The sequence below is a fragment of the Megascapheus bottae genome, chromosome 5, assembly GCF_031878675.1.
Source record: "Megascapheus bottae isolate mThoBot1 chromosome 5, mThoBot2.hap1, whole genome shotgun sequence".
Taxonomy (NCBI): Eukaryota; Metazoa; Chordata; class Mammalia; order Rodentia; family Geomyidae; genus Megascapheus; species Megascapheus bottae.
This window is the reverse complement of record NC_143513.1, coordinates 81,367,232-81,438,145: the sequence shown is the minus strand read 5'-3', so window position 1 is coordinate 81,438,145 and position 70,914 is coordinate 81,367,232. Positions and strand designations below refer to the sequence as shown.

The following is a 70,914-nucleotide window of genomic DNA, read 5'->3' as shown; positions in this document are numbered from 1 at the left end:
GAACCTTGATTGATCCTCAGATCTCAGCCTCCTGAGTAGCCTGGATTAGAGGTGAGCCACTGCGCCCTTGAGGAGGCACTGGAATTTCTGGGCTGAAGGGTTACACACCTTCCTGTTCTCCAGGTATGGAGATAGAGCCTGGGTTCTGGATGGCTTCTCCTCTCAGGATGAGACCTTCCCAGAAAATTCTGCAGTTGCTTTCAGAACTATGGTCAAGAAGGAGGAGGAAGATCTGGATGGCCTCTGTCACCTGGGGAGCTCACTGACCCCTAGGGCTGAATCATGCCCAAAGCCTTTCTTAGCTTCCCAAGCTGCCATCTTCACTGTGGAAGAGAGGAGAGGCTGTGGGCCCGGAGGCTGCCAAGGTGGAAGGAGGTTAGCACATGGGGGTGTAGAGAGAGGAGAGGATTCATAGTGTAATAGAACCCTTCTTACCGATTGACCAAAAGGAAGGAATGGAAGTCACGACCAGGAGCTCATTATAAACAGTGACAATGGTGAGTGTGCAGGCAAGGGAGAGCTTGTGCTCACGGGTCACGTGGGTGCTGCCTACCCGTGGAACAAATGCCTCCTCACCTCTGAATTCCATGATACTGGGGTCTTTTTCCTGCAAAGAGAGGAGATGCTCGGCGTGAACGCTTCCTGTATTCTGGTGACCACCAATGGACTTCTGCGGCTGGCTCTGCCCTCGCACGGGTGCTTATCCTTACAGCCTTCAGCCTTGCCTCCCCCGTGGGCACTGTCACCCACCACCTGTGCCCACATCTCTAGGGTGGCGTTGGGCTTTGGCTCCTCTTAAATCTCCACCTCCAGGGTTCGCCTGGCATGGGGCTGTGCCCGAAACAAGCCACATGACCACAGTTGTGCCATCCTGAGCACATCTGGGAGAAGGAAGGGATTAAAGGAAGGGCAGTGAGGGCTCTAGGGTAGCCCTGTAATGGCTAGGGAATTCCTCTTTGGGAAGCAGGAGACCTATTGGACCCATCATGCCCCATTTTGTTCACTTACACTTGACATTCCAGAGTCTTCAAGTTTTAACAACAATTAAAATCAATAGCTGGAACCTAATACTTCATATCCTTAGCAGATTTCCCTCGTGACCTAATATGAGCATAATAATAATCAGTGGCAATGTAATTGTAGCCCCACTGGGACCTACCAAGCTGCTGGCTACAGGATCCTGTGGTTGAACAGAGATCTACTCAGAGTGAAAGGTACAGTGCACATTTCAGTGTTTAGATCCCAGAAGAGCCAAGCGATCCTGGGAGAGGAGGGCTCTGCTGGGATCCAGTAGAGGCAGGAGGTTCTGGCCCAGGTTGGGTGAAAGGTCAAGAGACCCTGATTTCACTTTTCACAGACTCACTGCACTGTCCTGGTGTGTGAACTCGAGAGGTGAAGATTAGGAAGTGTAAGTAATCTTATCAAGAGAAGAAAGCTAGAAGCTGGTGCCAGCAGCTCCAGCTTATAATCCTGGCTGAGACCTGAAGATCGCATTTAGAAGCCAGCCTGAGCAGGAGCATCTGTGAGAGTCTTATTTCCAATAAACTTCTTAGAAAAAAAACAAGAATGGTACTGCGGCTCTAGGGGTAGAGAACTAGCCTTGTGCAAAAGAAGCTCCGGGACAGTGCCCAAGCCCTGAGTTCAAGCCCCAGGATTGGCAAGAATAAAAACCAAAAGACTGGAGTTATGAAATTATTGTCTCTGTTTTTTTAAAAATTGTGACTGGCAAGAACAAAGGAACAAAAGGCGCATGGTAGCCTTAATATGTGGCTCTTAGATCCAAACAGTACAAGAGCGAGGATTCAATATTTACATACCCAATGCTATGGACATGGTACTGGAAATATAAACACAACTACATAGACATAAAAACCTATGACTCCATAGACATAATGTTTTATTTCATAAATTAATATGTATCTATGACATACAAACCCTCAGCCTAATTTTGATTATGTTCTAAAATCTAAGTGTCAGTGATTGTATATAGAGATTCCCTTCTTGAATACTTATTTAAATACTTGTTTGTTTACATCCTATTTGAAATGACATGTCATTTGAAATAGGATGTAAAAATCAATGTTAATAAATTCTTTAATAAAAAAAATTGGGACTGGGGAGAAAATTCAAAGATTTCAGAAACAAGATTGAGCTTGCTGAAACTCTGCACAAGAGGCCACCAGCCAGCCAGCCCGCCTCCCACAGTAGTGTCATTGCAGCGTTACAGGAGTCCAGCTTCTCAGATGGAGTAAAGACAGGGATCTAGAAAAAAGAAAAAAAAAGAAGCAACCAGAGCCACGGCATATTCTGGGTGTTAGTTCCTGACATCGGTAACAAAGCTGCTAGGCCTTCCCTACGGTCATCCACGACTTCATCATTTCTGCTCACTTCTCATTTTTTTTAACTATTTATACCTGTTTTGTGTTTTTACTATATGTGTATTTTCAGCTTTATCTTCTCCTGTCAAACTCCTCTTCCTTTCTCGGTGTCTATCAAGTTCAGCATTTGAAAAGAGAATTTGAAAAGATCATTATCACTCATCCACCTGTTTATTGGCAAGATATCAGGAAAACTTCAGAGAAACTAATAACTTGGGAGACAGAGAAGATGAGGGAGGAAGAGGAAAGAGAAGGAGAGGGAAGAGAGAGGGAGAGAAATAATTCATATGTGAAAAAATATAACATTAAAGAAGACTCATTGTGAAATAGTACTCAACATTTATTTTTTTTGGCCAGTCCTTGGGCTTTCCTCAAGGCAGGTGCTCTACCACTTGAGCCACAACACCACGTCTGGCTTTTCTATGTATGTGGTACTGAAGAATTGAACCCGGGTTTTCATACGTTCTAGGCAAGCACGCTACCACTAGCCCAAACACCCAGTCCAGTACTCAACTTTTTTTTTTTTTTCAGTACTCAACTTTTTTAGGAATGAAAGAAAAGTATGAAACATAAACTTTAAAAATTAAAGTGGAAGCAGTTTTCTACAAAGCAAAATAAAACAAAATCAAAATTGAATTAAATGGAGGAGGTAGAAAAAAGAGGAATGATGGAGGAATATTATGCAGATAAATTTCCCTGAAGGGAAAGTAATTCTCACCAAGTAATCATAATGTAATTATAGAATACAAGGACCAAGACGAAGATCTCAAAAACATCGGAAATGACAGAAGATGGTGAGAGATACAGATCAGGAAATCTCAGCGGCACTTCTCCAGTCACTACAAGACGAGTGGAGATGTCTTTCCCCAGCTGAAGGACTGTACTTGGTGCCTGAAACTCAGTGCCCGTCTACTGCAGATCAAGAGTATACGTAGACTACAGGCATTACTAGGCACATGGCATTATAGGAAAATTATCTCAACTCACTTTTCACAGAAAGAAGTTGGAGAACATAATACAATAATGTGAGGACATAAGCTAAAAAATATTCAAGATTTGGAATTCAGGAGGGAGGATCTCCTATGCAGGAGAGGAAAAGGGGAAAAAGCTTCCTACTAAGGAGAATGGACATGGCCGGACACTGGCTGTACAACAGGCTTAGGGAACTTGGAAGAGCGGGATCTGGAACCCTGGATAACAAGAAATAGAAATGTAAATCATCTAATACTTTCATAGTGTGAACACATCATGGTTTTGAAAGGTATTTTACAGTGAAAGTAAAAGATGTGGAAGTCTTGGATATTTTGACAATTATTTCAAAGCAATTGAAAGCATGGAACATTCACGAACTTCAGGGAAAACAAAAAGTTCCACACAAAGTCCTAGTTCTACTTAGTGTTAGATTAGACCAGCAATGTCCTATGAACAAATCATAGCGACTAGAAACATAGGTTAGAACATAACCAAATGTTAAGATTTCAGAACTATATTGGAAAACAGAATAGAAGCACTTGAATTGAAATCTTCATCTAAACAAGTCAGTGATATCTAAACATGATCAAGTTAGACATAGAATATTATCTTTATTTTACTTACATTCATAGAGGTAAACAAACTAAAGAAGTAGTCCAAGCTTTCTTTGGGTGACAGAAGGGATAAGCAAAGAATGATTTGTTTGTAATTATAAACTTTAATAATAAATTTCAAGGGCCAGGAGTTTGGCCTAGTGGTAGAGTGCTTGCCTCGCATGCACAAATACCCGGGTTCGATTCCTCGGTACCACATACATAGAAAAAAGCTGGAAGTGGTGCTGAGGCTCAAGTGGTGGAGCTCTAGCCTTGAGAAAGTCCAAGGACAGTGCTCAGGCCCCGAGCCCAAGCCCAAGACTGGCAAATAATAATAATAATAATAATTTTCAATATTTAAAACGTGCAGCTGGACTGATGGCTCCTGTCTATAATCCTAGCTATCCAGGAGGCTGAAATCTGAGGGTCTCAGTTTAAAGTCCACCTGGACAGACAAATCCATTATCTTCAATCAACCAGCAAAAAGCTGGAAGTGGAGGTGAGGCCCCTGTGGTAGAGTGCCAGCATGAGCAAAAACGTCAAGTGACAGTGCAAGGCCCTGAGTTCAAGTCCCAGTTCTGGCATCAAAATGGCACGAAAAATGTAATGATAATTCAATAGAGTAAGACAGAAATTTCCTCTAAGAGGAAAGCATTCATGAAATAGTAGCAAGCCCAGTGGCTCGTAGTCCTAGCTACTTGACAGGCTGTGACTGAAAACATCAGAATTCAATTCTAGCTTGAACTGACAACCTCAGAAGACCTCAATACACAACTGGCTGTGGTGATTCACACCTGTCATTCTAACTAGGACCAGTAGCCTAAAATGAGGTCTAGACATGCACCTAAGCAGTAAATGAGATCATCTCAAAACAAAAAAAAAGACTACAAAAAAGGCCAGAGGCGTGGCTCAGGAATGCCTCCCAGCAAACACAGGTTGCTGAGTTCAAACCCAAGTATCACTAAAAGCCAAATGAATAAACAAAATTAAATATATATAAAATATTATATGTATAAAACATTCTATATATTTATATATGGTCAGGTACTTAATGGCTCACTCCTGTAATCCTAAGCTACTCTGGAGGTGGAAATCTGAGGATCATGGTTTGAAGCCAACCTGGGCAGGAAAGTCTGTGAGACTCTTATTTCCAATTAACCCCCAAAAAGCTAGAAGAGGAACTGTGGCTCAAGCTCTAGCTTTGAGCAAAAAATGCTCAGGGTCAGTGCCCAAGTCCTGAGTTAAAGTCTCAGGACTGGCACCCCAAAAAAATTACAATAGTGAGGCTGGACGTGAAATTAAGGGTAAAAGTTTCTCATATGGATGCCATATCCTCTGTCCCCAATCCAGAGGCTGTGTGGTGCTCGAGCTATGTGGTCTTTCCTTGTGCTTCAGCGCTCACCACCACTCTGACGTCTGAGGTCCAGATGCACAGGCTGGTGAGGTGTCTTCAGGTACTACAAGTATCTCAAAAGAATTTCGGCAAGGACTCTTCACATTGTTCTGTGTAACACAACGACATCAGATGTGGAAATCCTATGTGAGCGCTTTTCCAGGCTAGGCTATTCTCACAGACTGAGGAATTGGTGGGAGGTGTGGACATGTGAGCAGGAGTGCAATTGAGTGGGGCCTTGAGGACTTGAGAAAAGCCTTTCTGGGCTGAATTTGGGGAGGGGCTTAGTGATGCGTTTACCCACTCTATCTCCAATAATTGGTAGAATGCTGGATGTCACTGTGAAGATGAAAGTTGCTTATTAGACACTAAGAGCAGGGAAGGGGGTATAGCTCAGGGGTAGAGCATTTGACTGCAGATCAAGAGGTCCCTGGTTCAAATCCAGGTGCCCCCTCTGTTTTGTTTACTTATGGAAATGATTATTTATATTCTACTCTATTTTTCTTTCATTTATTATAACGATGATTCCTGGAAGATAAGGTCAGCATTGCACAGTGGCGTATCTGTCACCACTTTCTTCCCGCAGTCTGGCATCCTTCAGATTCTTCATTTCAGGCTCCCCTCACATATCTGATGGCCCCAGCACTATGATATTCTCCAAGAAAGGACATGGGCTGTGAGGCAGGGTTATTCTGACCTTTCCCACAGCATAAGATGGCTATAGACAACAGAAGATTTCCCAGGAACGAACAGAAACAGCTGACCATAAGTCAATTCCCTCCCCTCACCACAGTGGTCAGACGCACTGACTGCTGGTCAGACTCAGGAAGACAAACGCCATCACTTCATATCCATGTTGGGTGAACTGCTTTCTTCTACGCCAGAGCCCACCACACATTTGCCTCAGCCCCAAAGATCAAAGCCCAGCTCCCCTGTTCTGCCAGGAAAAAGGGATTCTGTGGGGCTGTTACTGCAAATGACAGTATATGAACTGTGCAACACTGTGAGTGACAGCCATTCCGTCATCACCAGCGGTGAAGTGTGGGCTAGGAGCCTGGGGAGGAGAGAGTGGGCCGTCGTTCATGGACTAGACCAGAACTGTGATGGGAAGTGGGGAGGGGTTGTACAGGTAGCACCTCTCCTTTTCTGTGGCTGACGGTCACACTCAAGACAGGCCTGAAAGGATGGGGAGCTGAGGGAAGGACATGCCTGTTAGGTCTGGTGGCTTCTGGAAAGTTGTTCCAAGCTGTAATTTAACTTTATAGAGTTGATGTTGCCTCACTAATGAAAAAGATTAGCTAGGCAGTTTAGTTGCCATTGGGGGTATAGCTCAGGGGTAGAGCATTTGACTGCAGATCAAGAGGTCCCTGGTTCAAATCCAGGTGCCCCCTATTAAGATGGCATTTTTTGCAGCTAAGAAACACTCATCTAGGGTACGCTTGCTGAACCCAATTATTCAGATGGCTGAGGATCCCTGAGCCCAAGACTGCATTGCACTATGCTAATCCAAATCCAATACTCATGAAATTCAGCATCAATTCTGGGACCTCCTGGGAGCTGGGGGCCACCAGGTTACCTAAGAAGCAGTGAACTGGCCCAGATCAGAAGTGTGAATAGTCACTGCACTCCAGCCTGGGCAACACAGAGAGATACTCTCTTTTGCACCCTTTTCACACATCCAGCGTAGGCCCTGCAGGAAATTAGGTCTCTATTAGCTGTAGTTTCCAGGGACAGTTCTATAGCTTTCCTCCAGGACTCCATGACCTGGGCCACATCGAGGCCCTTACCTGCTCAACACCCAGAGGCCTCCTCACCCTTCCCACCTCAGCAGCACAGCAGCTCACGGTAGGTCTCAGAAGCATTCCTGTGCAAGGCCTGCATGGCTTCCTGCACACTCATCTCTTGGGTTTACTCCTGCAGGCCCTGCCTTTGTTTCCCCTTCCCTGGTACTTGGTGTGGTCCTTAGTGGATGTGTGTTGAGCTGCATGTCTTCATTCCCAGATCCCTAATCAGCAGGACATGAAGGACCCAGGCTCGGTGGGAGGAGCATGACCTGGAACTGAAGACCTGAGGAAGGTGCAGGTCAGGAAACTGCTCAGTCACCCACAGGCACAGACTTTCCAATGGCCTCTTCAGAAGTCTCAGCGGAGGAGAATAGGAGGAGAAGATCATCAGAGAGAGGAGCCCAGCATTGTACAGGACAGGGATTAGGAGCCATTCCCATACAGCTGAGCCAGGTCTGAGGCTGTGGACATTCTGGAATCCTGGGGTGCTGTGTGGTTGAGTTTCAGGGTGGGTTGCCACGTCATGTGGTTGCGAGAAGCTTGGAAAGAATTGGAATCTAGAGGTGGCTTGGTTGTAATGAGAGATAAGGGGGTGTCATGGATACTTTCTATTCTATGATCAGTTTCTATGACCTTGTGCTCTTCCCATTTGGTCCAATCTTGGAATATAAATATTTCCTACAATCAATCAGTTCCTCTATCCCCTCTGTTTTTGGGGTGTCGAAAGGACAGAAAACCTGTCTTGTAAGCTCATAAATCTCTGAATCAAGAGGCACCTTGCCAGGTCTTTAATTAGGTCCACAGGGTCTTGGATTCTGATTGGATGAGACCTTGGGGGCTTCAGGTTAGCAGAAGAGTATTCGGAATGTGCCTCTGAGCAGGAGGGAAGACCACAGGCAACGAAACTGTTGGCTGTCGTCCTTGATTTGTTCCTTTTAAGTCTTCACATGAGAGGTGGAACCTGCTTGCCTGCCCTGGTTAGGGTTGTCATGCGACCTGCTTTACCCAATAAAATGGCATCATGTGACACAACAAAGGCTTGAGAGCTGCTTGCCTAGTTGGACTTGTCCCTTCGCATTTCTGTCATGGCCACAGAAGTGTCCCCTACCACCTGTTACCACCACCAGCTCAATGCGTGCATGTGGAGCTGGCTCCAGCCAACCTTGTACAGAGACAAATCAAGCACAGATGGACCCACAGCTTGAAGGAGAATCAGCAAAGCCCAGCTTAGAGCTACTGATTGGCACCTCACAGCTGATGCATGAACCTGAAGACAAAAAGTTTATTGCCACATGAAACTGAAACTTGGGAGGATTTGTTGAGAAGCCTGATCTGGAAAATGGTTAACATAACCATAAATCCAAGAGCCCTCCCCTCACCAACGCCCATCAGATACGGAATAGAGGAAAAAGGAGATTTGTGTTTGTTGGAGGAATTCAGATTGTGGCTACAGGATGGAAAGGGGCAGCTCTGACGATCAGGGCTTCCTGGGACAGAATAGTGAGCTCATGGCTGCGAGAAGGTTCTGTACTGAGTTTCTGGCTATAGTGGTTCCCCATTCAAACGTGAGAGACCCCTAACTGGGGTTCTTCCACACTGAGAATGATCTAACTTTGTCCTGCTTACCAGTCACCCTTGAAATACCCCCTTCATTGCTTTTTTCTTCTTCTTCTGTGACTCAATTATTACCTGGCACAAGCCAGGGTACTGGTTTCAGAAGTGCTTAATTAGGAGCTCCATAAAGTTGCTATTACAGGGAGACTGCTGAGTAGGTTACCCTCAGAATGGCTGGCTGACCTTATTGACAGCACAGATCATCACCCCTTCAAGTTCAGCTCCTGTACAACTTAGGAGGAATTTGAGAACTTCTACAGGGGACAGACACAGCTGCTAATGAGTGATCCTCATTGTAGAAATATTATTTTATATCCTCCAGCTCTCTATAGTTATAAACAACCAAACTGTGACTTTTCTTTTCCCTCCGTGACTGAGGGCAGTGTGAGAGGCTGGGATAGTCACAGACAATGGCCAGGTACACAGAGGTGAGGGACTGTGAGGAGCGTGGAGTGGAGGATGTGGTACAAAGGTGACAGACTTAGCGATACATTCCTGATGGGGTAGGGGCAGGCCATAAGTAATGTCTCAACTACCTGCACTATAATTCAGAAATTAAATGGGCTTTTTAGGGAGCACTAGTTTCTGAGTGAAGCCTTTGATGATTTCAGTTCAGATGGTCCCTGGAGACACTGACTTTTGTTCACTGAACATGGTAGGAGAAAAATTTTCCTTTTGCTTCTTGGGTCCCAGAATGCTGTGTCTTTGGTGGGAAGGTGAGGGGGCCAGTTTGACCCACCCCTCTCCCTGTTGTTCTGTTGTCTGGGTGACCCCCACACACACATACACACTAGCCCTCCAGTTCTGTTTGCTTCAGGCTTTGTTTTCTGGGTCGGAAATTTCTCTTGAGCTGTTTTCTTAGTTTTCCTCGTTTTGTTCTCCAGCCACTGAGCCCTCATACTTTTGCGAATGGCAGTGGTGGAACCACATGAAGAAATGGCCCAGCTGTGGCCTCGGGAGCCACAGTAAGTGGTTGCTCTCTCCCTTTGTCACTGCAAACTCTATCCTCCCCCCCCCCCAGCCCACAAGTGACTCTACACACACAATGTGAGTTACAAAAGGGTTCAGACACACTTGGAAATCATTCCAGGGTTAGCAGAGCTCTGGCATTGCACATCAGATCCCTCATCCTGACACCCCTGAAAGCCTGGCTTTACCAATGTCTTGGGAACCCAAGTGTCTAATGTCTTCTTGAGTCAATGCAGCTAAAGCTGGCTTTGAACTTGCAACCCTCCTTCTGCAGTCTTTCAAGGGGGGCAATAACAATTGTGTGCCACAGCTCCATTTCTCTCTCTCTCTCTTTTTTTTTGGATCTGTTCTTTTGAGGTTCTGTGAGTACCATGAAACACAAACTACAATGGTCTTCTGTTTCAGTGGAAAGGTATAGATGCTGACCATGTTTTGGGTGAACTACAAGCAAAGGGCTCTAAAGAATATGGAGAGGAACAGAGGACCAGATTCTGCCCTGGCTGAGACTGAAGGGAAGACAAATGCAAATGCTCCATCAGGGCCAAGGGTCTGGGAGTGCAGGTGTCAGGAGGAAAGGAGCTGAGGACTCAAGGCTGTCTGTTCAAAGCCAGGCAGAACTTGTATGGAAAAGGCCAGTCAGGTCCCACAAAGGCACAGAACTGAGGAGACATACAGCACATAGCACACCCTCGAGTGCAGCAACACAGGGGCTAGAATGTTCATTAGATAAGAGGGTAGAACTCAGGGCTAGAACAAACATCTGCAGTCCAAACAGTTCCCAGTGACACAGTGGGAAGTAGAGACCTTTAAGGCTCTGGACGTGAGGACAGCCATTACCAACATGTGGCCAGCATGGAAGGCAGAGGCAGCTGGAGGCTCTGCTGTACATTGGGAACTTTCCTCAGGTTACATCTTCTGGCTGCCGTGGTGAGCCATTTGGAGCAAATGGAGATTAAGAGAGGAAAAAGACAGGAGACCAAAACCACAGGTCACCATGCCCCACAGGATATGGTACCCTGAGGCCCTTTGTCACTAATGTAGACCCTGCGTATGATTTGGCCATTCATCAGGCGTGTTTTGCTTGGGTATGACTTAACTGCTGTCTACGTTTCTCCCATGCAGACCGAGAACAGACACAGATTAAATGAGTAGCTGCAAGTCGCCTGTGAGTCAGAGTTCTTTACAGAGCTGTTACAGATGCACAACATTCCCCCTGGCCCTTCCCAGAACAATAAAGCATTTCTCTCATTTCAATTTCAAAACTTGTATATGTAGTGCTTTAATTCCTTTCTTTATGAAGAATTCTTTTCTTTTGCGCTGGCACTGGGACTTGAAATTAAGGCCGGCCATTCTCACTTGGCTTGCTTACTCACAGCTTGCACTCTACCACTGAAGCCACACCTCTAGACTGGCATTGCGCTGGTTAATAAGAGATGGAGTCCCCTGGACTTTTCTGCTCTGACTGGCTTTTAACCACCGGTACACTGCTGAGGTTGAGAAATTCTCATCCAGCAGCCAACAATGACTGCTTTGGCCCAGCCCTACCTCCACTCTCTCCTCTTGAGGATCTGTTGGGCAGTCCACTGGAGTCAACTCCTTGACTTGGCTAGAAGAGTCTGAAGCTACTCTGCCTCCGAGCTCCATGATGCTGCTCCTTCTCACCTGGACCTACAAAACAAGTGCTTGTCATAGCAGAGGTGACAGTCACAGGTGCAGAGCTGGGCCTCGCAGGAAGAAGCAGGTGATGGCAGAGCACTGGCAGGTGCTCTGAAGATGCTGCCAGCCAGGGTGCAGCTAGGAAGGCTTTAGTGTTTATTAGACATGTAGAAGCAAGAGGGGGTATAGCTCAGGGGTAGAGCATTTGACTGCAGATCAAGAGGTCCCTGGTTCAAATCCAGGTGCCCCCTCACTTGTCTCTTTTAGATTCCAGAGAGCAAAATTCACAAAGCAGTAGGAAGGAGCCAAATAAAGTCCCTTGTCACCTGTGTGGGACCCCAAGCTCCTTGCCGTGCCCCACATAGGCAATATACTGCTCCCTTGTTCTGGATCCTGTTCTGTTTCTGCCTGTGCCCCCATCTTCAGAGGAGGACAGCAGAGGGCTGGCTGTGAATCCTATCATGCGGAGACACAGGATTAACTCAAGGTAGTGACCTAAAGGTCACCTGGAGGCAGCCCAGCCCGCCAGGAGGTTGAGGGCTCTGGCTTCTTCTGGTAACTTCCTGGAACCCTCTTCAGGAAACTCCTCCTGCCCCTAGGCAGGGGGCTTCTTGCTCCCTATACCAGTGAGTTCTGCTCACCATCCTGACACTTTCATGGAAATAGGTTGGTCCCTGGATTTGTCTCTTATTTGGGTAAGACTCTTGGATGAACACGGTGTCTCTGACCTCGGTGTGGAAAACAGGTCATGCTTGCTGAGTGAGTGAGTGAGTGACAGTGTAAGAATGAGCCCTTTCCTTGAGTCCTTGGAGGCTGAGGGTCTCCCTGGGGCTGCCAGTAACTCAGGGAAGACAGAGCCAGCAGCTCTTGTCCTGACCCCTGTCTGTAGACATAGGGGAAATACCAGAGTCAGATGTATTTTTCAGGTCAAAGTTTGGTGCCTTCACCAAAGTAGAAAGGACTAAGGTAAAGTTGCAAAGCAGAGGAAGGCAGAATGCAGTGTTAAAAGGTTGCTAGTTTCTACTAATCCCCCCCCCAAAACCCAACAAACCAATCACTAAATGGGCAAGGGAACTAAAGAGAGATTATCAAAAGAAGAGGTTAAAATGGCAGAAAAACATATGAGAAAATGTTCATCATCCATGGTCATAAAGGAAATGCAAATGAAAACAACCCTAAGATACCACCTTACCCCAACAAGAATGGCCAAGATTTTGAACCCAGACAATGACAAATGCTGGCAGGGTTGTGAAAAAAAAGGAACCCTACTACACTGCTGGTGGGAATGTAAGCAAGTTCAGCCACTCTGGAAAGCAGTGTGGAGGTTTCTTAAAGAACTGAAAATAGACCTTCCCTAAAATCCCACCATACCACTTCTGGGCATCTATCCTGAACATCATAACCCAGGATATAAGGACACCTGCTCAGCTACGTTTATCTCTGCACTATTCACAATAGCCAGGGGATGGAAACAATCCAGATGCCCTACTGCAGATGAATGGATACAGAAAATGTGGTATATATACACAATGGAATTTTACATAGCCAACAATGGCATTTGCAGGGAAGTGGATGAATCTAGAGTGAATCATGTTGAGTGAGACAAGTCAAGACCAAAGGAACAAAAGGCGCATGGTATCCTTAATATGTGGCTATTAATATCGGATATAATTGTATTTGGTTATCTGAACTTGGATAGGGAACGGGGGAAAACAAGATGAGGGGTGGGGGAGGGGGGCAGGGAAATGGGGACCATGACATGTGAAAGGGTATCAATGTGTGGGAATTAAGGCACCATTTATCTGGCAAATATCATGTAACCCTTCTATTAATTACAATAAAAAATATATTTAAAAAATAATAATGGGGCCGGGAGTTTGGCCTAGTGGTTAAAGTGCTTGCCTAGCATGCATGAAGACCCGGGTTCAATTCCTCGGCACCACATGCATAGAAAAAAGCCAGAAATGGTGCTGAGGCTCAAGTGGTAGAGCTCTAGCCTTGAGAAAGTCCAAGGATAGTGCTCAGGCCCTGAGCTCAAGCCCAAGACTGGAAAAAAAAATAATGTGTGGCTATTAGATCCAAACAGAACAAGAGCAAGGACTCAATATTTGCGTACCCAATGCTATGGAGATAGTATTGGAAATATAAACAACTACACAGACATAAAAATTTATGACTCTATAGACATAATGTTTTATTACATAGATTATTATGTATCTATGACATACAAACATTCAGCCTAATTTTAATTATGTTCTAAAATCTAAGTGCCAATGATTGTATATAGAGATTTCCTTCCTGAATACTTGTTTGTTAAATACATCATTTGAAATATGATGTAAAAATCAATGTTAATAAATTCTTTAATAAGAAAAAGAGAAAAAAAGGCTGCTAGTTTCTAAACACAGTAGAACAGTTATAAATGATAGCTTTGATATAGGGTCACTGTTGAAAAGGTGCTAATGAGAGGTTATCCCTGAGTGGGGGTATACCTCAGGGGTAGAGCATTTGACTGCAGATCAAGAGGTCCCCGGTTCAAATCCGGGTGCCCCCTTCTTTATGTGCAATTTTGGTAGCTAACTTAGCCATATGCAATGTGACTAACCCTATGTCAGGTAATAAGATTGCCATTTGTTGAGGTTTTTAGAACTTTCCTCTCAGGGATACATGACTGGAAAGACATGAGTTGTTTGTTTGTTTGTTTTTATGAACAGGGTTTACCTCTATCACATGACTATAATTGCTCAAATAACATAAGTCACCTTTTATCTGGAATACTACACTGGTTAATACAGTGAACAAGCAGTAGGTCTCCAGGCCTACTCTGGTGAGCCCTTTCCACCTCCCTGTTCTCCTCCTGCTTTGTGCCCTGAACAAAACCTAAGGCTGGCCTTGGACCTCAATCCTTCTACCTTCGCCTTCCAAGAAGATGAGATTATAATTGTTTATATCTACTCATAATCTGTGGTTATGATTTTTTATTATTGAATTGTTGAATTATTGTCTATAGCAGACACAAGAGAACGGGACCAAAGCCTTGAAGAATAACATCAAACTCAGCCTCCCTTGAATCTACGGCAGAGGAGCCAAGACAAAGTATAATGTCATTACCTAGAAAACTAGAAAAGAATTCCATGGCCTTCTTGTGTGAACACCTTGAATTTTTTAGCCTAAGACTCTAAGGTAGTGTGTTAGTTTGCTTTCTGTGGGTACAACCAAGAACCAACTTTATAAGGAACAAAGGGCTTGCCTTGTCTCACGCCTTTGGGGGCTCTGGGCTGTGGTCTGTTGTCCCTGATGCCTTGGGCATGTGCAGAAGCAGCACACTGTGGTGTGAGTACATGGTGGACCTCTACCATGGGCCAGAAGAGGAAGTGGTCTGGCCTCTCCCTTCCCTTGGAAGGAGCAGCCATAAAGGCCTGAAGATCTCTCACTAGGCCCCTCCTCTAAAGACTCCTCTGTCTCCCAGTTAAACCACTCTGGAGACCCTGCCTTTAAACTTGGGCCTTAGGAGAACATGGAAGGTAAACTATAATAGAATATGTATACATACTCACTTTATGTAATAAAAATATTACATCTATGTAAAACACATACAGTTTGAGCCAACAGCCATTTCTGGCAGTGGGCTCAAAGATTACTGAGAGCATCCTTCACTGATAAGGATCCAGGGGAACGAGATAGTCAGTTCCCACTAAGGCATCAGAAATGAGGAGAAATTGGTGCAGTAACAGAGGTGGGAGCAGTAATCAGGAATGAGATTAGAATTCAGAGACTGAGAAGTTGGCTCCATACAAGCAGTCCTCAGCTCAAGGCTCTGTCACTGCTGGGTCTCTTCTCCACGGTGATCCCAGGTTGGCTCTCACTTTCCATGTCATAACGGGGGAACCCATCTCTCTGATTCCCATTTCATCGCTTTTCCATGGATTTCTCCATTCTTCAGGTTACTATCTATTGATACACTGGAGGATTCTGAATACAGAGAATAGGGAAAGCAGGAAGAGAGGAGGCTAAGAGACGGGTCATCCTGTGATAGAGTCTGATGCAAAGAGACTCTCCCAACAGTGGTAAAGGAAACTAATAGACTGAGAGAGAGAAGGGGAAATAGTCCGAACTCATTATAAAATGAGAAAATAGCTCTCTAAAAGAGAAAAAAAATGAGACGTAAGACTTGAAACACAAAAGGAAGGCAGTTTCCTATAAAGCAAATGAAAAAGATGAAGTAGCAAAAGAGGAAATAGTGAAATCAGACTTTGAGATCAGGATGTGAAAAAAAATCAACTCATTTAAAGTTCCAGAGAGAGGAACTGATGGAAGGACTTTATGAAATAAAATTACCGATAATGAAAGATACAGATTTCCACTGGAAAGGCTCCTTCCATGGGTAATGAATGTGGCTCAGTGTGGTAAGGCCTCCCAAACCAGAGAGACATTCAAGATTTGGGACCCAAACAAAGAGGATCTCCACACACGAAAGAAAACAGAAACAATGTCCAGGACGTGGGTGAAGAGTCTCCTAGGAGAGGCTGAGCAGCTGACTTTCAATGCCAACGGAAGAAAGGGACCAGGAGCCTGAATCAGAAATGTAAATTGCCTGATGCCTTCACAATATGAAAATCACTTTTTTGAGAACTATTTTATAGAAAAACAATAATTACTGAAAATCTTGGATATGTAAAGACAATGAATCAGTTGGAAATATAAAGCTACCAATAACTTCAAAAACCTCCACAGAATTCTTAGTTTTACTTAGCAGTTTGTAGATTGGCTATGAAATATTAATAAATCATAATGATTAAAAAAGGAAGGTAATTCAACAAAAATTAAGAGATAAGTAGATTTTAAAAAATATCATGTACAAAGGCATATGAATTAAAATCCTCACGCACAGAAGTAATTCAGTGACTTCAAAATATAATTTGTGTAGATACTGAACATTATACTTATTTTATTTAAACTCATAGAAATAGCCAAAACTGTGGAGAGTGATTTTTTTTCGGAGTGACAGAAAGGTTATTGTAAGGCTTGTGGAAAGGAAACTCCACGCAGTTTAAGAGGCGAGGTTTATTGAGAGAGAGAAAGAGAGAAAACAGACCTACAGCCGCACAAGATGGAGTCAGGGAAGAAAGAGAGAGAGAGAGAGACTTATGGCGGGAAGTGAGACATTATATAGGGGGCACAGTGGAAGCGGATGTGACCTCAGAGGATGAGGAAATACTTCAGACTGGGGGACCTCCCACTGGGAGACATGACAGTTGCCAGGGTTACAGCCTGGGCGGGGATTTCCAGGGTGGACAGAACGCCAAGGGAAGGAATCATTTCTCCCAGGCAGACCTAACAGTTATACCAAGTATTCTTTTCTTTAAGTCATAAGCTTTAAAAACACTATTTGGGGGGCCAGGAGTGTGGCCTAGTGGTAGAGTGCTTGCCTAGCTTGCATGAAGCCCTCAATACCACATATACAGAAAAAGCAGCAAGTGGTGCTGTGGCTCAAGTGGTAGAGCACTATCCTTGAGAAATCCAAGGACAGTCCTCAGGTCCTGAGTTCAAGCCCCAGGACTAGAAAAAACCCACTATTTGACATTTAAAAATACCTGTAAAAGATACTGCGATGAAGACCGAAGTAATGAAACATCAAAAACCTTCATGTGGCAAGGATTGATGTGACAAAGTAGAGCTTTCTAGTGTAGGGATAATGGTCACTATCCCAAGTCATTTGTAGTGTTTCACAGTTATCCTGTTTCTCAGAATTGCTCCATGATCTGAGTCCCGGCCAGGGAAATGTACCATCTTTCCTTACCTTACCCTGAGGCTCTGTGCAGAGATACTGGGATGGGAGATGCCCTCACAAACAAATGCTACGTGTGACTCAAAGAAGCTGGGCAGGGTCTAAACAAATCGATGCTTGAAGTTTTGTTGTGTAGAACACAAAGAAATGAAATGTATAAACGCTGAAGGGAGAGGCAGAGGGGGATAGAACCTACAGACATGTAAGCGGTGGTATCATTGGAGGGTACAAGGAAACTTGAAGAGAACTTTTTCCTTTTTTCTTCCTTTTACTATTTCTTACTTTCTCTTGTTTAGAACTTCTCTGAGGCTGAGTTTGTGGAGAAATCAGTGATGGCCTTACCAGCTCTCTAAGAAACTTCCAATATTAAATGGGAATTTGTGTGTGAGTGTGAAGGTAAAAGTTAAATAACCAATACAGGAGGGGGTATAGCTCAGGGGTAGAGCATTTGACTGCAGATCAAGAGGTTCCCTGGTTCAAATCCAGGTGCCCCCTCTTTAAACATTTTTAACTCACAGGAACTATTGTTCATATTCTTCTTTCCTGTAACATAAACTTAGAACATGGAAGCTATAGGTTAGCCTTAACAGTTGCTATACATACATAGTAGAATTATTATAGGAGCTGAAAGTAAACCGAAGTCATCTCGATCTCTTCTGTATATCATAGCAGCTGGGGACAGTGGGGTGATTGTCAGACCCAGGAGGCAAATCCATTCACCTGGTTATGTGTGTTGTGTGGATATTTTATTCTGTGAACTGCCTTCTTCTGTGCCAGAGGCTACCACACGCTTGTCTCAGCCTCCAAGATCAAAGCCTGACTCAGCTGTTCTAGGAAGAAGAGGGATTCTGTAGGGCTGCTGCTGCAAATTCCAATTCTGAGGACTGTGACACTGAGTGACAGCCAGCCATTCTGTCACCATAGGAGGAGATGTGTGGGCTAGGAGCCTAGGGAGGAGAGAGCGGACCACGTGTGACTAAACCGAGATGGAAATGAGCCCCGTCGACAGATCTTAACAAATGTAGACAAGAGGGAAGATGATGAGTTTTTGCAGTCAAGTCTGGCCACTTCTACAGAATTGTTCCTGAGCTCTAATTTAACTTTCCAGAACTGAGTATTGCTACATAGATAAAAGGGGTTAACTAGGTAAGTACTAATACCACAGGGGGTATAGCTCAGGGGTAGAGCATTTGACTGCAGATCAAGAGGTCCCTGGTTCAAATCCAGGTGCCCCCTTATTTATGCTTACTTTTGGTACCTATATTATTAACAGCATTCATCTTAGGAATGCCCTCAATAAAATTCATGGGTTATCATTACTCTGAGTTTCTACAAACAATCCTCATGAAGGAAGGCATGACACGTGCCATATTGTCCTTCTCATGTGTACTGACCCTATAATCAGTGAAGAGACCTGTGTTTGCTCACCTCTCACTTTCAACTTCGGCACACCCCACTTATGCCATTGCTCCCAGCCAAAGAGAAATGGTACTTGGTGGAGTCCAGAGCTGTTGACTCAGTCGTGAGCTGCATTTGGGAAACACCAGGCCCCTACCTTGGAGCTATGTTTGGAAGACAGTAGCTGAAACTCAGCTGAGAAGACAAGCTCAACACAGAGGTGAAGACTTGAAGGAAACTGAAGATGTCAGGAGAGATACAGTCAAGTTACAGTATTGGCTCAGTAAATGCTATGTTTTGAAGAGATGTCAATAGTATAATATGTTCTGGATTAGGAACATAACGTTTTCCTTGCATATATTTGGCAGCAAAAGAAAGACCTCTATCATTCCTATATTTGATTTTGATTCCAAGTGGTAGAACTTTCAGAAAGTTCCCTACTGTAAAAGATTTTAAAAAAATAGGAAGAAGAAGGAAGAAGACTAAGAAGCAACTATTTTCATTTAATTTTTTCCTCTTTAGGGAATCAACTATTGAGAGTTGGAGAAAATGTGACTCTGAAAACCTGGAAGGCAGAAAATATTCTTGGACTTGGAGAGTTAGTTAAGGGTATTTTAGGTAAAAATGTAGAAAGCATAGCTTTCTTTCAGGCTGCCTTTCACAGGGTGCTATAAGAATATTTTAAAGTGCAATGTCTCTGCACTTTTTCTGTGTCAGGGAAGGGATGGAAGTAAGAGAGATCTTGTCATTTAGGTTCCTGGGTCTTGAGATCGAGAGAAGCCTCACCAAGAGTTAATGTAGTTCACCAGATTGTGGACTCTGATTGGATGAGACCCTTGTTACAGAAAAAAACAAACAAACTGTTGGTTCCAGATTTTATTCCTTCTATATGTCTTCCAATAAGAAGTGAAGCCCGATTTCCTGCCTTTGATTAAGAATGGTCCTGGGACTTACTTTACCCATCAAGATGGTAGCATGTGACATAGCAGGGACATGAAACCTACTAATCTAATTGTTTTTTTCTCTTTTAGGTTTCTACCATTGCCTTGAAAGAGTCCACTGTTGCATTTGCTTGCTTTCTTGCTTGTTTCTTCGTTCTCTGATAGAGTACAGGGTGTTATTTCATTTTAAAATATTACCTAAGTCTTGCTTTGTGTCCTAAAATATGATTTATGAATTGTTGTGGGAAGATATATCTGTTGGAGAAAATAGTCTCTAGATATTTTGTTAAATCCATTTGCTCTCCAGTTTTATTTGATCTGAGGTTTCTTAATTGATTTTTTTTTGTCTCAGTAGCCTCTCTATCAGTAAGTTTGTGGTATGGAAAATTTCCATTATTATTTAAGAGGGTCTAAAGTTCATGTAGGCCCAGACGTATTTTCTTATGAACCTGAGGTACCCAACATTTGGTAATATAAATTAATGATTATTACTCGCTTTTGATGAATGTTTCACTTTATAATTAATATGACGTGCCTTTCTTCATTGTTTCTTACTTCATTAACCTTAGAGTGGGTTTCATCAGATATAAGTATCTCTGTGCGTTTGTGGAATCCAGTTTCTTGGAAAACATTTTCCCATTCTTTCACTTGAAGCCTATATTAGCTTTTGTCACTGAGATGTGTTTCTTGCAAGGCAGCAAGTGGTTGGGCCTTTTTTAAAAGTTGTTTACTTTTTGTTATGTCTTACTGTTTTAATCCAGTTTTCCATTCTCTGACTTTTAATTGGAGCGTGATAGTGACTTCCTGTGTTCATATTGAAAAGACTCTCTTATTTCCTGATCCATTTCGATGCATGGTTCATGATTCCTCTTTAGTTAAAACTCTGGTTTGTCTTCCTCTTCCACTTCCTTTACGACCTCTTGCAGTGGAAGAGGAACTCAGGGCCTGAGCACTGTCCTTGGACTTTCTCAAGGCTAGAGCTCTACCACTTGAGCCTCAGCACCACTTCCTGCGTTTTCCTATGTATGTGGTACCGAAGAATCAAACCTGGGTCTTTGTGCGTGCTAGGCAAGTGCTCTACCACTAGGCCAAACTCCCGGCCCATAATTCCTCTTCTTTATCTTCAGTGTCTGGTACCCTATTTTCAATTGGTTTGGTTCTTTTAGCAAGGATTTTGGTTGAGTTGTTGGTTTATTGAGCTCTTCATTTCCAATATTTTGAGCTAATTTTTAAAGATACCTATCTTTATTGAATTCCTATTTCATATCCTACATCCTTTTATTTGTCTCAGGTGTTTGTTTGAATTTTTTTCTCAATTATTTGTTTCTATGTGAATTTTTTTTGTCTGTGTTAGTACTGGAGCGTTAACCCAGGGCTGTGTGTGTGTGTGTGTGTGTGTGTGTGTGTGTGTGTGTGTTTTCAGTCGTGGGGCTTGAATTCTGGGCCTTGAATTCAGCACCACTTCTGGTTTTCTGGTGGTTAATTGGAGATATGAGTCTCATGGAACTTAGTGCCCCAGATGGCTTTGAACCCAGATCCTCAGCTCTCAGCCTCCTAAGTAGCTAGGATTAGAGGTGTGAGCCATCACACCCAGCTCAATTATTTGTTTCTGTGTGAATTATTTTTTTAGTATGTGTTAGTATTGGGGCTTTAACTCAGGGCTTTGTGTTTTGATCATGCTTTTTTACATAAGCAATGCTTTCAGGCCAGCTTTGTGCTGGCTAACTGAAGATAGAGTTTTGAAGACTTTTCTGACTAGTCTGACATTAAATAGTAATCCTCTGATCTTGGCCTCCTGAGTGGCTAGGATTACTGTCATGAGTCTTCAGCACCTTATCTCTCTTAATTTGATATTAAGGTTGTACCAACTCACAGAATAAATTGAGATGAGTTTTTTTATCCTCCCATTTTCTGAAATAACTTGTATCACCTTGATAACGTTTGGGTAAATGTCTGGAAGAATTTACCAAAGAAGATAGCAGGAAGTCTTTTGAGCCTGTTATTGTAGTTCTTATGTTATTAGATTTAATAAAAGTTTGCAGTTTTTCTTATTCAACTATTCTCCCACTTACCAGGCAGAAATACTAGTTAAGCTATATATACATCCAGGCCTAGGCAGTTTTAACGCTCGGATATAATACCTACTGAAAGTATTTATTAGCTAATAAAAAGAATTAAATAACTTGTTGTCCTAAGAAGAAAACACTGACATCACCATGGTCATCTTTTTGAAATCACAAAATGTTTCTATCTTCATCCTTCCTGGCATCCTATCCCAAGTCTTTGCCTCAAAAGGCTGTGCCCTGGGGGTCATGGGGCTTTAGGGTACTCTTGGGAAATCTGTGTGATCTGAAGGCCTCAGAGTGGCGGCTTCCAGGGGAAACGTTGACAAAGAAGAGACTCCTCCTTCTGGAGGCCTTCGCTCTGGTTGCTCAGAAAAATCAGTCTTCTTATCTGGTCCTCACTGTCCCAGCAAACTGAGCATATCACTGTCACATGTCTGGATGATTGCTGTCTTAAATCAGTGGCATGTGTGAGCATGGCACATAGAACCTCTTGGGTGTGGATTATTTATTCCTTTCAAGCCCCTCCAAAGTGTCTGTACCACAGCCAGCATTGAAACACACACTTGTAGCTGAATCTGAAGGATGTGCTTAGAGCCAGCCTTCACAATACAATCCCTCTGCTTCTCTGAGAACTAAGGAGGAAGGTAGACATAGTTGCTGGGGTGCAGAGTGCTTCAGGATTGGGCATAGAAGGTTATGCTGGCAGTATTGACAGGTACTCCTTCAAGATAATGATAGCCTATGTGAAGCCATTTATGTTTAGAGTGAAAATAAGACACATATAGACAAGTGGGGGTATAGCTCAGGGGTAGAGCATTTGACTGCAGATCAAGAGGTCCCTGGTTCAAATCCAGGTGCCCCCTTGCAAGATATTTTTAATTTATTTTTTCCCATGGGATTTTTTTTGCCAGTCCTAGGGCTTGAACTCAGGGCCTGAGCACTGTCCTTAGGCTTTCTCAAGGTTGGAGCTCTACCACTTGAGCCACAGCACCACTTCTGGCTTTTTTTTTTCTATGTATGTGGTACCAAGGAATCAAATAGGCTCTTCATGCATGCTAGGCAAGCACTCTACCATTAGGCCAAACTCCCGGCCCTAGATGTTTTTTAGATGCCGGGGAGAAAAATGCCTAAAGACGATAGTAATAGTAGTAGTAATATTAATTCAAATGAAGTCCCTTGTCATTCACATTGGCCCTTATGCCCCAATACTGTACTATGTCCTTCTTTATTCTGTATTCTGGGCAGATTCTGTTTGTCATTGCTGAAAGGGTTCAGCAGATCCCTCTATGACTCAATGCCAACAAATTTATTACCTAGATGTGGTGCCATAGTTGAAGAAGTGCTAATGAAAGGCTATATGTAATTGGGGGTATAGCTCAGGGGCAGAGCATTTGACTGCAGATCAAGAGGTCCCTGGTTCAAATCCAGGTGCCCCCTTGCCAATCCCTTTTTTGTGAGTGTGGGTCATGGTGCTTGAACGCTAACCTGGGTGTTGTCCCTGAGCTCTTCTGCTCGTTTACTACCCTAGCTTTGCGCCAAGACCCACTTCTAGTTTCCTAAAGGTTAATTGGAGATAAGCATTTCAGGTCCTTTTGTGCCTGGGCAGGCTTTCAACCTTCATCCTCAGATCTCAGCCTCCTGAGTAGCTAGGATTACAGGCGTGAGCCACTGTGCAAAGCTCCCTTTGCTAATATCTTTTAGGTGCCATAGAGCTTTCCCCGTGGTGCAATTATGGGAGTTGTTATGGGAGTTTGTTAGTCAGCCTTCCATTAGTGTAGAAAGGACCCCGAGTTAACTCTGTTGGAAGTGAAGTAAGTTGGCTCCCAGTACCAGAGATTGCAGTCCATGGGCCTGTCTGTATAAACAGTCCTTGGATCTAACTCTGTCACCTGAGGCCCTTAGTACCATGCAGATCACGTCTGTGTGACACGCTGTCATGTGTCACTCCCCAGGGACCGTGGGTCTCTCTGAATTCCACACATTTCCCCAGTGTAGTCTTCATTCTATTGGATGCTCCCTAGCATTTGTTCAGGATCCTAGGAAACACACTCCCTTCCCAAAGCACCACCCTTCTGTCTAACGCACAGACACAAAGGCTGCAGACGTGTCTTCAGTTATCACTACTGCAGGTTTCTCGAGAGAAGTGACACTGGCTCTCTTCAGACTGAGGTTTTGTGATGTCTTGTAGGTAGAGCTGGTCAGATCTGGCTGAGTCAGCTGGAATAGCAGTAGAAGCACACTTCCTGCTCGTGGAGATGTGACCCACAGGCATGTCTGCATGGCTTGCCGGCCATGAGCTGTCCACACTCCCTGCACTCCCCGGAAGGACCAATCGGTACCCACTTCAAGTGCCTTCCATCAACTCCCTGCTAGGTGATTGGCCAGGGAAGGCTCAGGAGGTTGGGGTGCTGGGACTACATAATTCCTGATCTGCTCATGTTTGTCCTCCCGGCGTGGGCACTGTGTGTGCGTCGTTCACGCTTACCTCCTACCAGAGAGCTAGCCCTACAATGTCTGACATAAAAAAAAGCAGACAGGCACTTGTACATTACAGGTCAGTGCTTTCCAGCTATGCTGCTCTTACTACTGAGGAATGGCAGAGTGGGGCATGTGCAGACATATGAGTAGGGTCCAGTGTGGAAGGACCCTGGGGACTGAAAAAAGGACCTTTTTAGGGGAGGATGTGGAGGAATCAGTGATGGTCTTCCAATTCTAGAGAAAAGCAGAAAGTTCCACTATATGGAAAGAATGCTGAATGTGATTAAGAAGGTGACAAGTGCTTATGATACACCTAACATGGGAAGGGGGTATGCCAGGGCCAACCGGCAGCAAACCAGGGTTCGCAGATTGGGGTTCCTGAAATAGGGGACAAGGACTAGGAAGAAAAAGAAGAGAGACAGACACACCGGGTCCGGGATGTCCGCAGTCCAGGCAAAGACTGCTGAGACTGCCGCGTTTATTTTCCACTCCCCCTTCTTCCCTCCTCCTGACCCAGGGAACCTCCAGGTGTTACATTCATATGGTAATTCTCAGGTCATTTACATAGAATAGGGCCAGAAAGCAATAAGACAATAAAGCCATCGTCTGATGCAAGTCAAGGTACAGTTTGATTCCACTCTGGCTCCCAACAGGAGTAGAGCTCAGGGGCAGAGCATTTGACTGCAGATGAAGAGGTCCCTGGTTCAAATCCAGGTGCCCCCTTTCATAACCTCTTTTTCCCACAGGAATTATAGCTCACATTCATTCATTATAGTTATCATCCCTAAAGCAGGATACTATGTACAACCTTCATACCCCTTTCCACTTGTCAAGGCCTTCAGATTCATCTCTCTTCGTATCCCTTTCCTTGTCTTATGTCCTTCAGATTATGTCTTCATTTCTGGCTCCCCTACCTTTGCATATATTTAACAATTCCAATTCAATTTTCTGGTTCACTTGTCTACCATGGAAAAGAGATTTTGTAGTGCTGTTGCTGCAAAGACCAATATGGCAGGTCTCTGACAACTGAATGACAGCTATTCTGTCTTTCCTAAAGGAGATGTGTGGCTGATAGCCCAGGGAGGAGAGATTGGCTGTTTATGGTCCAACCAGACTGCAATGGCAAACTTTCAGGGGATGCAGACAGCTTCTCCCCTTTTCTTTAGCTGATGGCCCCACTCATGGAGAGCTGCCGGGGAAGGTAAAGCTGAGGGAAGGTGTTCTCCAGTCAGTGTGTCAGTTTCTAAAGAGTTGTTCCTGAGCTATCATTTTACTTTGTATTACTGAATGTTACTACATAGTTAACAGGGATTAACTACGTCTCTTCTAAACCACAGGGAAGTATAGCATAGGAACAGAGTATTTGACTACAGAATAAGAGGTCCCAGGTATAAGTCCAGATTACCCTTTTTCTTCTTTGCAGATGCTTTCATTACTGTTTAAGTCTCATTTTGTGCTATCAATCTGTTCATTGATTTCCTATATCTATTCTGTGTTTGTCTACCTTCCTTTCTGTGTGTATGATTCTGGGTGTCTTCTTCACTGCTAGGGTAGTGTTCAAGTATTCCTTTATCTTTTATGTATCATGGAAAGTTTTATTTCTCCCTGAATTATAAAAAACAGTAGGAGGGATACACTAAAGTAAATGGACAATAATTCGTTTTTCTGGGTTTACATCATGTCCTTTCAAGCCCTCCTTATGTTTAGCATTAGTGTTGAGAAATCTGCTTCAATTATATTGAGATTACCTTTATATGTGTCTTCTTAATTCTCTTTTGCAGCATTCAATAAACTGTCATTATTTTATATTTGCCATGAATCTTTTTTCTCTAATCTTTTTCTTTTTCTCTAATCTTCCTATTTTTTGTTCTGTAACTTCCTCTGCTATGATGACACAGTTCTGTTATTATTCATTGAACAGATTTTCTGTCTTTAGTTTATATCTTTTCTCCTTCTCTGCTCATGATTCATAAGTTTGGTCTTTTATTGGTCACTCAATGGATTTTCACATTCCACTCACATTTTCTTAGTTATTTTAAAATGTCTTTGACTAATAGATCTCATTTTTATGCTTTATTTTCCATTTCTATGCTATACATTCAACCTACTCTTTTATTTATTATGATAAAAGTTGAGAACTTATTGGGCTATTAAGCTCTGCATTTGTATTGGACATTTTTTTTTTTTGCCAGGCCTGGGCTTGAGCTCAGGGCCTGAGCACTGTCCTTGGACTTTCTCAAGGCTAGAGCTCTACCACTTGAGCCTCAGCACCACTTCTGGCTTTTTTCTATGTATGTGGTACCAAGGAATCGAACCCGGGTCTTCATGTATGTTAGGCAAGAACTTTAACCACTAGGCCAAACTCCCGGCCCCTGTATTGGACATTTTTAAGACTGACCTCACTGACTTTGTTTTTCATGTTCTGCACTTTCTTCTTGCACTTCATTTAGCTGTTTATTTCAACTCAGTCAATTGTACATCCCTCTATAAATATGACGTGAAGTGTACTATGGAAAGGAAAGTTTAAATCATTAGCTCCAAACTCTCTGTACCTCTGAATGTCCACAGAGCTCATTAGACACAACCTTCATCCCAGTCTTTTCCCAGATAACCAATGTAAGAGTTCTGAGTTGGGATTCTCCAGCTTTTTCTTTGGGCTCTGCTCCAGTCCTCACCACCAAAAGCGTCCTGTGGAGCCAACTCTCTGAGTTATTCATCTAGATGAGCCTGAAAGACATGCTGACGGCAGGCTCCCATGATTTAATGCTTCTGCCATGCCAGGAACTAAGGAAGAATATTCTGGTTATTAGAAATGGTACCCAGAAGTGCAGAGCAGTTCAGGGCTGGGCCTAGTAAAGGAGAATATGATGACAGACAAGCTGCCCATGATGACCTTAGGATGTGGTTATGTAGGCTTAGTGTGCTTATTAGACATACTTAACTAGATGGGGGTATAGCTCAGGGGTAGAGCATTTGACTGCAGATCAAGAGGTCCCTGGTTCAAATCCAGGTGCCCCCTTGCAAGATATTTTTAATTTTTTTCCCATGGGATTTTTTTTTTGCCAGTCCTAGGGCTTGAACTCAGGGCCTGAGCACTGTCCTTAGGCTTTCTCAAGGTTGGAGCTCTACCACTTGAGCCACAGCACCACTTCTGGCTTTTTTTCTATGTATGTGGTACCAAGGAATCAAATAGGCTCTTCATGCATGCTAGGCAAGCACTCTACCATTAGGCCAAACTCCCGGCCCTAGATGTTTTTTAGATACCAGGAAGAAAAATGCCTAAAGACAATAGTACTAGTAGTAGTAATATTAATTCAAATAAAGTCCCTTGTCATTCACATTGGCCCTTATGCCTCAATACTGTACTATGTCCTTCTTTATTCTGTATTCTGGGCAGATTCTGTCTGTCATTGCTGAAAGGGTTCAGCAGATCCCTTTATGACTCAGTGCCAACAAATTTATTACCTAGATGTGGTGCCATAGTTGAAGAGGTGCTAATGAAAGGCTTTTATTTATTATAATTGGGGGTATAGCTCAGGGGCAGAGCATTTGACTGCAGATCAAGAGGTCCCTGGTTCAAATCCAGGTGCCCCCTTGCTAGATATTTTTTAGATGCCAGAGAGAAAAATGCCTAAGTAGATAGTAATCATAGAAATAGCAATTCAAATAAAGGCCCTTGTACCTCATACTGGCCGTTATGCCCCAATATTGTCCCTGGATTATGTCCTTCGTTATTCTTTATTCTGGTCAGACTCTGTGTCATTGCTGAAAGGATTTAGCATATCCCTCTATGACTAAATAATAACAAATTTATTACCTAGGTGTGGTGCCATAGGTGAAGAAGTGCTAGTGAAAGACTACATGTAATTGGGGGTATAGCTCAGGGGTAGAGCATTTGACTGCAGATCAAGAGGTCCCTGGTTCAAATCCAGGTGCCCCCTTGCCAATACCTTTTTTTGTGTGTGGGGGGACATGGCGCTTGAACGCTAGCGTGGGTGTTGTCCCTGACCTCTTCTGCTCAAGGCTACTACCTTACCCTTTAGCCAAGCACCACTTCTAGTTTTATAAAGGTTGATTGCAGATAAGCATTTCAGGTCGTTTTGTGCCTGGGCAGGCTTTCAACCTTCATCCTCAGATCTCAGCCTCCTGAGTAGCTAGGATTACAGGCGTGAGCCACTGTGCAAAGCTCCCTTTGCTTATATCTTTTAGGTGCCATAGAGCTTTCCCCGTGGTGCAATTAACCTCAGGCCCTTCTTGTGACTTCATCTCTGGAAGATTGAGTTTGTCGCCAATCAAAAATACTTTGAGGAACAAGAACAAGTCTTATCTGTTTCTGTATTCTGAGCATAGATGATAGGACTTGAAAACTAACAAATGTCTTTTGTGTTAGTTGAGTGAATAAATGAGGAAATGAAATAATAAGCACTCCCTTGGTGCTTTCGAATATGAGCTGTTGCTTTGGGCCGTATGTAAACTTCATTGAAAACTCAGAATTAGCTCTTGTTATTGCATTGTGGGAACTTAGAAGAATCACCATGCATCATTTCCTGGTTAAAGGCTGCTATATTCCCTGTTTTCCAGTAGAAACAGGGTGCTGAGGGACTCAAAGTTGCAGATAAATAGAAGGAAGGGCAGAACAGAGTGGGAAAGCTTGCCAGTTTCTGGAAAAATGCCCATCAATATAGAAAAAAAAAGGCTGGTTGTGAGATCAGTATTGAAGGGCTGCTAATGGGAGGGTGTATGTAAGTGGGGATAGAATTCAGAGGTGGAATTTCACTACAGATCCAGGGGGCTCCCGTTCAAACCCAGGTTCTCCCATATAATCTCAGAAGATGCCTCATGGTAAGCCATTCCCCGCCTCCTTACACATCTTATTTGTTCCCTTCACTTCACATTTTTAATGAAGGAACAGAGGCACTGCAGAGCCAGTCAAGGAGTGCTGAGTTACATTTCTGAATTGCTAACTTTCACTTGCAAGTTACATGTGGGTGCACAAAGACTGTGCTAAGATGAGCTAATTTAGGAATGAAGACTTAAAGGAAGCTGAGGTCAAGCGAAACAGGGTTCAGCTGCAGACATCGGACTTATGCATTGTAGACATACCATGCTCTTAGTGAGCATTGCTTACAACTAACAGCAATCACAAATATCTGCAGTTCAGGTGGGATGTCTTATCTTGTCTGTTCGCAGAGCCTCCAGAATCCTGGATGGGCTATAAGGGTTCAATATTGCCTCTGAGAAGTGGTCCACTTTGGCTGTGTCTCCATTTTTGCAGCTGTAAAATAGGAAATAATAACTCTGCCACCTTGTGATATTTTGCATGAATTACAAAAAAAAAAGAAAACTGAGCAATGCCAAGGGCATCCCTGTCTGTTTACTCTGAACTGGCTACTCTTACAACTAAACCATCTGGAACACGGAGAGATCTACTGATGTTAAATGTTTTACTAGTGGTTTATTTTTTTTCCCTGGGCCATAAGTTTAGGGCCTCATAGACAAACATGTTTACCACTTAGCAATGTCCTCAGTCCTTTTCCATTTAATGTTTTTTTAAAATAACATCTAAATATTTTGATGAGGCTGTCCTTGCATCTTGGTCCTCATACTTTTGTCTCCTGTTAGCTGGAATTACAGGTGTGAAGCACCATGATGATTTTTTGGTCTTGTGTGGTTGGATGTAGAATTACTGTTTTCAGCAGGCAAGACACACCAGACCAATGGTAGTGTGACCAGGAAGCTCCCAAGGGCAGACTTCCACTGAGACACAGAAGAGGTGTGGTAAGGCATAGGTGGTTACAACTAGGAAGGAGGTCCATGGGAGTTATACAGACTACTTATTTTTCTTATCCCGAGTTGTTATGGGAGTTTGTTAGTCAGCCTTCCATTAGTGTAGAAAGGACCCCGAGTTAACTCTGTTGGAAGTGAAGTAGGTTGGCTCCCAGTACCAGAGATTGCAGTCCATGGGCCTGTCTGTATAAACAGTCCTTGGATCTAACTCTGTCACATGAGGCCCTTAGTACCATGCAGATCACGTCTGTGTGACACGCTGTCATGTGTCACTCCCCGGGGACCGTGGGTCTCTCTGAATTCCACACATTTCCCCAGTGTAGTCTTCATTCTATTGGATGCTCCCTAGCATTTGTTCAGGATCCTAGGAAACACACTCCCTTCCCAAAGCACCACCCTTCTGTCTAACGCACAGACACAAAGGCTGCAGACGTGTCTTCAGTTATCACTACTGCAGGTTTCTCAAGAGAAGTGACACTGGCTCTCTTCAGACTGAGGTTTTGTGATGTCTTGTGGGAAGAGCTGGTCAGATCCTGTTGAGTCAGCTAGAGTAGCAGTATTCTTTATTCTCTTTTGCAGCATTCAATAAATTGTCATTATTTTATATTTGCCTAGGAATCTTCTTTTGCTAATCTTTTTCTGTACTCTTCCTATTTTTTGTTCTGTAACCTCTGCTATGATGACACAGTTTTGTTATTATTCATTAACAGATTTTCTGTCTTTAGTTTATATCTTTTCTCCTTCTCTGCTCATGATTCATAAGTTTGGTCTTTTATTGGTCACTCAATGGATTTTCATATTCCATTCACATTCTCTTAGTTATTAAAATGTCTTTGACTAATATATCTGATTCTTATGCTTTATTTTCCATTTCTATGCTATACTTTCAACCTACTCTTTTATTTATTATGATAAAAGTTGAGAACTTATTTGGGCTATTAAGCTCTGCATTTGTATTGGACATTTTTAAGACTGACCTCACTGACTTTGTTTTTCATGTTCTGCACTTTCTTCTTGCACTTCATTCAGCTATTTATTTGAACTCAGTCATTTGTACATTCCTCTATAAATATGACGTGAAGTATACTATGGAAAGGAAAGTTTAAATCATTAGCTCCAAACTCTCTGTACCTCTGAATGTCCACAGAGCTCATTAGACACAACCTTCATCCCAGTCTTTTCCCAGATAACCAAATGTAAGAGTTCTGAGTTGGGATTCTCCAGCTTTTTCTTTGGGCTCTGCTCCAGTCCTCACCACCAAAAGCGTCCTGTGGAGCCAACTCTCTGAGTTATTCATCTAGATGAGCCTGAAAGACATGCTGACGGCAGGCTCCCATGATTTAATGCTTCTGCCATGCCAGGAACTAAGGAAGAATATTCTGGTTATTAGAAATGGTACCCAGAAGTGCAGAGCAGTTCAGGGCTGGGCCTAGTAAAGGAGAATATGATGACAGACAAGCTGCCCATGATGACCTTAGGATGTGGTTATGTAGGCTTAGTGTGCTTATTAGACATACTTAACTAGATGGGGGTATAGCTCAGGGGTAGAGCATTTGACTGCAGATCAAGAGGTCCCTGGTTCAAATCCAGGTGCCCCCTTGCAAGATATTTTTAATTTTTTTCCCATGGGATTTTTTTGCCAATCCTAGGGCTTGAACTCAGGGCCTGAGCACTGTCCTTAGGCTTTCTCAAGGTTGGAGCTCTACCACTTGAGCCACAGCACCACTTCTGGCTTTTTTTTTCTATGTATGTGGTACCAAGGAATCAAATAGGCTCTTCATGCATGCTAGGCAAGCACTCTACCATTAGGCCAAACTCCCGGCCCTGGATGTTTTTTAGATACCAGGAAGAAAAATGCCTAAAGACAATAGTACTAGTAGTAGTAATATTAATTCAAATAAAGTCCCTTGTCATTCACATTGGCCCTTATGCCCCAATACTGTACTATGTCCTTCTTTATTCTGTATTCTGGGCAGATTCTGTCATTGCTGAAAGGGTTCAGCAGATCCCTTTATGACTCAGTGCCAACAAATTTATTACCTAGATGTGGTGCCATAGTTGAAGAGGTGCTAATGAAAGGCTATATGTAATTGGGGGTATAGCTCAGGGGCAGAGCATTTGACTGCAGATCAAGAGGTCCCTGGTTCAAATCCAGGTGCCCCCTTGCTAGATATTTTTTAGATGCCAGAGAGAAAAATGCCTAAGTAGATAGTAATCATAGAAATAGCAATTCAAATAAAGGCCCTTGTACCTCATACTGGCCGTTATGCCCCAATATTGTCCCTGGATTATGTCCTTCATTATTCTTTATTCTGGTCAGACTCTGTGTCATTGCTGAAAGGATTTAGCATATCCCTCTATGACTAAATAATAACAAATTTATTACCTAGGTGTGGTGCCATAGGTGAAGAAGTGCTAGTGAAAGACTACATGTAATTGGGGGTATAGCTCAGGGGTAGAGCATTTGACTGCAGATCAAGAGGTCCCTGGTTCAAATCCAGGTGCCCCCTATTTTTTGTGTTGGTCATGGAGCTTGAATTCCTGGCCTGGTCGCTGTCCCTGAGTTCTTCTGCTCAACGATACAGACGGTCCTACCCTTGAGCCAAGCCCCACTTTCCGTTTTCTAGAAGTTAATTGGAGATCAGAGTCTCAGGTCCTTTTCTGCCTGGGCTGGATTTTACCTTGATACTCAGATCTCAGTCTGTTTCATAGCTAGGATTACAGGCAGTGAGCTGTGACGCCTGGTTGGGTGCCCCTTAGTTTGATTAAGTAGATGTTTATATAACAGCTTCTTTCTCTTCAGTAGATATCAAAGGACACTTTTTTATGGAACCAGTAAATTGGGAGTCTTTACTATGTTGGTTCTTGACCTTAAATGTAAACTGGCATTTTAAGAGTCTATAAAAATACCATTCCCAGGGCCCCATCCCAGACCAATTAAATCAGGACATGTTAGTGGGGCTTAGGTACAGTAAAAAAAGTTACCTCGTGGCATCTAGACTGCAGCTGAAGTGAGAAGCCATTTGGTGGAAATTCTAGAAAGTCTCCCTTGCCTAAAGCTTCCTCATGCTAGCTCTATCCTCTGTGTTCTGGACCTTGTACCTGTGGCATCTCTTTACACTGCGTGCATTCTCATTGTGCAAAACACCTTCTTATGTGTACAAAATCCCTATTTGCACAACACAGGCGACTGGACGGAACAGCATCTTCTAGGGACAATGGCTTTTTCAGTATTTCCTCATTTCCTTACCGTTTCCACTTTATGCGTGCATTCTCCCCGGGTGGGTAAAATTATCTTCTTTTCACAGCCATCAACTTCCGTAGTCCAGTGCAAGAGTCCAGGTCTGGCCCCCGAGCTGTGCGGTGGGGCCGCAGGGCCCTTGGGAAGGCCGTGTTGTCGTGGGTGTCCCTATGTGCTGCCACTGCACTGAGGCTGCTGCGACTGGATGGTGCGTGGTCCACAAGTGAGCACGCTCTTCATAAGGTTGGGTCCTTGTCCCAGGGTTCTTCGTGAGCACCCCAGCCCAAACGACCCAGAAGGATGCTCTCTTGTAAAACAAATTACTCTTCTGGTAGAAGATCGTAGAAGTTATTGTGGGCTCACATATATAGCTCAAAATTTAGAAATACAGTTCATGATTTTTATTATTTCACATGAATTGCCTTTTAAGACTTCTCCCCATAGCGATCTGAAACACATTTCATGATTTCTCATATTTATGTAAACAATAAAAGTTTATACCTTAGATGAATTACAGGCAGATTCTTACAGTAAAACTATTTTGGAGGAACAGAAATAACCAGTTAAGATGAAGGTCAGTTGAGGCTTGCTTTGTGTACAGCAAGTAGTGCTATATTTTACTCCTTAATTGTAAATATACTGTGTCCTACAATCTCTTATCAGTGCATAACCCTAATGCCACTAAACTTGCTCTGTGTTATACTTTATAAAGTCCTTCATAAAAATGAAAACTTTTTGTTAAAAGAGACTCAGTTTTTAGTGCTTTGTGTTGCTTAAAGCCTTTCAATATTCCAGTTTTTTAAAAAATTGTCAGGATAATGCATAGAGGAGTTACAGTTACATACGTCAGGTAGTAGGTGCATTACTTCTCAAACATTGATATCCCTTCTCGCGATTTTGTTCCTGTTTCTCTCCCCAACCCCTTCCCAATCATCTTGTTTTCCCTTCCCTTCCCTATTTCAAATAAACAAATAAGTGTATATACAATATCAATATTCCAGTTTTGTGACTACTCAGAACTTTGACTTGGAAGTGAACATTGGTTCCTTCCCAGTCCTATCCTCAAGCTGTTAAGTACAGATACCTGTAATAGCAGCCTCCTTTCTCCCCCCTCATTCCTGTCTCAGGCCCTCTGTCCAATTCTGGCATCTCTCTGCTGACTTTACCTTTTACCTAGAACTTTGCATCTGCATGAACACCTGATACCCAGATTTCCTAGAATCCATCTCTTCCTTCAGACCTCCCAAAGGACAGACCTTCTCTCTTTTCTCACCCGGGGCCCCTACAGCTCTGGGTCCTCTTTCCTCAAGGCTTTTCCTCCTTAAGAATCATCTCCAAGCTGGGCCCAGAGTTCAAGCCCCATGACCCACAAAAACAAACAAACAAACCAACAAATAAAACAATCTTCCAGATCTCACCTCTCTGAACGTTTTTCCATGCAGGAGAAGAAATTGTGACTTAGTATCAGTTGCATTCCCAATTCAGTGCAGGGATTGTGAATGTAAATACTGTAGCTTTCTCCATTGTAACTACTCAATAATGGTTATTGTTGGAAAATTATCTGGATGATTTGAAGATCTAAGCTTCCCAAGTCACCAAAGCCACAAGGTACATACAAAGATGGTGATAAAAGAAGTTTATAAAAGAGCTAGGAATCCAGAGTCTGAACCATAGAGCTGACCAGGACATCCAAGCCCGCAAAATTTCCTTGCACTAGTGTCCATGACTCATCTAAAGGAGGATAATTATACCCTTTTCTCAGATTGGGGGTATAGCTCAGGGGTAGAGCATTTGACTGCAGATCAAGAGGTCCTGGTTCAAATCCAGGTGCCCCCTGTTTTGCACACTTCCTTTCTTGATTTAATGTTCTCCATAAGACATGTCTTCAGTCATTTCTCCTCTGGCAAATCATACTTTTCCCATTATGTCACCTCTGTGGTCCTACCTGAGCTTGGTGACATTTCAGATGGATCCCCATGACTGAGAAACTGTACTTCTCTACCACTTCTCTTTGTGCTTAGCTTCATGTCATTTGTAGACAAGCAAGAGAGAGAAACTACTCAGTTGTTTAAGCAGAGAAAGTTTAAGAGAAATGTTACTATGCAATGAAAGGAGAGTAACTATAAAGATTCAATAGAGCCAGGAACTGGTGGCTCATGCCTGAAATTCTAGCTACTCAGGAAGCTAAGATCTGAGGATCATGGTTCAAAGCCAGCCCTGGCAGTAAAGGCCATAAGACTCTCATCTCCAATTAACCACCAGAAACAGTCTCCGGTACTGCCCGTGAGGGCCCACACCTTTCCCAATTCAGGATTTGGGCAGGGACAACCTCCACTAAAGCATAATGGGAATATGTGTCTCCCTCCCCTAGTGCTCAAATGAGATCAGGATGCTGGAACGCTGCTCCTAACCCCTCTGGAAATAGAGGCCAGTCCAGGACCTGGGCCAGAACAAGCCTCCCATTATAACTAGTGGGAATGCATCTATTCCAGACACAAAGCAAAACCAAGACACTAGGCTGCCGTGCACCTCACAACAGAAAAACCACCAGGCCTAAACCTAGGCCAGAACACCAGACTGTCCCACACACCACAGAACTCCAGGGACCAACCAGGACACATTGCATATCTACATCACCCAGAGCTGAAGATTGCCAAAATGCATTCTATGACAGAAATTGAGCCAGAGAACCACACTCCACCACAATACTTCACCTCACCCTGAACAGCTTCAGCACTACCTAAACCCAAATGTGTAAATCATAATGAAAGATTACAAAACTCATGAACAATCAACACAAGAAGCCATATCCAAAAGCCAACAACCATCCAGGGAAGGTCCCGAATGAGAGTGAAAGAGAAAAGATGATAGACAAAGGAATGATCACAGAAATAAGGAGATAATTCTTATATAAGAATTTAAATAAAAGGGGATATCCAAAAACAAATGGAGGAATTCAAGGAGGAAATGCCAGAGAACATACAGGTAGTCCAAAAAGATATGGAGAGAAAAATATAGAAAGACGTCTTACTCCATTAAATGATTAACATCATGAGACCTCAATAAAGAACTTAGAAACATAAAAGGTTTAATTTCCCTACTGCAAACTACAGTTAAATGCCCAGGCATAAGTGAAATGAAAAACAGGGTATTAGAGTTAAGGATAAAACAGAGCGATTCAAACAAAAAATCAAAGGCATGAAAAAGACACTCAGAACATATCTGTAGCCTCAGGGATACAGCAAAAGCAGTGCTGAGAGAAGAGTCTATTCTTCTAAGTGCACACATAAAGAAAACAGAAACCATTTTGAAAAAAAATCAATAAAATTGATAGATCACTAGTGAGATAGACAAAGAAAAGAGATGGGATTCAAATCAATAAAAATCAGAGATGACACAGGAAACATTACAACAAGCATCCAAGAAAACCAAATGATTATAAAGGACTGCTTTTGAAAACTTTACTCAAAAAAGAAGAAAAACCTAGCAGGAATGGACAAATTTCTAAAGACATAAAAACTGTTCAAACTGAACCAGGAAAATATAAACCAGTTAAACAGGCCAATAACATGCAATGAGATTGAGGAAGCAATCAGAAGTCTTTCAACAAGGAAAAGCCTAGGACTGGATGGATTCCCTGCTGAATTCTTAAAGACTTTTAAAGATGAGGGCCAGGAGTGTGGCTCAAGTGGTAGAGTGCTAGCCTTGGGAAAGTACAAGCTGAGTGCCCAGTCCCTGAGTTCTAGCTCCAGCACTGGCACAAAAAAAAACCTGGAATCAAAAACAAGATAAATAAAAAAACCTTTTAAAGATGAACTAACACCAACATTCTTGAAGCTTTTCTGTGAAACAGAAACAGAAGTAGCAAACTCATTTTATAAAGCCAATTTCTCACTCATCCCCCAAACAGGTCAGGATCCAACAAAAAAAGACAACTATAGACCAATTTTTCTGATGAACACAGGGGTAAAACTCTTCAATAAAATACTGTGGAATCCAGAAACATTTTTTTAATTATACATGATGACCAAGTAAGGTTCATTACACAGATGCAAGGTTGATTTAACATACACAAATCAATACCTCTTATTCCAGCTGAGCCAAAGACACCAACCACATGATCATCACAACAGATGCAAAAAAATCTTTCCACAACATACAACTTGCACTCATGTTATAAACTTTGGAGAAGCTAGGAATAGAAGGAACATTCTATAAAACAATAAAGGCTGTTTATGACATATCAACAACCAACATCATACTGAATGGGGAAAAAATAAAACCATTTGCCTTAAAATCAGGAAAAAGGAAAGTCTGTCTACTCTTTCCATTCCTCTTCACTATAAATCTAGAACTCCTAGCCAGAGCAATAAGGCAAGAAAAGGATATAAAGGCAATTCATATAGGGAAACAAGAAACCAAACCAGCACTATTTGCAGACAGCATGATTTATACCTAAAAGACCCCAAAAAAGACCATCCCAAGCTCCTAGAGCTGATCCATCACTTTGGTAAAGTAGCGGGACACAAAATCATCCACAAAAACCCAGTAGCCTTTCTGTATGCCAAAAATGAACCTGCAGAAAGGGAAATCATGAAAAGAACTTCATTTACAGTCGCTTCAAAACAACAAAATACCTGGGGCTGAGAATGTAACCTAACGGTAGAGTGCTCGCCTAGCACACATGAAGCTCTGGGTTCCATTCCTTGGTACCACAAACACAGAAAAAGTCAGAAGTGGTGCTGTGGCTCAAGTGGTAGAGCTCTAGCCTTGAGAAAGCACAAGGACAGTGCCCAGGCCCTAAGTTCAAGCCCAAGGACTGGCAAAAATAAATAAATACTTAGGAATTATAACCTAACCAAAGACATAAAAGATCTTTATAGCAAAAACTATAAAAATCTGATGAAAGAAATCAAAGAGAACATCAGGAAATGAAAAGACCTTCCACTTTCATGGATAGGTAGAATCAGTGAAATAGGTGGAAGCAGTCATACTGCCAAAAATGGTCTAAAATTCAATGCAATCTCCATCAAAATCCCAATGACATTCTTTACTGAGACAGAGAAAGCAATCCCAAAATCATATGGAATAACAGAAGACCTAGAATGGCCAAAGCTATTCTAGGCCGAAAAAAAAAATCAAGTTGGTATCATCACAGTACCAAATCTCAAACTCTACTACAGAGCCATAATAACAAAAACAGCTTGGTACACAAAAGCAGAGCCACAGATCAATGGAATAGATTCGCAAACCCAGAAATAAAACCACATACTTATAGTTATCTGATCTTTGATAAGGGAGCCAAAGATACGGTAGGAAATAGCCTGTTCAATAACCGATATTGAGAAAAGTGGGCAGCCATATGCAGAAAACTAAAAGAGAATCCCTGTTTCTCACCATGAACCAATATTGATTTAAATTGGACCAAAGTCCTCAACTGCCCAACACTTTGAAACTATTTTTTCAAAGAGTAGGAGAAACATTAGAACTTATAGATATAGGGAGAAACTTTTTAAAAAGAATCCCAGGGGCAAAACAGGAGAGAGAAATGACAAGTGGGACTACATCAAAATTAAAAATTCCTGCACAGCTAAAGGCGTAGTTACTAAATTGGAAAGACAGCTAACCAAGGAAAAGATCTTTACCATCAAGATCTCAGACAAAGGTCTAAATATCCATTATATACAAGGAGCTCGGGAAACTAACTCCTCCCAAATCGAATACACCAGTCACTACACTGGCAAGGGAACTAAGGGGAGACTTCTCAGAAGAAGAGGTAAGAATGGCAAAGAAACACATGAAGAAGTGCTCAGATTCCCTGGCCATAAAGGAAACGAAAATCAAAACAACTCTGAGATTCCATATCACCCCAGTAAGCTTGACCGACACTGTGATTTTGAACAAGTGTTGGTGGGAATGTGAACTAGCATAGCTACTCTGGACGGAAGTCTGGAAGTTCCTCAAAAACGAAACATAGACCTTCCGGATAACCAGCCATTCCAGTCCTGGGCATCTACTCTGAGCAACATGAGCCAGGATATGACAAGGACACCTGCACATCCATGTTCGTTGCAATACTCGAGATACAGAGAAACAACCCAGATGCCCCACACTAAATGAGTGGATCCAAGAAATGTGGTACTCATACACCCTAGAATTTTATACAGCCATTAGAATAAAATAATGTTACTTTCAAAAGAGATGAAACTAAAACAGATCATGTTAAGTGAAGCCCAGAGAGACAAACTCACCTATTCTGATATGTAGAAATTAGATCTAAAATGCACTGGGATTTGACAAATCATATGGGATTCTAGACACTCATATAGAGTGAGACCAAAAGATGATACTCTTAGGAAAGAAAAAGGCACAATGCTTGAGTGCCTCTTCATATTAATATAAAATAATGTACATATTTGGTTTTATTTCTGGGTCTTCTTATCTGTTCCATTGATATTTGGACCTGTTTTGTGTTAGTATCAAGCTGTTTTTGTTATTGTAGCTCTGTAGTAAAAGCTTTGTATTGTGATACCACCTGCATTTGTTTTGTCTGTCTCAGTCAAGAATGTGATTGAGGTTTTTAAATGTGGATTGCCTTGAATTTGTATATAATCTTTGTTAGTATGGCCATTCTCATAGTTTTTTTTTTTTAGTTTTTAGTTTATGATGATTCAGTCTACTTTACCTTATGTATGGTATGTTCATATGTGTATCTTCAGGAGGGTAGAGGAAGGCACAGAACTCTAGGGGAAAAGGGTGAAAATTACAGCAGTGGCGCTCACTGAAAAGGGAGGGACTTAGAATGGAGGAACAGAACACTCTGGTCATTACCTGACTCATGTCATTGTAATCCTTCTGTACATCACCTCTATAATAATAATTAAATTAATTAAAAAGAAAAAATAAAAAGCACAAGATGGCAGAGCAGTAGCAAGTGTACATGTCAGGATGACAATCAGGGTATGGCCATGCAGATTTAGAATGTATATTAGACATACATAAGCAGGTGGGGGTATAGCTCAGGGGTAGAGCATTTGACTGCAGATCAAGAGGTCCCTGGTTCAAATCCAGGTGCCCCCTGCCTTTTCCTTGTAATAAAATGTCCCCCCTCCACCTTTTTTCACCACCTCAATTTAGGCTTCTGGTGGATGGAGGAGACACAGGTGAGGTGTTAAGCCTTCCTGACACCTACTGAAAACCCACCATTTTCAGTGTTGAATTGTGCTCATAGGGACCCAGGAAACATTTCTCATTGCCTTCTTTCTGTTGGAGATGGGCTCTGTCTCTTGTTAAGGAATGCTGTGCAATGTTGTGTGGAAAAAAAACAATTGATATGGTTTATGTGTAAGTGTGTGTGTGTACACAGAGAAACTTTAAGGAAGTCTCACACAGTTGTAGATACAAGAGTGTGATTTACGTTGGGCAGCCAAGAGGCTGAGATCTGAAGATTGAGGTTGGAAGTCAGCCCCTGGAGCAAATTCATGACACTCTTAACTCCAATTTAACAACAAAAGAACGAAGTGGAAATTGGTAGAGCACCAGTCTTGAGTGGAAAAGGCTAAGCAAGAGCATGAGCTACTGAGTTCAAACCCCAATATCAACACACACACACACACACACACACACACACACACACACACACACACACACAGTGGGAAGGGACCATCATATTCCTTGAGGAGGGGGGAAAAGGAAGGGGGCACCTGGATTTGAACCAGGGACCTCTTGATCTGCAGTCAAATGCTCTACCCCTGAGCTATACCCCCACCTGTTTTATGGATAGCTAATAAGTACATTAAACCTGCATGGCCACACCCATGGCCATCATTCTACGTTGTGCACCTGCTAGTATTCTGCCTGTATAGGTTTCCTGCCAGCCCAGGCCTGAACCACTCTGAACCCTGACTGCTACTACCTAGGTCCTGGTGAGGCACAAGCATCCATTATGGAGCTCTGCATCCAGAACAGCTTTCAGCCTCACCTGGATTCAGGAGTTGACCGAACAGGACATCGGATGAGTGAGAAAGAGAGTGGGGGTAGAGCTCTACCCTTCCACTTGAGAACGCCTGAAGTCAGCTCTCTCAGGGGAGGGACCTGGGCATACCGGTGTCTCTAACAAGCCCTGTACATAACTGGGAGTCAAAGTCAGTTAAGGACTGTTTTATCTGTGCCTTTCCATGTTATAGATGTGAAACAAAAGTGGATAACAAAAGACTGCTATCGATCAAATCATAACCAGAATCCACATTTGTTCTCAATGGCCTCAATGTTCACGAAGCTTATGAATTTCTTTGCAGTGGGGATCACTTGACAGGTTGGTGCAGGGCTGACAGAAGCTAGAAGCAGCGGGTCTACACGGGAACTAGTAATTTTGTCCACTCGTGACAGGAACCTAGACTCCCCCAGCCAGAATCTGAAAACACTGAGAGTGGGAAGGCGGGCCCCTGGCACAGCCCTGTGCTGATGTGGGAGGGGACTGCTGTATCTGGGCTAGGCTCCTCGGTGCTCGCAGGAGGTAGACTCTGGAGAAAAGCAGACCCAGATCTCAGCTCTGATTGCTCAGGTTGCAAGCGCATGGAGGACCTGCCTTCTTCCTACTTCTGCCCTTTCTAGGAAGCAGCACTAAGCATTCCCCACAAATGTTTCTCTCCAGCTGCTAGTGTAATCCAGAGGATTACACTACACCTACACCTACACCTACAGGTGTGCATGTGAGCTCTTAAACACGAACTTAGTTCATGCGTAAGGAGCTGAACCCTGGCTTAGAGCCCAGCAGTTCTGTGCCACTGACTCGTGTGCGCTCCTTCCCACGTCTGCAGCTCACCCGCTCATTCCTTCTCACCTTGGCCACTGGCTATGCCTACGCCCAGCTCACGCCTTTCTCGGTCACGGCCCTGGATGACACTGGTGTCTCCGACAGAACGTTGCTCGTAATTAGGAAGCACTGTTAGTTCCCCAGCAAATGGGAGTCCGTGGCTGGGAAGGCACAGCCCGAAGTTCCCAGCGTCTCCCCACGGGGCCCGGACCAGAACGTCCAGGGAGGAGCTGGTGCTCGGTGCGGTTCGGGTGTGCCGTGGGCCCGGGTGACGAGGCGCACGGCCCCCGCGGGGTCCACATCGCGGGCTCCCGCTGCCTGGAAAAGCAGGGCCTGCCAGAGGGCCCTGCCCGGAACAAATACCATGACCGCAGGCGCGAGGCCCACGTCTGGATGAAACGGGGCGTGGCCGGCGCCCCCGGACCGGAGCCGGGGCCGCGGGCCTCGCAGGCCTCGCAGGCCTCGCAGGCCGCGCTCCCCCCACCCAGGGCCACAACCGCCCAGCCGGCTTCCCAGACCACTTCACAGGCGGGAAGCAGTCGTGTCATCGCGAGAAGTGGGGCTGGAGCGGGGCGGGAAGGGGCGGGGCCTCGGCGGGAGGGGCGGGGCCGGGAAAGGGCGGGGCCTCGGCGGGAGGGGGCGGGGCGGCACCTGCGCAGACAAACGGAAGTGTGGCTGACGGTTCCCCGCCGCGGCCCCGCCAAGCCAGGCGCTGGGGAGATGGCCAACACCAACCCCAAGAACGTGCAGGACTTCGTCTCGGCGGTGCAGACGCTCCTGCAGCAGATGCAAGACAAGTTCCAGAGCATGTCGGAGCAGATCTCGGAGAAAATCAACGACATGAGCGGCCGCATCGACGACCTGGAGAAGAACATCGCCGACCTCATGATCCAGGCCGGGGCGGACGAGCAGGAAGCGGAGCCCAAGGGCTCGGCCACGCACAAGGGCTGAGCCGCCGGCGTCCGAGCCGGGGCCCGGCGCCGCGGCACCGGCACCCTCGGAACTTGCCCAGTTGCCCCTCGGTTATTAAATACGGAAACACGGCCGGTTCCTGCGCGAGGATCTCGAGTGTGTGCGAGCCTTTTGTGAAGCGGGTTCCTCCCGCCGCCCCGCTGCCGCTGGATAGGAGAGGCTGGGTCGTTCTCCCCGCGGGGATCGAGGGGATTGAGGAGATGGTCGAGTGTCGACCGTGGTCTCACACACCGAAAGCTTGTTCAGAAATGGGCCCGAGGCGTCCCGTTGATGATTGTAGGGTCTGCGTGAATGGCCAGACCCTCAGGCACCGACTGACACAGGAGCTCTTCTGGGCCAGGCTGCAGTCACTTCGTGCTCCCTAAAGGATTCACGCGGTGAGTGGCAGTGGGGAGGTGCCGGCAACTTCAGCATCAGCTGTCGTGAACTTAGACGCGAGTCAGGCTCTTCTCTCCTTCCATCAGTAGTGCAGAGAAGGTCGAGGGTCAGTGATCTTTAAGATCCTGCCACACCTTTCCGTTCTGTAATGTAACTTGGATTTGCTTTTAGCGCAGGGAAACTGACAGGCCCCGCAACAACTAGATCACGTGGCCATGGATTCAGCCCTCCATCACCCATTGTCACATCTTCATTACATTCTTCCTTTCAGCACCTATATTCCCCAACGCAATGGTCTCCATTGAGTTACCTGATGGATGCTGGGGACAGACAGAGGAAATCATGGTTGTGTTAGCAACTTCCACAGCAATGCTTCCAAACTTCAATCCCATGCGAAGCCTGAGTCTTCAGTCCTTCACAAAGCATGTATCATCACCATCATAGATAGCAGTGTGGGGGCCGATGAGATGATTTAAGGTGGACTTAGGTGACCCTGCTTCAGGGTGTCAGTCCACCTCCGCTGGGGCCTCTCTGTGAAGTGGGCTCCCCTACTCCACGTCTGTACCTCCTGGGGCTACCGATGGAAGAGTAACAGCTGGCAGGGATCCTTTCATGGCAATGCTAGAAATGTAGAAATGCAACAGAACCAGCCCAACCAAGCTAATCAAGAGCAGGGAAGATGTGAAAAGGAATAGGTGAAGAACTGGGACCAACAGTTTTTTTGTTGTTGTTTTTGGGTTTTTTTTTGCCAGTCCTGGGCTTGAGCTCAGGGCCTGAGCACTGTCCTTGGACTTTCTCAAGGCTAGAGCTCTACCACTTGAGCCTCAGCACCACTTCCAGCTTTTTTCAATATTTGTGGTACTGAGGAATCAAACCCCAGTCTTCGTGCATGCTAGGCAAGCACTCTACCACTAGGACAAACCCCCAGCCTCATGGGACCAACAGTTTTTCCTACCATATTCTGCCTTCCTGGTCAGAGCCACATGCAAAAAATACTTGTTTACGCCAGGATTCCCTAAAGCCTCCTCCAGTCAGAATCCAAGCCCTTGTGAACTACATTAAATCCCGGTGAAGTTCCCTGACCCTAAAAAGACAAAACTTCTGTCTCTTCTATATTCCCTTTACAGAGGAAGTGCACAGACCTACTGAGATGAACATTTATATTCAAAATAGGACACAATGGGAAGTGCACGTAGTCATGGAAACCGGCTCACAGACCTTCAAGCACAAAGGACAGTGGTCATTTGCCTTGATTAGCTTGGCTCCAACTGAATCCACTTCTGGACACCAATTCCTCTATTTTCCAGCCTTTTCACAATCACAGGACATAACAAACCACCCAAACCTCAGTGACACGGGGGTAAAAATGAGTCCCCATGCAGAGAATATCCCTTCGTTAAACCCAGTGCTGCTATCCAGGTATGGCGCTCAAACCTTTGTCCTGTCTAATGCTGAGCTTCACCTCTAAAATTCATTTGTTGTTCATCATTGTCCATCTGTGTGTGCCAGATCTTACGGACTCACACTCTCACTTCTCTTTATATACTCTCACTTTATATACTCGTTTGGTGCTCTACTACTTGAAACATACCTCCGTATTAAACTTTCTGCTGATAATTTGGAGTTACAAGTCTTTCATATTTGTCTGTAGATTCGAAGCACAATCGTCAGATCTCAGTCCCCATGAATAGCTAGTTATAAATATGAACCACTGGAACCTGGCTTCAAATTTCTTTTTAACAATGCTGTACATCTAATTTACATATTTAGATAAACAGGCTTTCTAGGACCCAAGCCTTCATCTTCCTAAGAACTATCTTTTTTTTTCTATCTGAGAGGATATGCTAAGCAAATAATTGTTGCTTATTTTAGTGGATCTAATAAAATATCCAGACCACATTTTCTTTGGGTTGTTTTCTAATACTTTCCTGCTAACAGAACACATTTTTTTCTTTTGCCTAGAGTAATGTATCAACGGCACCTGGTTCATTTTGGAGAGACTGCTTTCATTTTTCCAACCACTCAATTTCTGGACTATTTCTATTGCCTCTGAATTCCATAAAAACATAAAACAAGTCAGCTCTTAGTACAACTCACAACATTCTTATAGCATCTTGTCAAAGTCAGTTTGTAATAAATTGTTCATGTAACCCACATATTTTAACCTAAGATATCCTTTACCAGTTCTGTAAATTCAAGAATATTTTCTGCTTTCCATGTTATCAGTCACATTTTTCAACTTTCAATAGTAGTTTTCTCAAGACATTTTTTGTTGTTTTTTATTTTTGCCTTGTTTGCTCATTTATATTAGCTTCAGGAGGGCAAGATGGAGACACAGAAATGGAGGGACAACGTGAACAAATGCAGCGGTAGTACTCATGACACAATGTGGAAAATTCAGCTATACAACTTGTGCGTGGGGATGGGAGGGAAAAACTGGGAGAGATCAAGGGAAGGAGTGACGCTGTCCAAAAAGAAATGTACTCGTTACCTGACTTATGTAACTGTAACTGTATATCACCTATTAGAATAACAATTTTTAAAAAGAGAAAAAAACCCAATAGTTGTCTTAGTTTTCCCTAGCAGAGAACTTTCTGGAACTTTCTGTCAGTTGGAATAAAAATCAGGCACTCATTATAACTGCCTTCATCTTCCTGTTGCTGCAAGGAACAAATCGCCTTCCTGACTCAGAGCAAAGCCCACTCCTGGCATGTTTTCAACACTGTCTATTAACTATCTAATTCAACAGCACCTCTCCCAGCATCGTCAGCCCTCTTCTCAAGTCTTGCCTTCCATGGCGTGCTTGTCGTTATAACACAGCTTCAGCCCTTACACCCCAAATACAGCCTCCTGCATAGGAATCACAGTCCTAGGTAGGAATTCACAAATGCAGCTTAGCACTCAGTGATGGGCTATGGATCATACCAGGATACCTGGATCATACCGTGTCTAACCTGTCAGCATGGGACAAAAGTGAGCTGTGGGTGAGCTGTGGACCTGTTATAGTGAGAGTACAAATAAAAGGTATGTGTGACCTCTCATGAAGTCCTGAGAGGGAAGTATTCAGATTGTTTCTGGAAACCTAAACTAATGGTAACCTCTGAAATTTATTGAGGACCTATCTAAGATGACTGTCCTTACGGTAGGTACCAAAATGAAGTAGAAGTAAGGGGGCACCTGGATTTGAACCAGGGACCTCTTGATCTGCAGTCAAATGCTCTACCCCTGAGCTATACCCCCTACATACTAAGTATTGCTGAGTTAAACCCTTTCATTCATGGGACAACACAAAGTGATACAACTTTATAGAAGTGGCCAAACATGACTGTAAAAACGCCTCAGCTCTTTATTCCTAAGGCCTGTCTATACATGAGACCATCAGACACATCTCCCTCTCCACTTCCCATTGACATTTTGGTTTAGTCACAAGTGGCCTACACTCTCTCCTCCCTAGGCTCCTATCCTGCACATCTCCAGTGCCAACAGAATGGCTGTCAGTCACAGTGTCACACAGTTCTCATGGTTGGCATTTCCAGCAACAACCCTAGAGAATCCCTCTTCTTCCTGGTAGAACAGCTGAGCCAGGCTTTGGCCTTTGAGGCTGAGACAAGTGTGTGGTGGACTCTGGCATAGAAGAAGGCAGTTCACGGGAGGAAATGTCCACCCAACACAGATAACCTTAATGATGTGATTTGTCTCCCAAGATCTGATCATCACTCCAGTGTACCCCAATAAGGAGGCACAGGGAGATGACATAAGGTTAAGTGGTACTGTCTGTTCATTGAAAGTCTGCTGTGTGAGTGTCTGGTCTATTCTGGAAAAGCCCAGAAGTATTGTGTATGACAATCAAGTTGAAGTTATTTCATGTATGCATAGGGAAGGGAGCTAGAAATGAAGAAATTCTGAAAGACACCTAAATATAGGAAGAAAGTAGAAGCAAATATGGCACTTGTACAGGCATGAAAAGTACCTTCCAGATCAAGGGATCCTAACTTCTGTAATGAATGGAAGAAAAGTAGAATAGAATGGTAGTTCCTATGAGTTAATTTTAAAAAGTCACAGAAGGGGGCACCTGGATTTGAACCAGGGACCTCTTGATCTGCAGTCAAATGCTCTACCCCTGAGCTATACCCCCTTCTTCAGCCTTGGTGTCTCATAAGTACTTTTCACCTTCCCAGTCATACCCAGCATTCTTTCTATATATTGGAAGTTTCTGCTTTTCTCTAGAGAATTGACACACCATCACTAATTCCTCTACAACCTCATCTGCAAAGATCCTTGTTTAGTCCCCAACTCCCGCCCCCCACTAGCCCCTCCTTACATGTCTGCACATTTCCCACCATTCTTTAGTCTGTCAGAGTAGTACAGCTAGGATAACTACTGACATACATTATACAAATGTCTGCAGGAATTCCATATCTTATTTCCTTATGCTATACATTATAAAACCTCACTCTCAAAAGACTCTGCCTCACTTCTTTATTTTTTAGTTTAACAAAAATTTAATGAGAAGACATGAAAGTCAGCTGAGAACAGGCTTTTTCAAAATACATTCTCTTAGGCTTTATTTAATGTACTTTGTTTAAAAGACTAATATAATTAAGCTCAATTTAGTTCACACCAATCTCTGTTTCCCTCCCCCACCTCCCCACCTTACACAGAGGGGAAATTTTGATTAAATTGCTGTTGACCTGCAAACAATGTTGGATGGAGACCCATTAGCCCACAAAGATGCTTAGTGGAGTAGTTCATTGAAAACCAAGAGTCACATAATGTCACAAGTATACGAGGAAGGGACTTCTGCACGTTCAACTTTGCTTTTATGTTCTGTCAAATAGTCTGTCCCGGGGGCCAGGAGTTTGGACTAGTGCTAGAGTGCTTGCCTAGCATGCACAAAGACCCAGGTTCAATTCCTTGGTACCACATACAGTGATACCACAGTCAGAAGTGGTGCTATGGCTCAAGTGGTAGAGCACTGCCCTTGAGGAAAGCCCAAAGACAGTGCTTAGGTCCTGAGTTCACTTCCCAGGACTGGCAAAAAAAAATCACTGTCCTGCTTTTTTTTTAGTCCAAAAATGGAATTCATATGGTGTGTCCTCTAACATTTTCTCTGGCTGACTCATTGTGCAGGCATGATTTTTTTTTTTGCCAAGATGGATATAATGAAAGTTGATGTTATTTAGGAAAATGTCTTGGATACCAGAACAGAAAGAACACAATTCAGCAATTTGGGGAACTATCCGAATTAGACTCCCCCCCCCCCCACAGTGCTGGGATTGAACCCGTGGCTTGCACATATTCTGCAAACACTTTGATACTTCTTTTGAGAAACACTCAATGTCTGTGTCTGAAGACATCTCTCCAGTCTGTGGATCTGCACATTAGATCTGCAGGTGGTGGTTTGGAAAGGTAGTAAGTTTCCTAGGCCCTGAATAAATGTTAGGGAGTCCATGAAAATACCATAGAATGAGGACTACATTGGGGAAAAAAGATGTGTGGTAATCAGATAAATCCATGATCCTTGGGGTGTGACATAGGACAGTGAATGTCAAATGTGATCCATAAGCTGGTAGCTCACACCTATAATCTCAGCTACTCTGAGATCTGAGAATCACTGCTCAAAGCCAACCTGGGCAGGAGAGTCCATGAGATTCTAATCTTCAATTAACCACCAAAAATCCAGAAGTGGAGCTGTGGCTTAAAGTGATAGAGCACTAAATGCTTGAGTATAAAAGCCCAGGGACCTGAGGCAAAGCACCATGAAACACACACACACACACACACACACACACACACACACACAAAACCAAAGTGGCCTGTATAGTAGTAAGGTTCTCAGGTGGCAGTCTCAACCCAAGGATTGTTTATGCAGGCAGTTGTAAGACTCCTGAATTACACCCTCATATGTGATTAACTCTGTAACACTTGTTACTGAATTCCAGGACTATGATTTCTCGTCAGTTCTACTGCTTTATGTAGTAGGAGCTGACTGACTTCCTTCAACAACACTTCTGGGATGCCAGACTTCAGTCCTGAAGAGGCCTTTTTACATATAAGGTTTTCCCCCCAGGACACCCTATAACCCTGACAGGGAGGTTCTAGGCTACCAAAATTGTTATAAGGGGGCACCTGGATTTGAACCAGGGACCTCTTGATCTGCAGTCAAATGCTCTACCCCTGAGCTATACCCCCACTTCTATGCATATGTCTCATAAATATACTAAACCTAAACCTGCACTGTCTCATGCTATCTGTCATCATCCTGAATGGGTACTTGCTAATGTTTCCATCATCTGTTTCTCCCACTAGGCCAAATCCTGAAGCACTCTTTACCCCTGACTGCCTCCTATTCTTTCTTCTGTAGTTTCTAGTCAAACATGGGCATTACATCATTGATGTCATCTTACTGAACATTTTTTTGGTTCATGTAAAACTTGAGATTCAGAGAGTAATCTTCTTATCAGATACTTTGTAGGGATTTGAAAAGAATACAAAGCAGAGAGGTTCTGATTGCCTGGTAGTGAATGGAGTATGGGCTGGAACAGCCATCAGCTGGAGTCCTGGCAATCCATCAGATCAGCCATGCTAGAACAATGAGGAAGGAGCAAGAAGACATACATTTTGAGAAACCAGTGATAGATGAACCAGCCTAGTGATAAAAGTGCTTGCCTAGCATGCACAAAGACCCGGGTTTGATTCCTCAGTACCACATACATAGAAAAGGCAGAAGTGGTGCAATGGCTCAAGTAGTAGAGTACTAGCCTTGAGCGAAAAGCCCAAGGACAGTGCTCAGGCCCTGAATCCAAGCCCCAGGACTGGAAAAAAAATAGTAATAACACTACAACCAAAAAAGACTCAAAATACTTTTCTGGTAAATTTTTTCCTTGGCAAATTCTTCCAAATACTTAAAACAACTACTAGAAAGTTTGGGCAAGAATTTTATGCAAATAGAAGGCATCTAATTCTGAATTTGCTCTGCTAGTTGGCATAACTTTGCTCTCATATTTAACAACTAATGGAGTTCAAAGGAATTCAAACAAATATCTGAATGAAATAAAACTGCAGGCTATGGAAGAGAACTTTAATAAATATAGACATATTAAAAAGGAATTAAAATCTTTGCCAACAGATACAGCAGAGAAACTAGCTCTATCAGTAAAAGATACTGAAAAGCAACTAAAGCCAGGTGCAGTGGCTCACTCCTGTAATCCTAGCTACTCAGGAGGCTGAGATCTGAGGATCAAGGTTCAAAGCTAGCCCAGGCACTTAAGAACGTGAGACTCTTTTCTCCAATTAACCACCAGAAAACCAGAAGTGACGCTGTGGCTCAAAGGGTAGGGTGGTAGCCTTGAGCTTGAGAGTTCAGGGACCGCTCCTAGGCCCAGATTTCAAGTCCCACGACCAACCCCCAAAAAGCAACTAAAACACTAACTGAATGGAATATGCAAGCCCTTTGGGTGACCATCACAAGACCAAAGCTATGGATAGGAGTAGAGATGAAGAAACACAAACTAAGGACAAATAGAATCCATTCAATAAAATCATAGAAGGCTTCCTAAACTTAAGAGAGCATCACCACAGTGAAGGGACCCCAAACAGGAACATTCGGAGGAGAAACAATCTTGGATGTATTATAGTTCACAAGCACTCAATATACCCAACAAAAACTACTGAAACATGCAAAGGAGAAGCAACAAAATATAATATGTTAGGCCATTAGAACAGCAGCAGATTTCTCAAAATACATTCCACGTATGTGCAGGGAATAGTATTTTATAATCAAAGCAATGGAAGATAATTTTCAACTCAGATTAGTGATTTTGAGTAAAGCTGTTTTTCATTCTCAAAGCAAAAATTAAAGCTTAACACAATTAACAAAAGCTAAAATAATTCATGACCAATAACTGAGCACTACAAAGTATACTTAAAGGAATCCTACATACTAACATAAGTGAGAAAATACAATAAGGAGTATAATACCAGGTGATGAGTGGTTTAACAAAGGAAGAATAGGAAAGAAGTACCCCAAAAACGGCAGGAAATACAATATGGCCTTCAACATTAACTCTAAATGTGAATGGTCTCGATTTTCTCAAATCAATGGATATAGAATCACAAACTGAATTAATGAGCAAGACTCAACTACTTGTCCCCCACAAGAAACACACCCAACTGTCAAAGACAAATGTAGGTTTCATGTGAAAGGATAGAAACAAGATATCCAAGCAAATGGGCTATAAAAGCATGTAGGAAGGCTGACAAAAACAGACTTTAAATTAAAACTGCTTAGAAGAGACAAAGTCAGTAAGCAAACATAAGAGTAGGTAGAGAACATCTAAATTCAAATCATGATCCCGTGATTATCTATCACAAACAATGTTGCCAAGTAAGCAACATTTAAGCTTTAATGCAGGGAGATGCATCCTTACTTATGTCCTGACACCACACTAGCAGTCTGGTCACCTTCGTACACTGCTAAAAGCTCATCATATTCACCTTCTCACAGTCCCATTCCTGTACATTCTAATGACTGTTGGCCATTGTCTATGATGAATCTTAGCCTAACATTTTTCTTAGTTATATACTAAGAGAAATAGCCTGTATGTCTTTGGTGTTTAACACTGAATATTGTTTACAATTACAAGGTATTATAAGTTCCCGAATAATACAATTGCAAAGCAATGATACAGTTGCAAAATAACAGAGAATTATTGAATTTTAGGGTGGATATTAGCAGATGTGCCTTCTGACAACTAAAGTTCCCAAACTCTTCTTAAGTGGTGCTAAACCAGAATTTCTAGGGGTTCCCTGTATTTTTAATCAGATCAGACAGTAATTGTGATGCACTGTCCCAGCCTGGGAAACGTCTGTGTGGCTGTGTGCTAATGGAAGAAGCATGACTCATTAAGTGTTCCTGAAATGGGTACAGATCGTTTACAACAGGACACTGTTGTCAGCTAAGTATGTCACCAGACAAGAAAGGTGACCCCAATCCAAAGAAGGGTAGTGATGACAGTGATTAGTAAGCAGAATGCCGGATAGAGAGGGAAATTGGAAATCTGGAAGTGGAACACAACATGAGCAGCAATACTTGGCTATAAATCCAGAACCTCATGGTCTGCAGTCAAATGCTCTATCCCTAAGCTACTACTGCTTACCTGACTAGATTTTCTTCATAGCTCACCTAGTACCATAACAATTCATGACATAACGGCATTATAAGATCATAAGTTTAATTCTTTCTCAGCCTAGGGAAAGTAGCAAGCCAACCATCAACTGACTAGAAATACCTTTGTTTTGTCAGTTGTGGGGCTTGAACTCAGGGCCTGAGTGCTGTCCCTGAGCTCTTTTGCTCAAGGCTGGAATGTTGCCACTTTGAGCTACAACTCCACTCCTGGTTTTCTAGTGGTTAATTGGAGATCAGAGTCTCATAGACTTTCCTGCCTGAGTTGACTTTGAACTTCAGCCCTCAGATCACAGCCTCCTGAATAACCAAGACTACGGGCATGAGGCCCCATGGCACAGTAAGAAAAACCTTTTATGGCCATGAAGTTAGCCTTCCATCCCCAAGAGGTTCATGTCTCATGTATCCTTTTTCATGCTACAGACACTCCATACTCCTAAATAAACACAATTCTCCTCTTGCTTCATTGTTATCTAATAGAGGACTAGCAGCTGCCAGGGGACCTTTTCATGGTAACTGTACAAATTCAAGAGTGTGAGCCCAACTAGGCAAGCAGTTTTCAAGCCCCCGTAGTGTCACGGGCTATCATCTCATTGAGGAGAGTAAGTCACAGCACCAGGCTCTAATCAAGGGCAGGGAAGTAGGCTCCAACTCTTACAAAAAGGCTTTAAAAACTGAATAAATGCTGAGCACTGATAGCTCATGCTTGTAATTCTAGATACTCAAGAGGCTGAGATCTCAAGATCATAGTTCAAAATGGGCAAGAAAGTTCATGAGACTCTTATCTCCAATTAGCCACTAGAAAACTGGAAGTGGCATAGTGGTTCAGAGCGGTAGAGTGCTAGTTTTGAGCAAAAAAAAAAGAAAAGAAGCTCAGGGACAGCACTCAGGCCCAGAGCTCAAGTCCTACCACCAAAAATGACAGCAACAAAGAAATAAGTGAAGAACTTGGACCAATAAATAACTTCCTCATCCCCCAAAGACTCATACAATCCGAATCCAAGACCTTATGAACTATAGTACGTTCTGGTGAGACTTCTTCAGAGATCGATGAGCTTAAAAGACAAAACTCTCCTATTTCCATACCTCCATGCAAACAAAGTGCACAGACACTCATTGTAGCTCAGAATGTTCTTGTAGCATCTTATTAAAGACAGCCTGTAAGAAACTCCTCCTGTTTTCTACATTTTTGCCTAAAATTCCCTTAAATGACTCTGCAAGTTCAAGAATATTTGCTGCCTTCCAGGTTTTCAGAGTCACCGTTTTCTAGCTCTCAACAGTAGCTTGTTTAAAGAGAAAAATAAAAGAAATCTTAAGATAGTAGATTTTGAATTTTTTTGAGCAGGAGCCATTTTGGACGTTCCATTACTTGGAATCAAAATCAAACACCCACAGGAACTATTAATGTCTTCTTTTTCTGCTAAACATGCAAGGGGGAAAAAAAGAAAGCATCTTCCTAATTCAGAGCATGGTGCTGTACTGACATCTCAACGTGGCCATTTCATGAGCCGATACTGTGACTCGACTCTACCTCTCCTGACACTTTCAGCTCCTTCAGATCTTCACCTCTGTGTTGAGCTTGTCTTCTCAGCAGAATCTCAGCCCTTTCCTCCCAGCTCAGCACTTGCTGACCAGCCAAGAACCAATTTGTCTTCAACAAGGAACAATAGTAAAAGTGGCCTGGGCAGAAGTAGAAAACAAGAAGGGAGGGACAAAGGAGCAGGAAGGTCTCTCTTAAGGGCAACTTTGAGACCAACTGTGTATACGTTATTAAAGGGGCAAGGTGGCCTGAGGACAGGTCTAATGAAAGGAACATTAATATGATTCTACCTCATACCATCCTGAGAAGGAATCTCTTAGGGTTGTTTCTAGAAGTCCCAACCATTGGTGACCTCCAGACTTCATTGAGGTCTCCCAAAGATGAATTTGATTAACATATGTACCGAAGTAAATATTAAAAAGGGGGCACCTGGATTTGAACCAGGGACCTCTTGATCTGCAGTCAAATGCTCTACCCCTGAGCTATACCCCCACTGGCACAAGTAGTCACCTAATGAATCTCTTTCATCTGTGTTGTAGCAATTAACTCTAAACTTGAATCATAGCTCCAGAACAACTTTATAGAAGTGGCCAGACTTGACTGCACTACCATCTTTCCTCACCTCTGTATTCATCCAGAGTTGACCTTGAGTGGATCCACTTCTCATTGCCATTCTGATTTAGCCATGCGTGGCCCGCTCCTCTCTAGAGACGACAGAATGGCTGCCCACTCACAATATCACACCGTTCACATACTGCCAATTGCAGCAGCAGCCCTACAGAATCCCTCTTCCTCCTGGGAGAACAGCTGAGCCAGGTGCTGACCTTTAAGGTGGAGGCAAGCATGCGGTGGGCTCTGGCATGGAGGAAAGCAGTTCACAGGTGGAAATGTCCACCCAACACAGATAACAGGGTGCTTCAGTACACCCGACCACTGTCATGAGGAGAGGATGGAGATGACATAGATCAGCCATAACACTTTTTTTTATTGTCTGCTGATATTTATAGCTGTCTGATTCGCTCTGGAAAAGACTAGAAGAATTCTCAATCACAGCTCCTGCTTTCTCTTGAAGAACAAAATTGCCTCGCATACATTAGATATGTACACAAGAAGGAGAGCCAGAAATCAAGAATCTGGAGGATACCAGACTGCAGGAAGACAGAGGAGTTAGATGTTGCAGCTGCACAAGGCTCACTTGTAGCTTTCCAGTTCTAGGAATCATAATTTAAATGAATGAAAGAAAAATAGAGTAGAACATAAACAATAGTTCCTGTGAGCAAAAGAAGCACTCAGAGAGGGGGCACCTGGATTTGAACCAGGGACCGCTTGATCTGCAGTCAAATGCTCTACCCCTGAGCTATACCCCCTGTGCCACCAGTAGCTGCCTAACCACCTACCTTTTGTAGGTGCTAATTTAATCCCTTTTATTGGAGCCTCTGCATCAAACACTTTACCACAGGATGACCTGTCTCCTTGACCTCCTCTCTTCCGACTCCCGACTCCTTATTCTCTCTATTCAGAATCCTCTAATGCGGCAATAGGTAACCTGAACAGGCATATAGTGTGAATCATAGTCCTTCTCATCGAGAAAGATGTTGACTCTTTGTCTCCTCAGGTCTTGTATGCTGTTGAGAATTCAAGTACTTCTGTGACTTTTTCTTGTGTATATCACCTTTATTTGTCACTCTTGAAGTTTAGGTATTTGACTTTAAATTTATCTACTTTTCCATCATAAGCACTGAAGACAATAACATTTTCCTCTCAATGCTACTTTAACTTTTTGCTGTAAAATTTTCTGTACTTTCATTGCCATTTGGTTCAAAATTTTCCTTTTTTATTTTACTCTAACTTGTGTGTTTTGTTGTCACAACTCTGTTGTTACATCAGTATTATTTTATGGTTTCCAGTGTACATCTTTAATTTATCTCAGATGGGAGGCTGGTTTCTACAAGAACCAAATTCATGCTTGGAAGGCGAATACTTCCAGTCCCATCAGAAACGCTGAAAGTTGAGTTGGTCATGGCCGATATTTAATAACCATGATAATGTAAGGAAACTTCCACATAAACCAAAACGGAATTTCCTTGCGGTAATCGGACTGGCCCACCTGGGGTGGGTTAGAAAGGTTGGTTAATGACATTTCCTTGGTTCTCCAAATCCCCCTTCTGAACTATTCACTTTCCTAGTTCATCCTGACTGCACAAGGTTATAGTCCTGCAATAATGCCTTCATTCAACACTTACCATGATTCTGTGTCCCTGTTTAAACACTGTCACATCTCACAATGTGGGAATGATGTGAATCCCAATTAGATGTTACTGCTCACGAAGATGGTCCAGCATGTTGGTGGCATGCTTATTCCAATTTGTCATTCTTTCACTGTATCTCACCTGGATCATGCGCTTTCATCTTGACGTCGGCTACCTTCTCTTATTAGCAACCATTTATATAATATCAAGAGTAAATTTTCCAAATGTCTATTTCAATTTTTTTGTTCATTAAATCGAATCTATCTCAAATTTCCCTCCCAATACTAGGGTTTAAACTCAGGGGTTAGGTGTTGTTCCTTAACTCTTTTGCTTCAGGCTCACACTCTACCATTTGAGCCACGCCTCCACTTATGGCTTTTTGGCTGAGATTAAAGTCTCATACACTTTCCTGACCATGCTGGATTTGAACCATGATCCTCAAATCTCAACTCTTGAGTAGCTAAGATTACAGGTCTGAGACACTGGTGCCCAGATCCATCCCAAATCTTAAAGCTTGAAAAATGTACTGTGGATTCTAGATACACACAGAGAGGACCAAAAGAGGATGTGCTTAGGAAAGAAACACAGTGGCCACATGCCTCTCTGTGTCGATACAAAACAGTATACCTACTGAAACAAACTCCAAGATACGGGGACAAAAGACCTTTTCTAATTTTTATTTTTAAAAATAATTTTGTCTGGGCCCGGAGTGTGGCCTAGTGGTAGAGTGCTTGTCTAGCATGCACGAAGACCCGGGTTCGATTCCTCAGTAACACATACATAGAAAAAAGATGGAAGTGGTGCTGAGGCTCAAGAGGTAGAGCTTTAGCCTTGAGAAAGTCCAAGGACAGTGCTCAGGCCCTGAGCTCAAGCCCAGGACTGTAAAAAATAATGATAATTCTGTCTTCTTTACTTTATAGACAATGTGTTCACTTATGTATCCTTGTGAGGCTGAGTGGTAGGGCACAGAACTCAGGGGAAAGGGAGAAAGAGTACAGCAGTGGAGCTTTATGAACCTTAGTGGAAGTGAACCAAGACGGGTGCGGTGGCTCACGCCTGTAATCCTAGCTACTCAGGAGGCTGAGATCTGAGGATGGCAGTTCAAAAGCAGCCCAGACACTAATGTCTGTGAGACTCATGTCCAATTAACCACCAGAAAACCGGAAGTAGAAGTGGTGCTGTGGTTCCAGGGGTAGGGCGGTAGCCTTGAGCTGAAGAGCTCAGGGACAGCGCCACCAGAGTTCATATCCCATGACAGAAAGAAAGAAAGAAGGAAGGAAGGAAGGAAGGAAGGAAGGAAGGAAGGAAGGAAGGAAGGAAGGAAGGAAGGAAGGAAGGAAGGAAGGGAGGGAGAGAGAGAGAGAAAGAAAAAGTGAACTACAGAACTCGCAGGTGGAGACAGGAGGGAGAGACGAGAGAATGGAGAAACAGAAGACACTGTATGAAAGGAAAAGTACTCACTACCTGACTCATGCAATTGTAATCATTCTGTACATCACCCACATAATAACAATAAAGAAAATTACTTTTTTAATCTACTGTGGAGATTCTTCTTAGCTTTCCAGTAGAGAGGGAAAGAATTCAAGCCGTGGAGAAGCTTGTGAGTCTCTCCCATCCAAAACAAATCTCACCGGTCTGATTTCTATATTGTACTTCCTAGGTTTGCATCTGAAGAAACATGTTTGTCACTAACGTGGCTTAACAACCCTTGGCTTCAAAAATAGTATCTAAGATTCAAACCTGGAAAACAGAATTCCTAGAGATCTGACTATCTTACATTTCACCATTCACTCTATCCTACAATCACTCACCACTCTGATCACATTGAATTTTCCTGTCTTTATCTGTGCATATTCTCATACTCCATGTATTGGACATTTTATCTCTTGTCTGGAATGTCCCTTGGTCACTTTGCCTGTTTAACTAACACACTAGTTTGAGAAACCTTTCCTGACTCCCAGGCAAGACTTAGTTTTCCCTCCTTCCTACATTGAACTTTGATTTCACATCCATCCTTGTGTTTTCAATTTGCATAGCCATCTGGTGAGTTCCTTGAAGTAGGAACTGCAGCTTACATTATGGTACTTACCCCAGTAAGCGCTGAATAAATGACCGTGCAAATCTATTGTCCTAGGTCATTCATAATTTCAGATATTCTTTCTCTAGATGGATATATGAGTTATATATTTTTTCTTTATTTGGAGTTCATGTTACATCTCTCAGACTGTCTCTAAGCACCAGTAAGTGACGTAAAATCTTTCACAATACCAGTTTTTACCTAGAAAATATGGTCACCTTGACAATGGATGTTTCATGTCCAATACCGAGCTAAAGACTTAGTAAGCATTCAATATAGATTTGACTAATTCCTACTGAGTAGGTTTTGTTCCTAGTCAAGGTAGAGATGACTCAGTGTCCCTATAAAATATCCTTAATTTTGTCTAACTAACCTTTGATGTGACTTCTTTCCTCCACTCTGAAAGCTATATAGAAACATTGTATTTGTTATGAGGTTATATATTGATGACTCAAGGGTCAGCCTTATAAAGCTTCCAAATACCTTGTAAATCTGAGTCAGAATCTGAATAATAAGTTTGTTTCTCTTATAATTACAAATGCTAGGGTAACCTATATTCTGCATAGTTAGTGTTCCTGACTTACATGGTGGGAAGTCTAAGTTTTGTAAATAGTCACTACTTTCAAAAGCTATGCAAGCCGGATGCGGTGGCTTATGCCTGTAATCCTAGCTACTCAGGAGGCTGAGATCTGAGAATCAAGGTTCAAAGCCAGCCTGGGCACAAAAGGACCTGAGACTCTTCTCTCCAATTAACCTCTAAAGAACAGGAAGTGGGGCTTGGCTCAAGGGTAGGGTGGTAGCCTTGAGCTGAAGAGCTCAGGGACAGCGCCCAGGCTCAGTTCAAGGCCCATGACCCACCAAAAAACAAAACAAAACAAAACAACAACAAAAAAAACAACAGCTATTGAGAAGTTCAAATTGGATTAGAATTTCAGTAAGTTTAGCTATTAAGCCTTTTCTGTTTAAATCATTTATTGGCATATATGAACTCTGAAAAGTGATGGGCTTCATTGTGATATTTCCATGCACAAATACAATGTCTGTTAATCACAGTTACCCCTCTGTGACCCTTTCCTATCCCCTTTCTCTCATCCTTCCTCCTTTTAACTTACATTTCTGCCTTTTAACTAGCATCTATTTATTGCCCAAGGAGAGTTTCATTTTGACATAACAATATTTGCTTATGATACACTCTGATCAGAATCACACCTCCCTACCCCTCCTCACAATCCTAAAACAATAGCAACAGGTTTCATTGTTCTGCTTTCAAACGTATACGAAGTACAGGGACAGTTATTCAACTTTTTAACACTGACTGATGTTTGTTTCACACATTCTGGATTTTGAGAGTTTGCTTAAAGAAAGTATTCTTTTATGGCAGTCTTCACCCTCAGCTGGTGGGCGGTGAACTCCTGCCTGATAAGTTCAAGCCCTCAGCCTTCCACTCTGCTGTGGTTCAGTCCTTTATCGTCCCCTACAGCTCAGAACGCTGACCCCCCAGGAGGACAGAGGCACCAGCATGGGTCACTCCCCAAGCTATGGTCAGTCAGCAACTCTCTTTAGATAGGCAGATTTCAACATCAGCTTACCAGAGTAACTGAGGCTACAGAAGGTTCTAGAAAACACAGAGGCAATCATGGATGTCAGGGTACTGAAATGTCTTCCTCCCACACATCATGTACCCACCTCATCCCTTGCTGTACACCACATCAGAATCTTACCTTCAACTTGTCTGAGACTTCTCAAAGTTAGGCTTCTCAGACACAGGCCCGACCCTTCTAGAAGGAGGCCCAGACCAACCAGAGGCCCAGTGGTCTGTGACAAATCAAATTTGTCTTTTAAAACTTCAACTAGCATGGAAGTTTTATAATGGTGACTGCAAGGTTGACATGGTCTGTTAAACAATTCAGCACAACATCTGGCTTGCTGAGGTTCACTGTAGAACCCTTGCTCTCTTTTCTTTCCTTGAGTGAGCTAGTATAGAATGTTCCCAGGCTCTGGTTCACAGCCAGCCCATTCTGAGGGTGCACAAGTCCCCCAGCTCTCTGCAGAAGAGCTAGAGAGGCAGTAGCTCTGCACAGAGGCAGTAGCTCCTCACAGCTGTGACCCTGAAAACCATCACCCTGACACCATTCCCCAGGAGCTTCTGGTCAAACATCTGCACTTGCTCTATTGGAGGGAGTCCAGGGAGTCCAGGTTCACTGACATTCTTCTTCAATAATAGCTGCATGGGCACATTCTCTGAGGCCCCTGGGCAGTGCTTGCTTCTCCGTGGTGTTAGGGTAGGTTGAGAAAGGCATGTAAGTGAAATCAAGGCTGAACAGCTCAAGAGGCCACTGCTTTCAATGCTTAGACAACTTTCACGAAGCTTTTCTGTGAGGCAAAATAGACGAGGTTTAAGCTGTGATAACCAGAAACCCACACTTCCTGGGACTTAGGATGAAGAAATTTCTTTCGTGCTAATACTGTAAGTTCATCATGGGCTGGCTGGGGTTCTGTTCAGCATCTCTTCTTGTCAGGATGCAGACCAAACAGAGCAGCAGCCAGCTTCTCAAATATTGGGGTCATCCTGTGAGGGCCCCTACCTGCAATTCAATTATCTATTTCTACACACAGCTCACTGGCCAGAACTTAACAACATGGTCCAAACCAACCAGAAGTGGTCACTTTAGAATTCTGTGCATGAATCTTACCTCCAGTGGTTTCAGCAGGGGCACCACTGCTGCGCTCCCAGTTCTGTTCCCTCCTGTCCATTCTCACTGCTGCTATGTTTACTCAGATCTTTTCTCACCTCTTGTCTGGACTGTTGCCATAGCCTCCTGACTCATCTCTCACCTCCTCCACCTCTCCTGCATTTCTCTACCACCTCAGCTACATATCTTATCAGCCTCCATTTTGAGTTCTTCTCTGTCCGAACACAGGTACCATCTCCAGTCACTTTAGTCTGGACACAGTTCCAGTGTCTTCACATTCATGTTATTATCTAGTTCAACCTATGCTGTAGCTCGGAGGCTGAACCTCTGAAGGTTCTTGTGTTGAAGGCTTGTTCCCCTGAGTGAAGCGATGGGGAGACAGTAGAACCTTTAAGGGGTGGGGGCCAAGGTGAAGCTTTATGTCACCAGGGATGTGCCTTCAAAGGGGACTGTGAATCCCGGACCCCTCTTCACCCTCTTTTACATCCTAGTCAGGAGGTATGTGATTTTTCTTCTTCCGAGCATTGCCTGCCTGCCATTACCATCCAGCCCCCTCATCGGAGGCTGGACAGGGATGAATTCACCAAGCCTGGACAGGAACATCTCAGTTCGTGAGCCAGAATCAACCTTTTTCTCTGTAGAATTTAATTCTGTATTTTGTGATGTGACGGACAGCTAACAGCTTATCTGCCATTGTCATCCCATCCCGTCGTCATTCCAAATTCTGGTCACACAGACTCCTCCTCCTAAAATGGTCTGTACCTTCCTGCCCCAAATTTTTCTGAGGTCTCACTCGACTCACACTTCTACCACCATCTTCTGGTCTAAAATGCGCTCCACCTATTAAAATTCTGCAAGATACAGTTCAAGTTTGATGTATAAGAAGATCAACATGAAGACATTTAAATGTGTACAGTGCATATTTTCTTATAAGTTATACAGTACACCGTTTGCTAACTTTGGGGAATACAGAGATAGGCAAGTTATGAACCCTGTCCAAGGGAAAAACCTACCCCCAGAAAAGGCAAGAGTAGACATGTACTAGAAGAAACCCATGAAATCTAAAGGTTTCTCATTCCCACAGCTTCAATTGAAAGAAAATAATCTATAGCAATTCCCTCTAAACTTGGTGGTAATTTTTTATTGAAAATTAAGAGTTAACCTGACAATGTAGTCTGGCCACTGACCCTGGTGTGGAGAGTCATCTCCCATTGGATATTAAAAAGCAGTCCAAACAGAATTCCTGCCCAAGGAAGTATCCTCTTGGGGGGCTCCTAGGTGGTCTCCTAAGTCTAGATAGCACTCCGCCCTTGGTTCAGGCACTCTAGAGGCATGGAAGAACTCATAATCAAAGATCTAAGATCCCATGGACCCAACACCCTGCCTCCCTAAGCAAGACTAAGACCCCTTCTCCAAATAATTCTGAAGCAGCCACTCCACTAAGTGTGAAAGGGACTGGCCAACACAGGGTGTCATAAGAATCGTAACAATCACCAGCAACTAGGTCATCGTGAGAGAGCAGGCATTGATTTTCAATTGAGTCCAATAGCAAAGCAAGGTAGTGGGAACAGGGCATTACCCACTAGCATCTGGTTCTTCTCTGCTGACTAAGAAGCAAAAGGCAGGAAGAATGGGAGTAGAGGGAAAGTTTATTTGAAAATGAGAGTAAGCCAGCACCATACCTGAGTATGAGCGTCTCGCACTGTAATCCTAGCTACTCAGGAGGCTGAGATCTGAGGATTGAGGTTCACAGCCAGCCTGGGCACAAAAGGCTGTGAGACTCTTATCTCCAATTACCCACCAGAAAACCAGAAGCGGCGCTGTGGCTAAAGGGGTAGGGCAGTAGCCTTGAGCTGAAGAGCTCAGGCCCAGAGTTCAAGTCCCCGGACTGACGGAAGAGAAAGAAAATAGGAGTAATAGGAAAATGAGGGGAAGCCTCTTAGCTATCGTCATTTTGTAATAAACTGCCAACGTGAATTCTTGGCTGGGAGGGCTGCTGCCCTGTGACATATGAGGTCTGATCCGCCGGCTTCCTAGATAAGGAGGAGGCAGAGAGTGCAGATTTCCTAGGTGTAGTTAGAGTTAGTGAGAAGTGTAGCCTAAAACCAGTAGCCTACTGTAGGCCAGGGGTCCCTCTGGGAAGTCCTTTTGGTGAGTCTTGGCTGCTGTGGCATCCAGATGGGTCATTGCCCACCTCACCCCAGGGGTGGGGGCATCCGTCCCCATGGGGTCCGCTCCAGAGTCATGAAGCTCTTTGCTTTCTCAGAACTGTTTCCTCACTTTCCCAGAATTGGGGGATAGGTTCCACTAAGGCTTTCTGGAAATGGGGCAGGTTCCATGGCCTTTTCAGCTTTTCCTAGAGTCCCCAGGAAGAAGAGGGATGTCACCTCCACCGGGCCACTGTCACTCCCTACCTGCCTGCACAGCTCTAAATCCCCCCTGAGGAGGCCAGAGTCAGACATATTTCCAGACCTACCTCAAACTCCCCACCTTAAGTGAGACAAAGAAACCCCTGAAAAACCAACTGACCTAACCAAGAACTGTTACCCTTGGTTGGAATGTTCCAGATGTTCCTCAGTTCTTGGCTACAAAAGATTAGGATGGTGCATCAAAACAATCAGGAAGCGTAGGTGACCACTTAGGAGTGATTTATTAGGAAAGTAGAATTATATGTGAGGGGAGAGAGGTAGGAAGTTGGGTAAGGATGCTCTGTCGGGAAGCTGTGAAGGACCTGGGCCTTATCCAATAGGTGGTGTGAAACCACCCTCTCTCCGTGGCCTTCCAACAGAAGTTTGGGCACTCTACAGAGGCTGCCATCCAGTTTGATTCTCTTTGCCCTTCGCTTTTGCTCTTTGTTCTTTCTTGTTCAGTTTTACCTGGGGCCAGTAAAATTTGAGGATCATGGTTCAAAACTGGCCTGAGCAGAGAAGCCCATGAGACCTCCATTTCCAATTAACCTTCAAGAAGCCAGAAGTGGAGCGTGCCTCAAATGGTAGTGCCAATCTTGAGCAGAAGATGAAAGGGACCTGGGTTCAATCCCCAGTAGTTCCTCCAAAAAGAATTTTTAATAGAACAATATACAAAAATCTCATGCAATAAAAGTATGGAAAAAGATCAACCATGGGCTAAGAGTTCAGCCTAGGGATAGAGTGTTTGCCTAGCATGCATGAAGCTCCAGATTCGATTCCTCAGTTCCACATACACAGAAAATACCAGAAGTGGGCCTATGGCTCAAGTGGCAGAGTGCTAGCCTTGACAGAGCTCAAAGACAGTGCCCAGGCTGAGTTCAAGCCCCAAAGTTGAAAAAAAAAACATCATGAAAGAGTAATAAATTCTGGGCCAGGAGTTTGGCCTAGTGGAAGAGTGCTTGCCTAGCATGCATGAAGATCTGAGTTGGATTCCTCAGTTTCACATACATAGAAAAAGCCAGAAATGGTGCTGTGGCTCAAGTGGTAGAGCTCTAGCCTTGAGGAATGCCCAAGGACAGTGCTCAGGCACTGAGTTCAGTCCCCACGACTGGCAAAAATAGTAATAATAATAGTAATAATAATAAATTCTGTACTTAGTTTTTTGTGATGGTGGTGATTTTTTTGTTTGCATTTTGTGTAAAATTCCTAAATCCAATAACAGCAACAATATGTGTATATATATATATATGTATATACACATACACACGTACATTATACATACATGCTAAAGGGAAAGTCAGAGACAGAGAGCAGGCCTCCCCAATGAATAGGAGTGACAGCTTCCTCAGAGATAAGGCAGAAACAATTCTATCTTTATAGAATTGACAATTCTGTGCGTCTGGGATGCAGCGGCGGGATGGTGCTGACAGGATGGCCATCAGGTGGACAGTAAGCGAGCCCAGCCCCTCAGCGAGGCCTGGGAGCCAAGGAGATTCTGAACAACCGGCTCCTTTTGCCTTGTCATCTTTTTTTTTTTTTTTTTTTTTTACATTTTTCTCTCCCTGCCTAGGAATATTCTTCTCGTTCTTACAAAATAAAAACACGAGTTACAAAAAGTTATCAGGTGCACAAAAGGCAGCGCCCTCAGACTGCGTGGAAGGCGCGTGTTTTCCAGCAGCACGGTATGGCAGGCGTTGCGCAGAAAATGTTCGCACAGGCCCACACAGCCCCATTTCAGAGGTGGTTTTCGCCCGCGGCCCCCGTTCGATCACCTGCACACACGGCGGAGGCGGGGGAAACGCCAGAACGAACGCGATGCCCCGCGGCTCGCCGTCCACTGGTGGAGACATCTTGGAAATGTTTTGCTTATGGAGATTCACCTATTCTCTTTTCTCTTGTGGGAAGCGTTTGTTCCATTCCAGCACAAACACGGACGTGCCCAGGGCAGGGGGCACCGCGTGGAGCGCACCCCCGGCGCCAGCTCGCCGGCCGGGCGGGAGCCGGGGCAGGAGATTCGGTACCCGGGTCCCGTGGACGTGCGGCTCCGGGTCCCGGGCTCGGGTCCCCCGGGGAGGGGGCGGGCTCGGAGGGCGGGGCCCTGGGGCGGGGCCGCGGGACGGGGCGGGGCCTCCGCCGCGGGGCGGGGCCGCGGCGGGCGGGCGCCGCGCTGCGGTTCGCCGCTCGGGCTGCAGGTGGAGCTGTGCGGCCGCGCTGCCTCCAGGAAGCCTCACGGGCCTTCGTCGGTCGGGCCGCGGCGCCGGCTCCCAGGATGCAGTGTGGACCGGCCGGGCGCTGACGGCAGCGGTGCGTCTGCGGGCGGAGCGGCGGTGGCAGGCCGTCCACCGAGCAACGCGACTGGGGAACGCAGGGTCGGGCTGGGACGCCCGCGGAGAGGACCGGGCGGCGGGGCCTGCGCGGGGCCGCGCGGCGGCGGCGGCGGCGGCGGCGGCAGCGGCGGCAGCGGCGGCGGCAGCGACTTCCTCCGCGCCGGGCCGGACAGCGCAGGGCCATGGCCGAGGCGGCCGCGGCTCCGGTAAGGGCGGCCCGCGCGCTCGGACGCGCGGCCTGGGGCCCCGGGCGGCCCGGGCCCGGCACACGGCGACGCAGGCCCCAGGGAGGAGTTCCGGGGGCCGGGCCGGGCCGCTGAGCCTGGAGCGCCGGCGAGTGGGGCACGGGGTCCGCCGGGGCCTACGGCGCCCGCCGACCAGACCCAGCACCCCGGGCCGGGCGAAGCCGAGCAGGGGGGGAACGGCCGTCCGGGCGCGGCCTCGGAGCTCGCCCCGAGCCCGGTCCCGCAGCCCCGCCGCGGTCGCCGTCCCCCGCTCGCGTCCGCGCCCCCCGCCCGGGCTCCTTTCTCTGGCGGGCGATCGGTCCGTGCCTCCCCCCCCAGCTCCCCCCAGCGGCCTGGTGGCACCTGGGAGGCGCGCGGCGTCGGTTCCGCAGACCCCGGGCGCCCCACGACGCGCCCGCCTCGCCCGCCGCCGCCGCAGCCGGGAGGGATGCACGCGTTTGTCGAGCAGGCGCCGGACTCGGCCCGCTTCGGGCGTTGTTTTGTGCTCCCTGAAAACCCTCTGGGGTCGGTCCGGCGACTGTCTGCCGTTCAGAGGAAAGCCAGACCCCGAGAAGTTGACTCGTCCACGATGACACAGCTGGGCAGTGCGGGAAGGCAGGGGCTCCCAGTTCCAGGACCCGACGGGAGGCTGCCGGTTAGACCGGTAACAGTCAGCAGCAGAGAAAGAAAGCGGACCTCCTCATCCTGGGGAAACACACGGGGGACCGCAGCCAGGGCTGTGCAGCGGACCTGCCGGCCCTACCCGCCCCCGCTCCAGGCATTCTGTGCTGCTGGGACTAAGCTAGGCTTTTGCTCCAGCCTAGGGTTTCGTCAGGTGGAGCTCGACCTTGTGGATCGTTCCACGAAGGCCAGAGGGCTTGGAGCAAAGGCGTAAGGAGACCAGCTAGTGCCAGAATAAACAGGAGTCCATGGGCCTGGAGGAGATGGCTTTGTCAGAGTATCTGGTATACTATATACCCTCGGAACCCCAGAGCTTCAGCTTCCTGACACAAGGATAGGGTAGCCAGCCGGCCACTCTGCCTTAAGGTGCAGGACTGCAACACAGTACAGCCCCACCCGTCCCTAGACACGGTGAAGGCCTCCGGTAGGGCTCACAGTCCATGAAAGGGAAAGATTGCAGACATCCATTTGAAGCACAGGTAGGATTTCAGGGGGTAGAGAAAAGGGGCAAAATGCCAGAAGGAGGCTGGTGTAGATTGGAGCCTGGGATGATTCCAGTCAGAGAAGTGAGGGGGACTGAGAATTGATTCTCAACCCCAGCGCCCTTGTTTGCCTGTCCAGGACCTTGCAGACTAGAACACCCGAAGAGAACAAGAACTCTGGTCCACACCAGTCTTTCCCTTCCAGCAGCTCTGTGCCCATACTCTGAGGCCCAGCAGGAATTCTGTCTTGGTCAGGCCAGCATCCAGTCAAGACAGCCTGACAACCTCTTGTGTACAATCCAGACAGATTTTTTCTGCTCTTCTTTTGTCCTCATTTTTCTGACATGACTCCATGTTATGCTTCTCAGTGACTCTAATAAATCCACGTGCTGGTTCGTCCAAGTCACTGATTTGCAAGTAGTTGCCAGCCTTCTGCTCAGGAATGCATTTCTAGAATAAGGAAGGTCCATCTTCAGGCATGCTATACAGCAGCACCTGAGGGTGCAGTCAATGGTTCAGCCTCCCACCCAAAACGTGCTGGTTCTTCATCATCCCAGCCGGTAGTTGCTAAAGCCTCTGGCAATTTCCTGCGACAAGTTTGGGTTATTGCTGCATGTATAAAAGTATGACCTTGTATACAAATCTGCTCTGGTCAAGCTATAGGTTGTGTTACTGGGCCTTGCCCATTGATGTGTAAGACCATCATTTTTACCTGGGTAGCAGCAGAAACTGGGAGAGAAAAAGGCAAGATTCCAAGGGGTTTGAGTAGTGTCAAAAAAAAAAAAAATTCAGCTCTTTAATTGACTAAGGTTCTCAGCAGTGGTAAATTTAGCTTGTTGGGAAGGGTCAGTTAGGTAATGACAAAGTCAGATTCGTCCTGGAATAAAGAAACTTGGCCTTTAGGCTTTTCTGTTTATCAAGGGATAGGAGATGCTTTTCTTAAAAAAGCAGTTGGGCAACACTCTTGTTTGTGCCTCTTGATGAAGCAGCTGGTTTTTGCTGGGTCATCATCAGAAACGGTTCCTGTGTGATCATGACAAGCGTGCAGGCCAGACACTAGTAAATATGCAGTTTAACATGCCTCCACTGAAACGCCCAGCAGTGCTAAGTCACTGTTTATTTTGCAAAATCTCACTTGAGTGCCTGCAATATGTTAAGCCCTGTGCTGGGGTGCTCCTAGGATGGGGGCATACAGGAAATGACCAGCAGGGTGGGTATGGCCAAGATAGGAGTCTACAGTGCGCTGGAAATCCTGGAGGCAAGGTGCCTGCCAGACACACGCCAGACCACGACATACACAGAGGTGTCCACCTGGAGACCTGGTGCGTAATTCAGGGTATTGCCACTTCTCACCGACACATGCCCCCCACTCACTGCCTAGCACCCCCAAGCCTAGAGGAGATAGGCCCACAGATCAAGCAAATGCCACGAATGATGCTGATTTCTCTTCTTTCTGAAAGATTTCCCCGTGGACTATGGCAGCTACAATTCAAGCCATGGAGAGGAAGATTGAATCACAGGCTGCTCGATTGCTTTCCCTAGAAGGCCGAACCGGGATGGCAGAGAAGAAGCTGGCCGACTGCGAGAAGACCGCCGTGGAGTTTGGAAACCAGCTGGAGGGCAAGTGGGCCGTGCTGGGGACCCTGCTGCAGGAGTACGGGCTGCTGCAGCGGCGCCTGGAGAACGTGGAGAACCTGCTGAGAAACAGGAACTTCTGGATCCTGCGGCTGCCCCCGGGCACCAAGGGCGAGGCCCCCAAGGTAGCCTCTAGATGCCCTGGAGTGGGGAACCCAAGCGCCTGTAAGCGTGTGGGTGAGCGTGGTGACCCTGGGGTCCAGGTGCCCCTGACCTTTGATGATGTGGCTGTGTATTTTTCTGAACAGGAGTGGGCCAAGCTGGAGGACTGGCAGAAGGAGCTCTACAAGCACATGATGCGGGGCAACTATGAGACGCTGGTGTCCCTGGGTAAGGCCTGACGGGTACTCATCTGTTTGTTCAGTGGGCTTTTACAAAACTTTAGACTTCTCTCCATGCTGGCTGTTTTCTCGGTGAAGTGGAAATGCCCTGATAACACTGAGCAAGGAGAATCTCTCCTAAAGGTAGTGCAGGACACTCAGTACTCACTCTCTTCTGTTTGCTGGAGTAGCAGACCTCTCTTGCTGAGACTCTTGGGTGGAGTTGTCACCCCACACTGGAAAGGACTTCTGTCTAGTCATAACGGCTCACAGGGCTTGGGAAGAACATTGCCTCTTATAGCACACATTTCTTCCATGTCCCAGAGCCATCTTGCCCCAGCCCCTGAGGGAGCTACCCAAGAAGGGCCTGGATTCTTGCCCTTATTTTACTCTCATGACGGCCTCTGTGTGACCCCCAGAGCAAAGGACAATCAGATATGTTAGATGGGATGGAAATGGTTGCAGATATAATGTTATGGTCCAGGTTGCAGATAGGTATCCCAACTTTATCCAGAAGCTCTGTAGCCAGCATCACTGATACTTTAGACTGGGTAACTGTTTCTTAGGAGCTGTTGTGTACAGCCAGATGTTCAGCAGCAACCCTCTCTGTCCACCAATGCCTTCTTACCCCCCAAATGTACACAAGATCATCTCTAGATGGCAGCAAAAATCACGTACTCGAGAACCACTGCTCTATCCCAGTGGCTCACGCCTCTAATCCTAGCTACTTTGGAGGCTGAAATCTGAGGATTGTAGTTTGAAGCCAGCCTGAGCAAGATAGTCCTTGAGACTCTTTATCTCTCATTAACTAGCAAAAGCTGAAGTGGAGCTGTGGCCCAAGTGGTAGAATGCTAACCTTGAGCAAAAAATCTGACAGTTCAGCATGCAAGCCCAGAGTTCAAGCCCCAATTCCAGCACCAAAAATAGACATTTCACTTCTAGACTGTTCTTACTTTTCCAGCCACCTGTTCTCTCTCTGACATGAACATAGCACAGGTTAACTTCCTGTCTTTCCTTAGACTATGCCATCTCCAAGCCTGAGGTCCTCTCCCAGATTGAACAAGGCAAGGAGCCCTGCAGCTGGCGTCGTGCTGGCCCTAAGGTTCCAGAAGTTCCTGTGGACCCAAGTCCAGGTGAAGGGTTGGGAGATGCCCAGGGAATACCAGCAAATGGGATGGAAGCAACAGCAAAGGGCGGAATGATGTTTCTTTTATTTCCAAGTTTCCTGAAAAAAACTTGGCCTTGGTGTTTGAAATCTTTCTTTCATAGTTGTTATAACTTCTATCCTACTCAACTTACACTCTCCCAACTAGTGCTTGCCATCCAGGCAGCCATAGCAGATTTGAACTGGGGCACAGAATTAGAAGATGAGAGAAGAGGACATTGAGCGGGAATGTACTAGTATGTTGGAGACAGATTCATTCAGAGCTTTGCAAAGAGACATCACAGTTGTTCTTACATGCATTTGTAGTTGCTGGACATAAACCCATTGGGAATCTGTATGTGATTTGAGCCCTGTGTTCGTTTAAGGTGAATGTGGATCCTGGCTAACAGTATATCAGGTTTCCCTGGAGTTAGTTTGCACCTTTGCAAGTTAAGGAAGAAACAGGGGGACGTGAGAAAAGCCAGATTCCTAAAGAAATCTGTTGATTAATTTAGCCAGAAGGTTCATGTCTCTGTTTGACCTCTGTTTCCTATCTTGACTATCTCAAGATAGTCCACCTGCCCTGGTTTCTCTTTTTCTGACACTTTTTCAGAAGTGATCCTGTGGTTAATTCATATGTGTTTAAATGTGTTATCTGTGTTTGTTGCTTCATCTCAATTAGATATGCATTTTATCAAGGGCAGAAGCAAGCACAGGACTGACCATA

The 70,914-nt window shown here is 44.5% G+C and overlaps 1 protein-coding gene, 1 long non-coding RNA gene and 10 other non-coding genes across 15 annotated transcripts in view; 11 read left to right on the top strand and 1 right to left on the bottom strand.

Moving 5' to 3' along the window:
* Positions 1–5,718: 5,718 nt before the first annotated feature.
* On the top strand, positions 5,719–5,790 carry Trnac-gca (transfer RNA cysteine (anticodon GCA)). The gene has a single exon. It is a non-coding gene; the product is annotated as a tRNA-Cys (tRNA).
* Positions 5,791–6,655: 865 nt separating this feature from the next.
* Trnac-gca (transfer RNA cysteine (anticodon GCA)) lies at positions 6,656–6,727 on the top strand. The gene has a single exon. It is a non-coding gene; the product is annotated as a tRNA-Cys (tRNA).
* Positions 6,728–11,538: 4,811 nt separating this feature from the next.
* Trnac-gca (transfer RNA cysteine (anticodon GCA)) lies at positions 11,539–11,610 on the top strand. The gene has a single exon. It is a non-coding gene; the product is annotated as a tRNA-Cys (tRNA).
* Positions 11,611–18,311: 6,701 nt separating this feature from the next.
* Trnac-gca (transfer RNA cysteine (anticodon GCA)) lies at positions 18,312–18,383 on the top strand. The gene has a single exon. It is a non-coding gene; the product is annotated as a tRNA-Cys (tRNA).
* Positions 18,384–22,343: 3,960 nt separating this feature from the next.
* Trnac-gca (transfer RNA cysteine (anticodon GCA)) lies at positions 22,344–22,415 on the top strand. Its single transcript has one exon. It is a non-coding gene; the product is annotated as a tRNA-Cys (tRNA).
* Positions 22,416–26,977: 4,562 nt separating this feature from the next.
* Trnac-gca (transfer RNA cysteine (anticodon GCA)) lies at positions 26,978–27,049 on the top strand. Its single transcript has one exon. It is a non-coding gene; the product is annotated as a tRNA-Cys (tRNA).
* An 850-nt stretch (positions 27,050–27,899) lies between these two features.
* Trnac-gca (transfer RNA cysteine (anticodon GCA)) lies at positions 27,900–27,971 on the top strand. The gene has a single exon. It is a non-coding gene; the product is annotated as a tRNA-Cys (tRNA).
* A 2,781-nt stretch (positions 27,972–30,752) lies between these two features.
* LOC150063763 (uncharacterized) lies at positions 30,753–42,324 on the bottom strand. The gene is made up of 3 exons (XR_016535580.1): positions 41,901–42,324; positions 33,068–33,386; positions 30,753–30,903 (listed from the first exon to the last, which is right to left on the bottom strand). It is a non-coding gene; the product is annotated as an uncharacterized LOC150063763 (long non-coding RNA).
* Positions 31,345–31,416, top strand: Trnac-gca (transfer RNA cysteine (anticodon GCA)). The gene has a single exon. It is a non-coding gene; the product is annotated as a tRNA-Cys (tRNA).
* Trnac-gca (transfer RNA cysteine (anticodon GCA)) lies at positions 32,256–32,327 on the top strand. The gene has a single exon. It is a non-coding gene; the product is annotated as a tRNA-Cys (tRNA).
* Positions 40,067–40,138, top strand: Trnac-gca (transfer RNA cysteine (anticodon GCA)). Its single transcript has one exon. It is a non-coding gene; the product is annotated as a tRNA-Cys (tRNA).
* Positions 42,325–65,847: 23,523 nt separating the features above from the next.
* The window catches only part of Znf746 (zinc finger protein 746), a 19,357-nt gene continuing 14,290 nt past the window's right edge, over positions 65,848–70,914 (top strand). For 2 of the 4 annotated variants that reach the window (XM_090333495.1, XM_090333492.1), the window contains exons 1-4: positions 65,848–65,907; positions 68,549–68,848; positions 68,972–69,053; positions 70,063–70,176. In XM_090333495.1, coding sequence (XP_090189621.1) covers positions 65,884–65,907; positions 68,549–68,848; positions 68,972–69,053; positions 70,063–70,176 — 520 coding nt within the window. In that variant the 5' untranslated portion in view covers positions 65,848–65,883. Of the gene's footprint in view, positions 65,908–68,548; positions 68,849–68,926; positions 69,054–70,062; positions 70,177–70,914 lie in introns of all 4 variants that reach the window. The other 2 variants (XM_090333491.1, XM_090333490.1) reach the window with 1 other exon arrangement.